A 72,089-nucleotide genomic window follows, 5' to 3' on the forward strand; every position below is an offset into this window, starting at 1 on the left:
TTATTGATTGAAAAGGTGGCTCAAAACTGAGCAATACACAGGAAGCAATTCCTGAAAAGAGGTAATTGCGCACAAAAGGAAAAATCTATCCTAATGGCAATGTGAACCCGCAATCTCATCGAGTTCCAACTCGGTTACACCCCATATGTCCTCAAGACTCTCCGTGCTTTCTGCCTTCTGAACAAGACGCTTCCGACTGATCTCTGCCGGGGATTATCCATGTGTCTTAACCAAAACACAAACGATCATGTCAGACGCAGTTGTTCGTTTCAATCCCTCTTTTGCCTGGACCGCCCTTTCGGGTTTTCAGTCCACCGGGATACCCTTTTTTGCCCAAGCCGCCCTTGTGGGGTTTTCGACTTGCCGGGTGTACAGTTTTTTCCTTTTTATCCCTAATTTTTGCCCGAACCTTTTTTCATTTTTTTTCGGTTCGCCGGGATGCCCATTTTTGCCTGGACTATTTTATTCTTTTCGTCCAGCGGGTCTCTTTATACGAAGTATTTTTTAACTGCGTCCGCATTCACAGGGGATGGAAAATCCTCGCCATCCATGGTCGTCAACAACAAGGCTCCGCCAGAGAAAACCTTCTTGACCACGAATGGACCTTCATAATTGGGTGTCCACTTGCCCCGACGATCGTTTTGAGGAGGAAGGATCCTTTTCAACACCATGTCTCCTACGTGATATACCTGAGGTCATACCTTTTGGTCAAAAGCACGCTTCATCCGCTGCTGGTACAACTGCCCATGACAGATGGCCGCCAGCCTCTTTTCCTCGATCAGGCTCAACTCTTCGTACCAAGTCCTTACCCATTCAACTTCTTCCAATTTCACGTCCATCAGGACTCTCAACGAAGGTATCTGAACCTCAACCGGTAGCACGACTTCCATCCCATACACAAGAGAGAACGGCGTTGCCCCAGTAGATGTACGCACCGAGGTTCGATACCCATGCAATGCAAACAGCAATATCTCGTGCCAATCCTTATAGGTCACGACCATCTTCTACACAATCTTCTTAATATTCTTATTAGCTGCCTCGACCGCCCGATTCATCTTTGGACGATAAGGAGAAGAATTGTGATGCTCAATCTTGAACTCCCGACACAGTTCTGCCATCATCTTATTGTTCAAATTAGAACCATTATCAGTAATGATCCTTTCGGGAACCCCATACCTGCAAATGATGTCTCTTTTGAGGAACCTGGCCACGACCTGCTTCGTCACGTTTGCATAAGAGGCTGCTTCCACCCACTTGGTGAAGTAATCAATAGCCACTAATATGAACCGATGCCCATTCGAAGCCGTAGGCTCAATCTTCCCGATCATATCAATGCCCCACATAGCAAACGGCCACGGAGATGACATCAAACTCAACGGATTTGGAGGCACGTGCACCTTATCAGCATAAATCTGGCATTTATGACACTTCCGCACGAAACTGAAACACTGGGCCTCCATTGTCATCCAATAATATCCAGCTCTTAACAGCTTCTTCACCATTGCATTTTCACTGGCATGGGTACCGAACGATCCCTGGTGTACTTCTTTCATCAGTTGGCTTGATTCTTTGTCATCAACACATCTGAGCAAAACCCAATCGAAATTCCTCTTGTACAAAACCCCATCCTTGTTCAAATAGAACACCATGGCCAACCTCCTCAGAGTCTTTCGGTCCTTCTTGGATGCTCCCTCAGGATACTCCTGGGTTTCCAGATAGCGCTTGATATCAAAATACCACGGCTTCTCATCATCAGGCGTTGTGTCAACAGCAAACACATAAGCCGGTCTATCCAGACGTCCCACCTCAACATTAGGGAACTGATTCCACCACTGCACCTTAATCAAGGCAGCCAGAGTAGCCAAAGCATCTGCTAACGGATTCTCTTCTCTCGGCACATGATGTAATTCCACCTTGGTGAAAAACGTCAACAATCTCCTCGTATAATCCCGGTATGGAATTAAATGAGACTGATGCGTATACCATTTCCCGTTAACCTGATTCACGACCAAAGCTGAATCTCCATAGATAACAAGGTTCTTGATCCGCAAATCAATCGCCTCTTCAATCCCCAAGATGCAAGCTTCATATTCAGCCACGTTGTTGGTGCACTCAAATGTTAGCCGGGCAGCAAAAGGAATATGGGATCCTTTCGGCGTAACCAAAACAACACCAACTCCACTACTATTCACGTTAACGGCCCCATCAAACATCAGAATCCATTCGGATTCAGGGTCAGGCCCCTCCTTCAGGATTGGTTCCTCACAATCTTTCGATTTGAGAAACATGATGTCCTCATCAGGGAACTCAAACTTCATCGGTTGATAATCCTCAATGGGTTGCTGGGCGAGGTAATCAGACAACACACTCCCCTTGATTGCTTTCTGACAGGTATACTGGATATCATATTCAGTTAAAATCATTTGCCATCTCGCAACCCGTCCGGTCAATGCTGGCTTCTCAAAAATATACTTGATTGGATCCATCTTGGAAATCAACAAAGTGGTATGAACCAGCATATACTGTCTCAGTCGGCGAGCAGCCCATACCAAAGCATAACAAGTTTTCTCGAGCAGTGAATATCTTGTTTCACAGTCGGTAAACTTTTTGCTAAGGTAGTAAATCGCATGCTCTTTTCGACCAGACTCGTCATGCTGCCCCAATACACACCCCATAGACCCCTCGAGGACCGTCAAGTACATAATTAACGGTTGCCCCTCCACAGGAGGCATCAGAATCGGAGGCTCCTACAAATATTCTTTTATTTTTTCAAATGTCGCTTGGCAATCATTATTCCACCTGACCGTTTGATCTTTTCTCAACAACTTGAATATGGGTTCACACGTGGCTGTTAGATGAGATATGAACCGTGAAATGTAGTTCAATCTACCTAAAAAACCACGAACCTCCTTCTCTGTTCTCGGTTCAGGCATTTCTCGTATTGCTTTTACTTTAGCAGGATCAACCTCGATTCCTCTTTCGCTTACAATAAACCCCAGCAACTTACCGGACCGCACTCCGAAAGTGAACTTATTCGGATTCAACCTTAGTCTGAATTGTCTCAACCGGTCAAACAGCTTGGCCAGATCCACCAGATGCCCCTCTTCTGTTGGGACTTTGCTATCATGTCATCAACATAGCATTCAATTTCATGATGAATCATATCATGAAACAAAGTCACCATAGCTCTCTGATACGTGGCACCGGCGTTCTTGAGACCAAATGGCATCACCTTATAACAAAAGGTGCCCCACGGTGTGATGAATGTTGTTTTCTCCATATCATCTGGCAACATTTTGATTTGATTACAGCCAGAAAAGCCATCCATGAAGGAAAACACCGAGAACTGAGCTGTATTATCTACCAACACATCGATATGAGGTAGTGGGAAATCATCCTTCGGGCTAGCTCTATTCAAATCCCGGTAGTCCACACACATTCTCACCTTCCCATCCTTCTTCGGGACTGGCACAATATTCGCGACCCAAGGCGGATAATTAGTGACAGCGAGGAAACCAGCATCCAACTGCTTCTGTACTTCCTCTTTGATTTTCATGGCCATCTTGGGTCGAGTTCTGCGCAACTTCTGCTTCACTGGAGGACAATTTGCTCTCAATGGTAACTTGTGCACAACAACATCGGTATCCAACCCTGGCATATCTTGATAAGACCAGGCGAAGATATCAACATACTCTTTCAACAAGGCTACCATTCTGCTCTTGACGTTTACCTCCAAAGCGGCCCCAACTTTCACTTCGTTTCTAACCTCTTCAGTACCCAGATTCACAATCTCAACTTGTTCCCCGTGCGGTTGAATCACCTTCTCCTCTTGCTTCAACAACCTGGCTAATTCCTTCGGCAGTTCACAATCTTCTTCGCCTTCTTCTTCGGCATGATAGATCGGATTGTCGAAGTCATATGAGGGTGTAACAGAATTGTTATCAATGAGATCCGGAGAATGATCGCATCTGCATGAATGTTGATTCATGCATTGCTTTAGAACCGGAACGAAGCAAACGAAAAGAAAGAAAATGGAAACAAACATTGCCATTTTTATTTTTGTTTTTTAAACTGCAAAAATAAATGAAAAACAGGGAACGCCGCTTTTAATGAAAAAACATCCTTTTATTTATGATGCAAATATTGCAAAATCAAACACATGAGGTGGCCCTTACAATGAACCATTACGTTTCGGACAAAACGCATGGTTTTCATGCAGATAAAATTGAAAAACAGGAAATATTACTCTTCACGTAGAGTGACAGTGATGATCTTTTCGGCCTTCCAGTTCTGGATCTCCATCCCTGGTATGCACGGTTTTATCCACGAGTCGAGCTCGCAGTCACTGTCGATCTCTTCACCCACCGCACAGATGCGATCTGGATCCAGCATTCCAGCACTGGTGAACGTGAATGGCTGACGACGACCCTTGTTCTGCCCAGATGAGCCTCAGCTCGGCTGATAACCAACCCCAAACCGGTCTTTCTTGGCGGCGATATCCATCATCTTTCCCCAACCTGGGGCCTCTCCATTCTTCACCACCTCAGCGGCCTGCTTGTACGAAGAAATGGACGGCTTCTCCTCTTTAGCAAAAAGGGCATTCTCCACCTTGATGGTTTCGAATGCTTGACTTGGCGTTTCAACAATTTCACCGTCCATTTCAACATATTTGAACGATGACAGGTGGCTTACGAAGATGTCTTCCTCCCCACAAACTGTGACGACCTGCCCTTCCCAGATATACTTCAATTTCTGGTGCAAAGTCGAAGTCACTGCCCCAGCAGCGTGTATCCATGGTCGACCCAACAGGCAACTGTATGCCGGCTGAATATCTATGACATGAAACACAGACTTAAACACCTCGGGCCCGATCTTCACAGGGAGCTCCACTTCCCCAAACACAGCCCTCTTCGAACCATCAAAGGCTCTAACTATCAGGTCCGTGGACCTCAAGATCAACCCTTCACAGTCCAGCTTTGCCAGGGCTTTCTTAGGCAACACATTGAGTGATGAGCCGGTATCCACCAACACGTGCGAAAGCACTGCTCCTTTACACTCCATTGTAATGTGTAATGCCCTATTATGATTACGCCCGTCCACAGTCAAATCCAGATCAGTGAAACCCAGCCCATGGCTGGCATTAACATTAGACACCACTGTCTCTAGCTGATTAATTGTTATCTCCTGAGGAACATAGGCTCTCTTCAGTATTTTCAACAAAGCCTCTCTATGCCCCTCTGAGCTCAGTAGCAGAGATAAGATTGAGATCTTAGACGGCGTCTGCTGCAGATGGTCAACAAGCTTATACTCAGACTTCTTGATGATCCTCAGAAATTCTTCAGCTTCATCATCAAGTTCTTTTTCCGACCCACTAGGCGCCGATGTTGCCACAGGAGTACCCTCGCTCACCACCTGCTTCCCTCTTGCCCTGGCTAAAGCCTTGGCCTTATCTTTCTTTTCTTTTTCTCCCTCCCCACTCTTCAAAGCATCAGGTGCAAATAACCTTCCACTGCGAGTGAAACCACTGGGTCCGGCATTATCCACCTTTGAAACGGTGGTTTCACCTGCAGCCTGATCTTCCTGCTTCTCCCCATTACAATATACCTCTCCACCATAATACCATGGCACAACATCGTCGTTGTCATAAGGAATTGGCCCAGGTACCGTGATAGTAACCGGAGCCGCATCTGCCAGCGCTGACAAGTCGATCGGATCAAAGTAGATGGTTATGGTGGAGACATTCTCTCTCTCCAGATCACCCCTCTCAAACCTGAGGCTTCCCTCATCCATCATCCTTTGGACAGCCTCCCTCAACAAAACACACCCATTAGGGGCAATAGTGCACGCAGCACAGCAATCACCACAACCCGGAAAAACCCCATTCATCAACAGTCGTCTCTTGACCTCAGTCAATGGAGTCTTCAACTGATCTACGTTCATTACCCAGATTCGGCCCTTATCTTCAGAAATTGCATTCACCCCCATCTGACCATGCGCGGGCATGGGATTAGCATTCACATTCGGAGATGGTGCAAAATTGATTGCCTTAGAATCCACCAGGTCCTGGACAACATGCTTAAAAGCTTTACAATTCTCCACATTGTGTCCAGGGGCACCAGAGTGGAATTCACATTTGGCGTTCTCATCATAGTTGGCAGGCCTCTGATCAGGTCTCAACGGAGCCAACGTCCTCAGCTGGACCAACCCCAAATCTTTCAATTTCTTCAGCAAGAATGAGTATGTCACAGGTGGCCTATCAAACTGACGATCATTCATTCGTCCTCTTACTTGATACCCGGCCCTCTGCGGTCTCTGTTGAAATGGCTGTCGTTGCTGTTGCGGTTGTTGTTGTTGCTGATGTTGATTATCAGCAGGAATTGTTACCGCAATAGTGTGCTGGTAGTAACGATCCCTACCTTGTCCCCTCTGGGCATACACAGCACTTGTATCACCCTCCTTATTTCTCTGGCCATTACCAAAGGGTTTCTTCGATCCAGACGACGAAGCACTACCCTGTATCTTCCCCAGCTTCAACCAGCTTTCTATTCTTTCTCCAGCCACTACAATGTCTGCAAAGTTGGTAACCGGACATCCCATCATTCTTTCTGCAAACGTCCCCTGAAGGGTACCCATAAACAGATCAGACATCTCCCGATCTACCAACGGAGGTTGAACTCTGGCCGCCAACTCCCTCCATTTCTGTGCGTATTCCTTAAACCCTTCGTTAGGCTTCTGAGACATACCCTGCAACTGGGTACGGCTAGGATCCATATCAGCATTAAATTGATATTGTTTAAAGAATTCATCCCCCAGATCCTGCCAGCTCTTGATATCTGACGATTTCAACTTGGTATACCATTCCAGAGACCCACCAGACAAGCTGTCCTGGAAGAAGTACATCCAAAGCTTCTGGTCCATTGTATAGGCAGAAATCTTTCGAACAAAAGCCTGGAGATGAGTTTCCGGGCAAGAACTCCCATTATATTTATCAAACGCAGGCGCTTTAAACTTCTGCGGGATCACAATCCCCTCAACCATCCCCATGTTTGACATATTGACAACCCCCGGAGTGGCATAGCTTTCTAGAGCCCTGATTTTTTCCGCCAACACCTGAATTTCCTTGTTTGGTGGTTGGACATCATACTGGCCAAACTGTTCATTCAGTACCGAGAACTGATCTTCTTCTCTATCCTCCTCAGCCCCAATGAAAGAAGGAAACTGACTATCTTTCAAATTATTGACTACAGGACCGGGCCTACCGCCTGCAGTAAAACCAAACCCACCACCGTTGTTGATTACCACACCAGCAGTAGTCGCCTTCTTCCTGGGATCACCACCATCCCTAGAACCGCCGAGACCGTTGTTGGAGACCCCCTCCAGATTATTACCACTGTTAGCAGCCGAAGCCCGCTCGAGCTTTTCCACTTTCTCAACCAGTACCTTCTGCTCCAAGGCGAACCCTTGCATAACATTGATCAGCTCTCCCATCTTCTCTTTCAGCTCGAGAATATATGCGTTGGATGTATCCATCAGTTTGGACTTGTTGCGCCTAGTAGGGTATCTGTGTGGACGTGCTACGTGCAAAGGAATGATTCTACGTGCGCGAGCAATGATTTCTGAAACAATCAAACACGTTAGAAACCGACACCTACAAAATAGAAGACAAGTTATTATGATTCATGCATGAATGCAATGTCTATCCATATGAGGAACACTCTGTCTTTCGATCTTGGTTTCATCGAGACAGATAATAATTCGCCAGCCACATTCTGACATAAATCGTCTGATTTTACCATGCAGAGCAGAGAGTTATGATTTAGCAAAGATATCACCCGACCATGTATGTGCTATGTGAGTGCGCACAGGAAGAAAATAAAGCTTGAAGATCAATCACTGAATGATAACAACCACTGTATATCAAAAGTGCGCAACACGTGCAAGAATCATACATCAAGTCTGATACAAATCAAATTACAATTCTCCAGAATCAGAAGGAAAATACAAGCAAGTGAATTTCGTCAACAGGCCTGACGATAATCCAACACAATAACAACAAAAGTCTACACCGAAGAAGGTCCTACAAAAGGCTCTGCATCATCAACCATCCTGGTAAACTTCATGGCAAACCTGAGCTCAGTGTTCTCCTGCTGCACTCTCCCCATCTCCTTCTGGTGAATCTTCATCTGACGGAAATAATGATCCCTCTCAGCAAGATAGTGATCTCTCTCAGCAATAATCTTCGCTTTCTCTGCTTCCCATTCTGTGGTAAGGACTTTGACTTTGGCTTCCCTGTGAGTCTTCACAAGGACCTGTCTCCTCTTCTCATCTTCAATGACTCTCAAAGCTCTAGCCAACTTCTCCTTGGTGATGTCATGCTCATTCGTAGATGACTACAAAGCTTGGTTGATCTTGCGGTAATAAGCGGTGTCTATCTCAAAGCGATTCACCTCCACAGCATGTCTCTTATCCTGATCTTCTATTTTCCCTTCGATTTCCTAATTAGCCATTTGGATTCTAGCAACACTCATTTCCAACTCAGTCTTCTCTGCTCGCAACTGATCTCTGGCCTTCTTCATCTCAAGGAACTCTTCCATGCTGACAGAAGAACATGGCCCCTCAATTAATGGACACCAAGGATCACCCCCAAGAAATGGTAGATGCGTGAGCTCAATCCTCTTTCTGAGCCAATCATCAAACAGAGGAAAAGACCTGATATTAACCCTACCAAAAGGAACCTTGCCCTTCCTTTGAATGTCGCGCCATTCATCAGACACTTGCCTCAACCTTGGCTGATTACCCTCAATTGGGAAGTAGAAAGACTCCTGAATCTCGCGCCCAAGGGGAGGACCCTCCACAGCAAATCCCATTTGTCTCCTAAGAAGCATCGGGTTGTAATTAATGCAACCTTGAACTCCTATAAGAGGCACATTGGGAAGACTCCCACAACTGCAAATGAAATCTCGTCCAGCCACACCATTATGAGTCCAAGCTATGTCCTTGGCTCGCAAACCCATCAACCTGATTGACCACTTGACAGTAGGATCAAGAAAGACAAAGGCACCTCTGGAAGGCAAGTATCCCATAAACCATTTGTACAATAGTTGAGCACAACATCTGATCAATCCCCCACGCCGCTTCTCGTTCCGATTATGGACCGAGTAATAAACATCCCCAACCAGGGTAGGAATAGGATTCCTCTGCACAAACAGCCTGATGGCATTAATGTCCACAAAGTTCTTCTGATTAGGGAACAGGATGATCCCATAAATGCTTACAGCAAGCAGAGCACAGACAACCTTCCAATCACCCAAAACAGCATGCTCCTTGGCTTTAACCTCCAAGAAACTCAGATGAAAACCGGGCAACTTTCCCTTCTCCTTCAAACCCCCCTTAATCACTTTTGTGCTCAAATAAAGAGCACGAGAAATCTCAGCAACATCAGGTTCCCCCTTAGTGACATAGAATGGAATCTGGTTTCTAATCTGAAGACCCAGGATACTGGCATAGTCCTCCATCAAAGGCCCCAACAGGTAATCTAGGAAGTCAAAGCATCTCAAGCCCGGGTCATAAAACTGGAGAAGAGTATGGATGGCACTCCTATCTGTATCTGTAAGCCTGAAAACCACCTTCAGAATACCACCATAAGTCTCACGGAACATCCCCACATGGTCAGGTGTAATCAATGTTATCATATCCTTCAGCACGTCAATCTCTGGATCAAAGAAACTGTAGACGACGTCATCTTTCAAGCCAGTCCTCATATCTGGAACAAAGGAGTCTCTCAACCAGGATCTCAATCAAGAATGTCCCCTGCATATGGATAAACATGTGTTAGATGCGGATAAATGCAAAATGTGAATGATGCTGATGCATGAATGCAATGCACTGTGCCATCCTCCAAGTCATCTGAACATCCACTGCACTGAGTTCCGGTCTCTAGACTGATCACAACCATCTGAGGTACGGAGTAACAGTAAATCCAACTTGAGAGTTCCGAAATAAACGGAACCTGAGGATATACCACCATCATCACTAGAGAACCCCTGATCTGATAGAAACATGATCATCTGTACCAACCCAGGGAATCCTGAAATAAACGGATCCCCACTGATAAATACCACGGACAGAACTCCGACGTCTCAGCAATAAATATCCATAAATCCGACTTATAAATAGGACCCCGATCAAGAACTGAACCAATAGTCACCGTCAAAAAGTCACCACCAGAGTCACCATCAGAACATGCATCTGTAAGAATCAAATCTCCCCTCACAGGTGAATTCTAATCAGGTCATCCTAAGGCGGATAATGGTCTCGACAATCGGACAAGATACTCAACGGGTTTGCCCTTTCGGGTGTGCCGCTGCAACTCTCATAAGATCATCTAAATCAAAGATCCGGGAAAGAACGGTCACCGAAGTCAACAACTCAGATGAGGTAACTCAACCAAAGTGGATACTCCACAAAGGAAGAGCTCTCTCAAAAGAACCTCGTCCGGCTTGTGGTATGTCACGTCGCTAAAAACATGTTGACCTAACATGAGAGGCAACATGAGACCACGCTAATCCTAGGTGTATACTCGGGCCTGGGTTTTAGCTCCACTCAGAACACCCACCCCAAATCAGAGGAACCAACCTGTACAGAGTCCAGCACAATGATAATATGATGCATGCAAACATATATGCAAATATATACACAGCATAATACTCATAAATGCAATAAATAAAGCAGCACAAGCAACCAAAACTATCCTAGAGAGCGCTAGGATTGACTCGCTTAGGGAAGATGGACCAGCAAGAGGTCAACTTCTTAGTCCCCAGCAGAGTCGCCAGCTGTCGCAACGCGAAAAACAACCGGCGGGAAAAGACACAGAGCCGCCACCGTGCGTTATTTATCCCAAAGGAGGGAAAGGAAACGCTCGAAGTAAACCTGAAAAAGGGAAAGGAATGGTCTTACGACCAGAGATTGCAAGGTACGGGAGTCGGTTACGCAAGGGGAAGGTATTAGCACCCCTCACGTCCGTCGTACTCGACGGGATCCACGCTCAACAGGATAGAATAAGGTTGCTGAATAACTGCTCAAAGAATGCACACACACTGGATTAAAACACAGATGGAAGAAGACGGAAGCGGACTCGGCAGGATGTCGCATCCTGGGCCTACGTAGTTTGTCAGACACAAACATCAGAGTCAACGTAGTTCGGGGAAATGGGAAACGGGCTCGCTAGGATATCGCATCCTATGCATACGTATCTCATCTGGAATGAGAATCAGAGTTACCGTAGTTCGGCTAACGCACGCCGAAACAAAACACACGCAAAGACGCTGAGACGTCAAAAGAAACACACAACAGGAAATGGAATGCCAATCAATGGACTTACATCCAACTCCTCCCAAAACAAACAAACGGGAAACCGAATGCCAATGGCTGGACTTACATCAGACTCCAAGCACACAACAAACGCAACAGGAAACTGAAGGCCAATAGCTGGACTTACATCAGACTCCATACAAACAAGCAATCGCTAACCAGCGAACACCAAAGGTAGAAAGCAAATTGACAAATTAAAAGGGAGTCTAGAACTCGAGCCTAGAAGTTGTCAAGCAAAACACACGCAAAAAGAAAAAGGGTGCCCGGAGAGATCTCGCACGATCTCCTGCCTACGTACCTCATCTGGTATGAGGATCAGGGCGACGTAGTTCCCCTTAACAGGGAAAAACTTCTCCTAACCAGAGACCAAGGGAATAACGGACTAAAAGGGAGACTGACTCGAGCCTAATAGTCATCATGCAAATTATAACCCTAGGTTGAGGTCTCTAACAAGAGTTTGACTCACACAGGCAGTGAGTCAACTCAAGTCTATCTCTACGTACGTTCAACTTCCTCGAAAGTTGATCATACGACTCCTACAGAAAGGAGATGAGAAGCAAAAGCAGATAAACATCAAAAGCAATCATCACATGCTATATGCAAACAAGCGGCTCATACAAGGCTGGGCTTTAGTCAAGGGTTCATATCAACCTCGACAAACAAGCCAACACTGGAAAGGGTGTCTGAGGCTCTTAACCACTGACATTGACCGTCAGGGTGAGCAGATGAAAGGTAATGAGGGTTGGACCTCATAGCTCCTAACCCGGGCCTGGGTGAGCTTGAATCAATGAAAACGTGGGGGTCCAGAATGAGGGACCCTGCTCCACTTGACTGACACTGTACAAGATCTGGGGGACGTGTCCAAGAGCATCAGCACGTAGTGCGAGCATAATGGACGAATCAAACGATTAGCAGGGGATTGATTGCTAATCCCTTCTATCTGCCAATTGCCTCTTCACTTAGGAGGACTTGAAGTACATGGCACAAAAGTAAACAATCACAGACATTGCCTCTTAAGGAGGACTTCAGCCAAATGCCTGCCAAAAGAAACGACAGGGCTTCCAGAATACATGGAGTTAGAATGGTTACCTAGGTGGTATGCCAACCACAAGCAAAGCAACTCAAGCAATGAGCTAAAGCAACTAAAGTACCTGTAAGAAAGTCAAACAAGTCAATATTCACATTCAGACAAATCCAACAGACAGTCAACAGTGTTACAACCAATAAGCACAATGCAAGTCAATCAACTCAAATGAATTCATCACCAAGGAACCTACAACACAATAAAGGTTAGTGGATAAAGCAGATTTGCATCTCAAGTCATGAGATTGCATCAACCATTAGGACTATAAGCTTGAACCTGAAATGCAAAACTCAAAAGATGAGTACAAACCACTAGCACCAAGGCTAGGGTCAAAGGCAAAGCAAAAAGTCAAAACAGCAACCAATATTCAACATTAAGCACATTTATTCAAGCAAGAACATGTCCTAAAAAGGACCAAGTCTAAAGCATTAGCCAAGGTCATCACATGAGCAAGATATGGCAAAGACAATTACAAAGCACACAATTGGACATCAAGAATCAAAATTCCATATTAAAACAGAAATGAATCAAACAATCATGAAAATTTATATACAGGCTCAACATGTCAAACACAAGCAGCATGCAAAAGATTAGAATCAGAAGAGCTTAATTGGCATGTCAATGAAAATGAACAAGATCAACATCAAAATGTGTGACACACATTGTCACACCCCACATTCATGTGCCTAAAACAGAGATGGAAAATGATAAAAATGCACAACCAAGCCTCAAAAATCATGCAACATGTTGGGAATCAGCATACCAAATTTCAAATCAATTGGCCAATGTATGAGCATTTCACAATAGAATTGGTACAACATGTCACATTTGCATACATGTTCAAAGAACAGTCCACAATTCAAAATCCAGAAACGATAAAATCAAGAAATCACAACCACAAAATAATAGACATCAAGATGAACATTTGGCAAAAAATTTGGATTAAATTGGATTAATTTTCAATTTGTTATGAATTTTCAAAGTTGGAGAAAAAAATATGATTTAATGAAGAAATTACATGATGAAATGGAGGGAAATAGAAATGTTTGGATTTAATTTGAAATAATGCTAGAGGCTGGAATCGAACCAGGTAGCAAAAAAATGGAGGCACTGCAACAAATAAAATCACAAAAATGACACAGCCAGGAATCGAACCGTGCATGGAACCAAAACGCATCACTTCATTTATTGAAGTGGCGTCCCTGTCAGCGAGTCTAAGTACATGTGGACAAGTCAACAACACATCAACCAATCAAATGGACAACAAGAAAAGCGCGTGGCAACTGACGGGGCATAAACCCTAGCAAACACCAGGCGGTGGCGCTACAGTACAGGGCGGTGGTTTCCACCGTCTCCTACCTTGAGACGGTGGCTCTACAGTAGCCAACAATTTTTTGTGTGTGCAGATTTTAACATATTATACATGAATGGAAAGGTCTTGACGTGTATATTCCAAATATCATGCTAACTAAGCCTAAATCTTCATGGATTGGACGAATCGAACGAAATAAGTTTCTAGATCTAAACTTTAATTCAACATAACTTCTTCATTTTTCATCCAAATTTCGTGAAATTTATATCAGAATAACCAGCATGCAAAGATCTACCATAACATGTCTATAAAATTAAGAATTAAGAGCTTCGAATTTTCACCAACCTGGAATGGAAGTGATGAAAACAGCGTGTTCAAAGCCTCAAAAGTGTGTAGATCTTCTCCTTTGCTCTTGTTATGAAGCTTGATGTAGAAATGGATGCTTGCCACGACCTAGATCTTGCTTAATTTGGAACTTCCATCTTCATGTTCTTGAGCTTGATGCATATGAATCTTCACCAATTTCTTCAAACCAAAGACCAAATCCTACTCAATGATGCATGCTGAACCAGAATATGCATAGAAATTCATGCCTTGTGTGAAGAAATTTTGAATTTCGATGAGAGAGAATTTTGGAGGGAAAATTTTTTCTAGATCTAGAATGTGTGATTATGATCCAATTCTGTTATGATTAGCCTTATATACTCCTCCTTAATCATGTTCAAATTGAGTTTAAGCATGGCTAATGAAAGATTAATGAAATATGAGGTGTTTTCCACATTTGGAAAAGTGTGGTGCATGGCCTAATTTGGACGTGAACAGTAGCATGCTAGCATCCAATTTCACTCAAAATCACCTAATAAACACAATGGGATTGGAATTATGCTTGTAGCTTGCACCAAATTTAAATTCCCCAATTTCCCTCCAAAATGCATGTGAATGAGCACATGATTATGTGAACCTTTTTCATGCAATGCATTGATAGATTTGGAAAATATAGGTCATGAGAAGAAATTTGCAAAAAGAGTGGCTTCATTTGGAGTTTTGAGTCAAAAGTTATGGCACTTTGAAGTTTCATGCACACTTGGTGATCATTTGCTCATAACTTCTCAACCATTCATCATAAATTCATGAAATTGGACTTTTTAGAAATGGGAGAAAACGATCTTCAACTTTCATGTTGGACAAAATTTCATTTGAAGCTTCCTTGATGATGTAAAATCAAGTTGAATTTGAACCAAAATCTTTCCATTTTGGGAAACTTTCAATTACAGGTCACTTTCCATTTTCGGAAACTTTTGATCTGACCTCAAATTCCTCAAGATAAGTATTTTTAATGACACATGAACCCCTTTGGGACATGAATGAAGTGTCTCAAACCATCTCTCCACCTCCTAGCCCTCAGTTGACTTTCTGTTGACTTTACAGGTCCTCAGATGACCTAGCCATGCTCTGATCAGCTTGAGCCTCAACCACTTGAGGAATTGGCTCAGAAATGAAACCCCTAGCCCATATAAGCTCTCCCACATAACCATGTGATCTTCATCATCAACAAATACCTCATCTCCTTGAAAATCCCTGGTTGAAAGAATGGCACTGATTAGGGTTGACCAGAGGTCAAAACCCTAATCAAGAGGAATCTAAGCATGAACAATGAACCCCTTGAGGATGACATAACCATGATTATGATGATGTACCCTTGAAATCAAGATAATACTCAACCTCCTTGAAGAACCAAGAAAACCCTAATTGAAGCACAAACCCTCAGATGGTTGATCATCAATCCATGGAAACCCTTAGGCTTGAACCATATACCACTTCCATCTTCTGAAAAAGATATTGGAGGATGACTTCTGATTTTCATATGATATGCAATATGCGAATGCCTAATGTCCTAAAATGAAATGCAATATGCTAAACTAGTCCCAAGAGAGGAGGTCAAATTTTGAGGTGTTACAGATTACAGGATGGGCATTCGACTCCGCGAAAAGGGGATACAAATCTTACTCGAATGGGGAAGAGCAAAAGACTTCGACCAAAGAGTGCATGAGATATATTATCTATTATCGTCAGAACGTAGATAACATACTCGCATGGAAGATTATCCACAACCGGCTACTGGTTTAATAAAGGATAAATCGACCGAGAGAAAAGGGCATCGGGATACCAAATACTAGGTATAAAATGATGACCAATCAAAGGGAGAAACAATCATTGCCGACAAAAGGCAAATGAAAGACGACCTGCTGGGGATATACTGACAAAGGCAATGATCCGGGAGATATATCACCGGTTACTGGGAGATATACTCACAAGTGAAGGAATATCGATACCGAATATTGGATAAAGATAACCGTCAAAGAGGGGATTACATCTACCAATACTGGGCAGAAAACCACGGAAGAGTAACCGTCATCGGTTAGGATGAATAAAAATAAGGTTAACTCTGCAAAGGGATAAATTGGGGATTTCAACTACCGGTATAAGGATAGAAACCCACAGAAATAGGACTTATAACTATCGGTATGAGGGTAGAAGGCCATAGACTCCGTCGGGGAAAATATGGACAATTACTGGTTACTGAGCAATCATTCATCTAAACTACGGGGAAGTGCATGGAAAATCACAAGAAGCCAATCTAGGAACAAACTAGAGAGACGCAATGAAATAAGACTCAGCCCTATGAGGATATAACTTAGAGGGAACTCCACCCCAATATATGTGTTGGGAGGAAACAGAAACAACAATCATCCACGAGGACATAACTCAGTGGGGAATACAGAGGAAAGGATAAACACTCTCTGCTTATGGGGCTGACCCTACATGGGGAGATCAGACACAAACATCTGCTTGGTGAAGTATGTATCACCGAATAGCAGGAGATAACAAACAAAGGTATTTATGGCAAATAATGCGACATGAATATTTGAATGTTAAAAATTATGCATATATACATGGTTTATGTATGATGAATGTTGACAAAACAAACATGTCTAACACAAACATGTCCAACGATCAATGAACAAACATCCGGTACTACATCTCGAGAGAGAAAGCCAGGCCCACTGGAGAACATCCAATCTGATAAGGGCGAGAGATACCAGGAAACAAAAGTATCTGCAGGGGAATGAGCACCAGTCCTTCCAGCTAGGGACAGGATCAACACACAGATAAAATCCGCCGTAGAAGCAACCTACAAAGGGAAGGATGGAACTCTGGCGCTAGAAGAAGGAGAACAACCACCAATCAGAAGTCTCCAGGGTCACCACCATATATACTGCACTTCCAGAGGAATCACGTCTGCTGAGGAGGAAGGATCATTACTCCACTGAAGGAAAGAAGGATGAGCACCTTTACCAACCACTCTGCTTGGGAGGACAACACAAACAGGCTCTGAAGAAAGAGGATACAAGCATGCTGGGAACATGAACAAATGTCTTACCCTGTTGGGAATCATACCATCTTTGGGAGAGCACTGAAGACATCCCAAGTATCCTTTTGTCATTGTGAATGTTCACTTTGTTTAAAAACAAATTATGAAAAATTTTATTTATTTAAAACAATGATATCTCTCAATTAAAACATGCAAAACATTTGTTGAACAGAAACAAATAAGAGTGCAAAGGATTGGATAAAGGCTCAAATTCATTTGATGGGATGGTAGTCTGCAAATGGCAAGACTCCATAGATCTTTACAAATTTGAAATTGGTGATATATATTGGAAAAGGGCTACTTTGAACATAATGACCATTTCTCCACCAACTCTGAATCCGATGTATTTGAAGCTTTAGTTGACGATGAATGAGCAAGAATCTTTGACAAACGACAGTTTGTAGAACAAAGTCTTGTCAGGATGCAGTTACTTGCCAAATCCCTATTTTTTTCCCTAGATTTCCCCAGGATGAGGTGCTCAATCTAGCGGGATACCTGTTCATTTTTATGTCTCTAACTTTTGCCTGGATCGCCCTTTCGGGTTTTCAATCCACCGAGACGCTCATTTTTGCCTAAGCCGCCCTTTCGGGTTTTCAACTTAGAGAGCTATTCTGTTTTTATTTTAGGCGAAGTATTTCTTGACTGCATCTGAATTCACATGACAAGTGAAATCCTCCCCATCCATAGTTGTAAGTATCAAAGCACCGCCTGAAAAGGCTCTCTTAACAACATATGGACCTTCATAGTTTGGAGTCCACTTGCCCCTAGAATCGGGCGCGAAAGACAAAACTTTCTTGAGCACGAGGTCACCTTCTCGAAACACACGAGGCTTGACCTTCTTATCAAAGGCTTTCTTCATCCTTTGCTGATATAATTGACCATGGCACATGGAGGTCAATCTCTTCTCTTCAATCAAATTCAGTTGGACATAATGACTTTGAACCCATTCAAAATCAGTCAACTTGGCTTCCATGAAGACTCTCATTGATGGGATCTCCACCTCTATTGGGAGCACAGCCTCCATGTCGTAAACAAGAGAAAAAGGGGTTGCCCCTGTTGAAGTGCAGACAGATGTATGATATCCATGCAAGGCAAATGGCAGCATCTCATGCCAATCTTTGTATGTAACAACCATCTTTTGGATAACCTTCTTGATATTCTTATTAGCAGTTTCAATAGCCCCATTCATCTTGGGTCTGTAAGGAGAAGAATTATGATGTGCAATCTTGAACTCGCTACACAACTCTTTCATCATCTTGTTGTTCAAGTTAGATCCATTGTCAGTAATGATCTTGTCTGGCACACCATACCAGCATATGAGTTGATTCTTGATAAACTTCACAACCACCTGCCTGGTCACGTTTGCATATGACGCTGCTTCGACCCATTTGGTGAAGTAATCAATCGCTACGAGAATAAACTTGTGACCGTTGGACGCTTTCGGCTCTATCATGCCAATCATGTCGATTCCCCACATGGAGAAAGGCCATGGTGATGAAATCACATTCAGAAGTGTCGGGGGAATATGAATCTTATCTGCATAAATCTGACACTTATGGCATTTCTTCACATATTTGCAGCAGTCAGACTCCATTGTCAGCCAATAGTAGCCTACTCTCAACATCTTTCTAGCCATGGCATGTCCATTGGAATGAGTACCAAATGAACCCTCATGGACCTCAATCATTAACAGGTCTGCTTCGTGTCTATCCACGCATCTGAGCAGAACCATGTCAAAATTCCTCTTGTAAAGCACTTCACCATTGAGGTAGAAACTGCCTGATAATCTCCTCAAAGTCTTCCTATCTTTCATAGATGCCCCAGGCGGGTAAATTTGGCTCTGAAGAAAGCACTTGATATCATAATACCATGGCTTGTCATCTTGCACCTCCTCTACTGCAAATACATGGGCTGGTCTGTCCAAGCGCATCACAGTGATATTGGGAACTTCATTCCAAAGTCTAACCACAATCATTGAAGCAAGTGTAGCAAGAGCATATGCCATCCAATTCTCATCTTGAGGAATATGATGGAAGTCAACTTCAGTAAAGAACGTTGAAATCCTCCTCGCATAATCTCTATATGGGATGAGGCCAGGCTGATTCGTTTCCCATTCACCCTTAATCTGATTAACAACAAGAGCCGAATCACCATAAACATCAAGATGTTTGATCCTAAGATCAATACACTCTTCCAATCCCATAATACAGGCCTCATACTCAGCCATATTATTCGTGCATTTGAAAGTTAGCCTTGCTGTAAAAGGAAAATGTGTGCCATGAGGAGTAATAATCACTGCCCCAATACCATTTCCATATTGATTCACAGCACCATCAAATACCATGCTCCAACGGGAACCAGGCTCTGGCCCTTCATCGAGTGTAGGCTCATCATAGTCTTTCATTTTCAAATACAGAATCTCCTCATCCGGGAAGTCATACTGAACTGACTGATAATCCTCAATTGCTTGATGTGCCAAGTGGTCAGCCAAGATACTACCTTTAATAGCTTTTTGAGCTCGATACTCAATATCATATTCAGATAACAACATTTGCCAACGGGCGATTCTCCCAGTTAAAGCAGGCTTCTCGAAGATATACTTAATTGGATCCATTTTGGATATCAACCAAGTCGTATGATTCAACATATACTGGCGTAAGCGCTTAGCATCCCAAGTCGAAGCACATCATGTTTTCTCAAGCATCGAGTATCGAGACTCATAATCAGTGAACTTCTTACTCAGGTAGTATATAGCATATTCTTTCTTCCCTGATTCATCTTGCTGACCAAGGACACAACCCATTGAGTCTTCAAGAACTGTCAGATACATGATTAAGGGTCTCCCTTCCACAGGTGGAGACAGAATCAGAGGCTCAGACAAATACTCTTTAATACTGTCAAAGCCTTTTTGGCAATCTTCGGTTCAATCATGAGACTGATCTTTCTGGAGGAGCTTGAATATCGGCGCACATGTGGCAGTCATGTGGGATATAAATCTGGAAATATAATTCAAGCGGCCAAGAAAACCTCGGACTTGCTTCTCAGTTTTGGGCGCATGCATCTCTTGTATTGCTTTGACCTTCGCAGGATCAACCTCAATACCTCTCTCACTGACGATAAAGCCCAGTAACTTGCTGGAACAGACTCCAAATGTACACTTGTTCGGTTTCAGACGAAGCTTGTACTTCCTCAAGCGCTGAAAAAGCTTCAACAAGTGTTCTACATGCTCAACTTCCATTCTCGACTTCGCAATCATATCATCAACATATACCTCGATCTCCTTGTGTATCATATTATGAAACAAGGTAGTCATAGCTCGTTCATACGTGGCTCCGGCGTTCTTCAAACCGAAGGGCATCACTCGATAACAGATTGTTCCCCAAGGTGTGATGAATGTTGTCTTCTCCATATCCTCGGGTGCCATCTTAATTTGGTTATATCCGAAAAATCCGTCCATAAACGAGAAGACATTGAATTTAGCTGTATTATCTACCAACATATCAATATGTGGTAAAGGAAAATCATCTTTCGGACTAGCTTTATTCAAGTCTTTATAGTCCACACACATTCGGACTTTTCCATCTTTCTTAGGCACAGGCACAATATTAGCCACCCACTAAGGATATGTAGAAGTCACCAGAAACCCCGCATCAATTTGCTTATGAACTTCCTCTTTGATCTTCACTACCATATCAGGATGAGTTCTTCTGAGCTTCTGCTTTACAGGCACGCACTCAGGCTTTAAAGGCAAGAAATGTTGCACGATATCAGTATCCAGACCCGACATGTCTTCATATGACCAGGCAAAGACGTCAACATATTCTCATAGCAACTCAATCAACCCCTTCTTAACAGATTCTTCCAGGAGTGCCCCGATCTTCACTTCTCGCACACAATCTTCAGACCCCAAGTTGATTGTTTCCAGATTTTCAAGATGCGACTGAATGATCTTCTCTTCATGCTCAAGTAGACGGGTAATCTCGTCAGGAACCTCTTCAACATCATCTTCTTCCGCCTCCAATACAGGGAACTCAAAGTTGGGAGATGGTGTTGGATTATTATGTTCAATGGGTTTGATCAACCTGCATAATGATTTTGGATATAAAAGAGATTTTAGAATTCAAACAAGGCAAATCATTATGCAGATGAAAAAATTGATTTTATTCTATTTTTAGGGTTTTATGTGAACACCAATTTCATGCAAAAGCGAAAAGGGAAAATAATTGGAAAAACAAACATTTAACATGAATTTATTGAATGAAAATATCATTGTATTTATGAGCCAACAATGTCATCACTCCTCCTTTTGGCATGGGAGAAGGGTTTTTCAACACAATGAACATTACTTTGACTTATGGATAACTATTGGAACATCAACAACGACCCAATTATTGCAGACCCCTCCAGGGATGACGAAGTTGCCAGAATCTTCCTCTGCATCCTCTTCCACAATAGCAGCAACTTCCTCATCTTGACCGGTGTGGATGAATCCACCACTCCTGAACAACCCTTGCTTATTGAAGACGCCAGAAGAATAGCCTATGCCAACCCGGGATTTGTTGTCTTCCAGCTTAATCATTTTCCCCAATCCAGTAGTTGTACCATGCTCAATGGCTAACTTAGCATCTTTATATGACACAAATGAAGAAGTTCCTTTCTTAGTAGGCTCGGCAATAGACAAAGCTTGGAACGGGGTTCCAACTTCATCCTCAGCGTCTATGTAAGAAAAGGAAGAAAAATGGCTAACCAGGAGAGCCTTTTCTCCCCCTACCACCACCAGCTTCTTGTTTTTAACAAACTTCAATTTCTGGTGTAGGGTGGATGTCACGGCGCCTGCCTCGTGAATCCATGGTCTGCCCAATAGACAGCTATACCATGGGTGAATATCCATGACCTGGAAGGTGATCAGGAAATCACTTGGTCCAATCTTGACTGGGAGCTCAACCTCTCCAATCACAGTTTTACGGGATCCATCGAAAGCTTTCACCACCACTCCACTCTACCTCATGGGAGGCCCCTGATATGACAATTTTGCAAGAGTGGATTTTGGCAATACATTCAATGATGACCCAGTCTCCACCAGCACATTGGACATGGCATCATCTTTGCAACTCATAGAAATGTGTAATTCCAGGTTGTGGTCTCTTCCCTCCTCGGGGAGATCAGCATCACAAAAACTCAAATTGTTACAAGCGGTGATGTTTGCAACAATACTGCCAAATTGCTCTAGGGTGACGTCATGATCCACATACGCCACATCCAATACCTTATGCAGAGCTTCTCGGTGTAGTTCTGAATTCATCAGCAAGGATAGTGCGGAGATCTTTGATGGCGTCTGTAGAAGCTGATCTACAATGTTATACTCACTCCTTTTGATGAGCCTGAGCATCTCATTCCAGTCTTCCTTCGCATTGCCATTCTGGCCAACAGAGACAGGAGTTTTCACAACAGAGGCAGGTTTGGCAACAAGTGCCGGATTCGGAGCATTCACAGTAGTCCCAACTGGGCGTTCAGTATAATCAGCCCTTCGATTATCAGCTTGAGGTTTCGACGGAGCCGAGAAGACACAACCGCTATGGGCCAGGCCGCTGACGTCGGCAATATTAACAACAGAGGTAGAGGGCAAGGGCACCTCCTTCCCATCCTCCAATGCCATAGCATTGTAGCGATAGGGGACCGCCTTCTCGTAAGTGTATGGCACAAGGTCAGCTGGTTTAATGATCAAAGAAGGAGAAGCCTTTTGCTTGCTACCATCGTACTTGATAATAACAGGCTCAGGGATCCGAAATATCAGAGATATTACATTGACTTCATCAGCATCTTCGTCAACATTTTTGTTATGAAGTATCTCAATGACTCTTTCATCCAATATTTCTTGAATGTCTTTGCGAACTTGACGATGTTCTCTTTGATTGACAGTGCAAACTCGGCATCTGTCGTGGTCGTGCTTGTAATGACTGTACTCACACAGTAGTCTATGCATCTCGACCAGAGATTGTCGAATATGGCTGACATATTTGACTTTGTATTTACCAGGGCAGCCCTGGACCATGTTAATGGAGGATTTCCCATGCTCGGGCAATGGGTTCTTCTTCACATTAGGACCTACGTCCTCGAAACACAGAATACCGCATCTCACAAGGTCTTGGACCTTGGTCTTCAGTGGGTAGCAGTTTTCCACGTCATGTCCGGGAGCACCGGAATGATAAACACAATGTAATTCGGGCTTATACCACCACTGAAGGTTGGTAGGTATAGCCGGTGGGTCTCGTGGAGTAATCAATTTCCTCTCTATCAAAGAGGGATACAATTCGACATAGGTCATGGGAATAGGATCGAAGATGACCCTCTTCCTCTCATAGCTTGTACTGGCTTGATTATTGTTTCGAGGCTAGTAGGCATGCTGTTGAGGACGGTGCTGTTGTTATTGATATTGCGGATGTTGCTATTGCTGATTATTATTGTGATGTTGTTATTACTGATTACCTCTGAAAACAGGTGCTATGTGAGCCACCTGATGCTGGTTACCGGTAGGACGCATGGTCTTCCTCCTCACTGAGGGTCTTCTTAGTTTAGCATGGGAGGTCACAGCATGTGCCTCGCCATCTTTCTTCTTTCCAAAAGTCCCATACCGTTTGGCAGAAGAACCTTCTTCTCTGGTCAGGCGTCCTTCCCTAACTCCCTCTTCCAGACGCATCCCCATGTTCACCATCTCGGTGAAATCAGAAGGAGCACTGGCAACCATCCGCTCGTAATAAAGGAACTCAAGGTCTTCAGAAAGATCTTGGTCATTTCCTTCTCCTCCAGCGGGGGCAGAATCTGTGCTGCTAACTCTCGCCACTTCTGGGCGTACTCTTTGAAAGTTTCCTTGTCTTTCTGGGACATGGCTCTCAACTGATCCCTATCGGGAGCCATATCCACGTTATACTTGTATTTCTTGACGAAGGCCTCGCCAAGGTCATTGAAGGATTGGATGTTCACGCTGTCTAAGCCCATATACCATCTCAGGGCAGTACCAGACAAACTGTCCTGGAAGTAGTGAATGAGAAGTTGGTCATTGTCGGTCTAAGTCGACATTTTCCAGGCATACATGACCAGGTGGCTGAAAGGGCAAGTATTTCCCTTGTACTTTTCAAAGTCAGGTACCTTGAACTTTACAGGGATTTTGACGTTAGGGACCAAACAGAGTTCAGCAGCAGACTTGCCAAAAAGGTCTTTTCCTCGGAGAGTTTTCAATTCCTTGCGGAGCTCAAGAAATTGATCATTCATAGCATCCATCTTTTCATAGACATCTGGGCCCTCAGACGGCTCAGAATGATAGATGGTGTCGTCTACTCTGGGCATAATATGCACGACAGGAGGAGGAACGGCGAGGACCGGGCTAGATGCCAACAGAGAAGCGAAAGTGGGTGCAGGACCCTCAGGCATGAAGTTGGGAGGCATCCCCCACGAAAACTCGGCTGGCATGGATGTTGGTGCGAAGTGGGCGCTGGCCGCAGGCACAGTTGAAAAGACAATCTCAGAGATGACTGTCCTCTAGGGAGGAGTTGAAGGTGTTGGAGATGACTGGCTCTGGGCAGCCATGAATGACTCCATCAGGGCAGTCAATCTGGCTACTTCCTCCTTGAGTTCACGGTTCTCTTGCTCCAAATGATCCATTAGTCTTGATGCGTTGGCTCGGGTGTAGTACCGGTGAGTCAGCTTGTCTTTGAAATAAATGAAGAACACAGAGTTAGACCATAGAACAAGAAGCCTGGAGCAAAACCTGCTTATGCACATGATGCATGCAATGTTTGTGCATATGATTTGTTTTTTTATTTATTAGAGGATCTTTAGAGTTCTATTTGCAAATATTGGAAGTATGAAACATTTGTCACATATGGAAATATCACATCAATAATATTTGGAAATATTTTTACACCAAAGAAGTACAGTTTTGGTCACCAAATACAATACAAGAGAGAAGGAAGATGAACATTCTATGGAACCCTAGAAACAATCATCTAACGCTCTGGACACAGGAAGATAAGCTGCACGGAGCCTCTTCACCTCCCTCTCATAGGCTGCCTCCATATCTGCCTTCTCTTTGGCTAGTCGATCATACTTCCTTTTCCAAAACTTGGAAGACTGAGGAAGTAGAGAAGTCCATGCATCATCAGGATCATCTATAACTTGGTGCTCAAGGAACTCTATTAAAGCATCCTTCTCTCTGATTTGCTGAAGCAACTCCTCTCGTTCACGGATCCAAGCACGCGAACGGTCTTCGTCTCTCAACTCCTCTACTCCTTGGTCAGGGAGGCTCGAAGGCCCAACCACAACCAAAGGTGTAGGTCTTGGATACTCATAAGGCATGAGATACTCGGAAGCTCTCCCCCTAACCCAAGAAGTATAAGGCTTCAAAGCGATACAGTTCTTCGGACCTAGCTCCTTCCTTCCTTTCCTATGGATCTTGCGCCAAGCGCGGACCATCCTACCCTTCAAGCCTTGGGGATCTTTACCCTCCTGAAAGAACACTCCCTCTAACATAATGTTATTAGGTTTATCCTTTAGGGGGAACCCAAGCTGACGACGTGCCAAAACAGGGTTGTAGTTAATCCCACCATATATACCAAGAAGAGGCACATTGGAGAATTCACAACAAGAGTCGATAATCTGCACACCATCATATACACGGTTGTACCAAAAGATATCATCATTAGTGAGAGACATAAGTCTCGTGGACCATCATAGACATCCTTTGTTCTCCTTGAAGGCGACCGTCTGTGGCAAGTGCAAAATAAAGCACTTGTACAACAGAGGCAAACAGCACACAATGGTACCACCACCCTTTGCATTCCTCATATGCAAAGAAAAGTAAGTGTCACCCAACAGAGTAGGAACGAGATTAAGAGTAGAGAAAATCCTAATAGCGTTCACATCCACAAACTTGTCGATGTTGGGGAAAAATTTAACCCATATATGAGAAGTACAAATATGGCCTCAGAGGCGTCCTCACTCATGGCCTTCCCATACATAGTAGCTTGAGCAATGAGGAACTCAGAAGGGAGACCTTGAATTCCACCTTTGGTATTCATATGAGCACCAACCAGAGATTCATCTATATGCAACATATCAGCTATCTCTTGAGAAGTAGGAACACTCTCTAAGCCACTGAACGGCAACTGGTCTAAGATATGTATACCCACAAGATAGGCATACTCCTCAAGCGTGGGCAAAAGCTGGAAATCCGGAAATGTGAAGCAACGGTACAAGGGATCATAGAACTGCACCAATACACTCATCAATCCTTCGTCCACTTGAGTAGTCATAATAGATAGAAGCTTCCCAAAACGAGCCTTGAAACCCAAGGGATCTAATACATAGGATGTCAAATTCCTTAACTCTTTCAAGTCGGGTTGTCTGAAACTGTACTTCTTTGTATTCCTTCTTTGTCTTTCCATGTCTGAAAATTTGCAAATAGACCTCTTAAGTTCCTCGAAATTTTTCTTATTAATGATATGGATGCAAATGGGTGCATGAATGCATGAATGCAACAATCACACTCAAGGATCAAGCAAAGCACACCAAACAAAGGTCATGGGATGGATCATGTCATCCTTAATATCAATCATCCCTTTTTGTGGATTATGGTTCGCACCTTATCAACACCCAAGTTCCATTGATATTAAGGATACAAGAACTGATCAACCATGAATCAAGGGTTTGTTGCAAGTCACGAGCATGGAGTCTCGGTTAAGAATCACCCAAATGGATTGTACTAGGGTTTAAACCTGCCAAACATGTTCTACAAGAGGTCCCATAGTCATCATCCCATCTTTCGGATATTATCGGATAAACGACTACTCGTATTCTAAAAATATTCTCAAGAGAGACTCTTACGAGTGTAGTATCGCGTAACAATCGTATCAAATCTTACATTTGAACGACTTTCGCACTACATCCTAAGAGTAGGCCAAGATGGGCTTGGTAAACTAAGGTCCTTGGCTTCTAAGGTTCATATTGGAAAGAGTAATGTCTAACCACAACTACTTGTGTGACATTATTGATCCCAACATGACCTCCACCAAGTGAATGGGCTTGCAAGTCAACTTGCTAAGGAATAACTCCACACAAGTCAACAAGACTATGCCATTCTCCTATTCTAAGTGCTCTCGAGTTCGGGTATAGAACTCATCTCACAATGATCACCAAGCATACAAGGAATTAATATTCAAGCAATTCAATCATTATATACAATACAGTAATCCCAAATTGCACAAAAAATATGTCACAAAAATAATATACACAACAATACAACAAATATGAAAAGTAGGCAAAACCCACAAGGCAAATATCCCCAGCAGAGTCGCCACTTTTCTGTAGCGGGGTTTTCGTTACCATTAGAGATATTGACCAAATCCAAGGTAAATCGTACAAGTCGAGTCGCCACCGCACTTCTATTTAGCCAAAGGAATGGTTAGAAAGCGAACAAAAACCTAAAAGTTTTATCGAATCAAAAACTAGTAAAAATGTCAGAGATCTGGGTAAGAGGGTTGGTTATGCAATGGGAAGGTTTTAAGCATCCAAAACATCCTAGGTACTCCTAGGGAGCCCTTTTCACATTTGTTGTAAGGTTGGTATTTTGTGAAAATTTGTTTGTACAAAAATGATTGAAGAGATAAGAAGAGAATATACAAGTTATTTACATTTTGTGTTTGGATGGATAAACCCATTGCCTACGTACCATCTTAAAAAAGATTAGGATCAAAACCTCGTAGTTCGGGGTAAAAGTCTCAAAAATGAGTTGGTGAACTGATTCGTCCAAAATCCTTAAGGTCTTTTGTTATCCAAGGGAGAAAACTCAACCTAAAACCACAAATCCACCATGTGAGGATAGCTTCAACATGCTAGTGAATGGTTAACCCTATAATAAGCATGGAAGACTCATTGTCCACCACTAAGGATATAGGTGAGTATTACATCTAACTCAAGGATAACTCAAACCTAATAGCTAAAGGTTATGAAAAAGTTTTGATTAAGAAAGTGGCTATTGAAACCACAAAAGTATTTGAATGAGTTATGTTTACCAATGAAAAGTATTTACAAAATATGGTCAAAGTTAATTTAAAAGGTTCAATTCAAAATAAGTGTTATGAAAAAGTTTGAAAATCAAAAGCATAAGGCTTAGGTTTCTAATGTTTGAAAAGAAATGTTAAATGTTTGCACAAAAGTTTTGGCTTGGGTTAGAGTGGAGGGAAGAAAAAGAATGGCTAAAGTCCTAATCATACAAGAGATGAGGGATAAGAAACAAGACCACAAATGGAGTTCCTCTCTTGAGATCATATTGATGATCCAAGTAGCTCCTATCATTTGGAATATGCAAACAAAATAATTGTAAGCTCAAGCAATCAACATAATCAAACAAGCTCTTAGAAGATCCCCCAATGGCTCTTGTATCTTTCACTTTGGATGGACATGGCAATGGTTCTTCAATTTGAACTTTCATAGGATCCCCTAGCACAAAAGCACACACATCAAAGAATTCTATGAAGTAAATCAAGAATGGACAAGAGTGAGTTTAGAGGCTTGGTCCTTCTAATCCATCTTCAACATTAAGGTCCTTTTACTCCAATTTGCATAGGGAATGTCCTAGAAACTAAGTCCATTTGTCCATTTCTTTGCATTTGGTCCACATCAATCAAAACAAAACACAAGCACAATAATATATACACAATTATGTGCTCAAGTGAGCAAAAGGCAAATTGCATTAACATAAACATATGCTCAAATGAGCAAAGGAAAAAGCAAATGGATAATATGTACAAGAATAATAAATTGCATAAATGTAAAGTGCAAGAATTAAATGTTAATGGTTAATGGTTAGTGTTAATAGTTAGTGTGCCATAAGGCAAATTTAGCGTTATGTTAAGCAATCGTAATTGGACTTATGTAGAAGTCACAACTATCTGAGGCCGGTCAATAATAATGTGGGCAACAACACAAGTTAGAGGTCTTGATTAGTGAATCAAACTCCAACAACTTGCCATGCCAAAAAGAAGATGAGAAATGATCTTGTATTGATTTAGGTTCTTTGCATGATTTAGGAAGCAACCTATCCTTAATGCAAATCCATTCACTTGATCCATGATCAAGATGAATTAGATTTGAATCAAGGAAGATTAAACCTCCATGTACCAATGCTAACCACCAATCTTTAACTCATTGAGCAAAAAGAAAAAGAGAAAAGAAGAAGAAGAAGATGAAGAATTAAAGTGCATTAATGGACATGATATAAGATCATCAACAAGCATTGACCAAAGATAGAGAAGATCAAGGTTAAACAATAGAAAACAGAAGAAAAATGAAGATTAGAAGTCAAGAAACAAATAAAATATTTTTGGAATTTTTTAATATTAAAATAAAACTTGAATTAAAGTAATAAAGAAAGGTCAAACTTCAAATTCACTACAAATCAACTTTGAAAAGTCCAAGTGAATTATCCCAAGTTCAACAAGGTCAAACAAAGTTTGACAAAAAATTTCAGCATTTTTTGAAGTCAGAAACTATTTTAAATCAGTTAAAAATGCATAAAAATAACCTAATTGAACTAAAATCTCAAATAAATCTCAAATCAATTAATAAATTGATGAGAATATTTTTCATAGATCTATCATCATTCAAAGAGGTTGGAATTTTTTTTTGTATTTTTTGAATATCAAAAACTATTTTAAATGAATTAAAAATAACCAGAAAAGAGAAAATTACTAAAAAATATCAAATGATAATATAAAAAATATTAAAAATAATTTTTAGAAAGTAGAAATTAAAAAGAGAAGAATGAAATTGGTCCCATAATTTTTGGACCAATAATGAGAGAGATATGAATTTTTAAAGTGAAATGGAATTAAAAGAAATAAAAGAAATTAAAATCAGAAATTAGAAAATAGGAAAAAGCGTGAGCCATTGGATCTGAGCTTATTAATTGAGCTGGAAAATCATGAGGCTCATACGCGCGCGCCTACCATGTTCCTTGGTCAATGCATCACATATAGCATTATTATAAGTCATAACATGGCACGACTGAGATTGCATCTGGAAAACACAATGGACGCACCTGATTGAATCTGGAGACCAGACGGTGGCCAACACCACCGTCTTCTCCGGCCAATTTCCGGCCAAACCAAAATTTGCATAAAATTAAAATAGTAACCAAATGGCACGATCCAGGCATCATTCGAGAGCTGGGGTGATGTACATCACCCTTGTACCACTCAATTCCATTCTAGATCTCTATATTGAGAGAAATCAGAAGTGGAAATTCTGTGGTGTTCACATGAACTTCATGATTTTCAAAAATTGAAAGCATAGCAATGTTGCCTCTATGCAGAGGACTTCATATCACACAACAACAATGAAAATAGATCACTATACAAGCTAATTCGAAGCAATTAACAGTTGAAGTAAACCTTTGAATTGTAAGGCTTTCAGTCACGATCTTTGGATGCTTTTGCTTACAGTAGGCACTATGGATCAAGGAGAGAAGGTTTAGGAACTTTGAGATCTGAAGATTGATCAATGAAATCAAAATTCAGATCTGAAAAAATTTGAAGAGAAATGAATTAGTTCCTTTAGTGATGGCTAGGATTTCAGTTCAGCAGCAATTGGGGCGCCTTAAGGTTGCTAAAATGAGAGGCCAAGGCATTGTATTTATAGCTGAAGCAATGCTGAATGCATGAACAAAAGCTTGCATGAATGGAAAGGGCCTCCATGCATGGGCCTGTACAGGCGCATGGAGGGCCCAATTCCAACTGGAAATGAAAACCAATGCATGATGCAAGTAAAATGGACGTGCAGATTGGATTGTATTAGCTTATGCATGGCAATTGAAATGATTTTCCAAAAATGCACTATTACATTCAAGTCTTCGAAAATGCCATGTCCATACTTGAAATGCAACCTTATGAGTAATGGTTGGAAAGCTTATTGCATAAGGAATAAATGTTATGTTGACTAAAACTCCATTTGGGTCTTGGAAATTAATGAAAATTGAACTTGAAGTGTAGGGTGCAAAACATGCATATGTGAGATTTTCAAAATTGGCCAAAGTTCAAGCCCTTCTGTCTCAATGATACAAGCTACAAATGACAAAACCTTCAACATGAAAGTTGTATATATTTTCAAAACAATCAATTTGGACCTAAGTTTTGAATCATTTGGACTTTTTATGAAGACGTTATGGGCACTTGAAGTGGGACTTTTTCTCATTTCAATGCATTTGGTCCAAAGTGACCTATAATGTTTTGCATTATCACATGTATTTCTTTTTAGATTTTGGAATTTTGCTCAACATAACATTTCAATTAGACATATTAAGCTTTCCAATGCATTGGATATCACTTCTAAATCATGAAAAATGAAGGAGTTATGTCCTTGGGAAGTTGACCCAAAATTAGGGTTTCAGTCAAAATGACCTATAATGTCTTGGGATGGATGATGACCTTCCAAGCTTCAAATAAATTTTTGATGAACATTAAATTTGTTCATATGGTTCTTAAGAACATTTTTATATTGGGGTCATCTCCATTTGACCAACACATAAAAAGTTAGGTCTCAGTGCATTTCAAAATAATCAGATGAATTGACTGATCAACTTCTCAAGTTCAATCCTCATATCTTGATGAATTGATGATTGAGGGCACTCAAATAAGTTCAAATATGCATGAAATGATGAATTAAAGAACTTCCTTTGATTGTTTTTGACCATGGGTTGAGGTTGCTTCATGAGCAAGGCACAGTTGATGAACAGATGAATTAGGGTTTCCTTGGGAAACAAACCTCAAACCCTTTGATTTACTCTGATTAAAATGATGAATTGAGATACTTGGGAGGCATATTTGATGGATGAGAGATTTGGGATCCATATCCATGCTTGCCTTCATCTTCTCTTGGCCATATCAATGCACATAGGGTCTCCTTGAAGCTTTTAAACCTTGTGACTGCTCAAGCTACAAACAAGAGATGTTAGTGACATATTTTTGTGCTTTTGGTTAGTAAAATAAAATGAGAAAAGAAATTATATACAATTCAATTGTGCTTGGTGACCTCAAACCAACTCACAAGAGATTCTAACCCAAAGAGTAAGGAGCCAAGATGCCTATGATCCTTGAGGCAATGTAAATGCAATGTTGTGATGCCATGGGGGATCTTAGGGTCAAAATTGGGGTCTGACACTCATCAATCAAACATATATTGCCATCAAAAGCGCAATCACATAACACACAACATTCAGACTGAATGTTCTGTGTATAGATGTCATGACATCGGGTCTGACATCCTGGAACAATCCTGCATAATTCCATTTTAAATTTCCAGCAGGTACATTATATCAGATGTCATAACATCGTGTATGATATCCTGAAAAAATCCTGCATAATTATGTTTTTAAACCTCCAGCATGTATAAGATATCTTATGTTAAGACATCATATGTAACATCTTGTGAACACTCTTTGTTTTACCAAAATTGTTGCCAACACTTAGAACCAACAAACTCCCCCTTTGGCAAATTTTGGCTAAAACATATATCTGTCCATTTTGTTCACAAGAAAAACACATCAGCAGTTAAACAACATAACATCGTTTAAGCAGCAGCAGAAGCAAACAGAATTACTAGCAACTAGTAAAACACACAAATGCACATGGGTACTTCTTCTCCCCCTAAGTCTGTTCAATACAGACATCTTATTCAACACATGTAACATTCAGAGTTACCCTCTGACATCTCCTTCAACATCACCTGTGCACCACATCAGACATCTCCTCCAACATATGTAAACAGAACATCATTCTATCTTACATCAAACATCTCCTTCAACATTAGCTGCTCATCTGTTCAGCTACACCAACATATACATACTAATTGCAGTTCTCCACACAGTTACACATATTTAATTGCAGCTCTCCACATATTCACTTCTCCCCCTTTTTAGTCAAAATAGACCAAAGGTGACCAATTAGACAAAATAAATGTCAATCAGCCTAGCAGAGAATGTCACAAGAGATGTTATAACATATAAAATGTTAAAACATAAATGTTAGGAGATACAAACCATAATTATTCACAGCTGCAATAGCTGAGATAATTAGAAATCCATGGAACTCATAAAGAGCCCAAATATTACATCAAGGCATCAGTAAGGACTGCCAAAAATTACAAACATTAACCAGAAAAAAACAACAACACATAATCCAGCGTCCAAAACATCCAAAACATCATCCAGAACAACATCCAAAACAACCAAAACATCATCCTGAACAGCACACAACACACACAGTCTTCATAACAGGGGGACCATTACAATTTGTTCTGAGGAAGTAGCATCTTCTTCACCTTCAGATTCAGAACTTCCACTAGATTGATCTTGAGAATTAGACCTCTCACTTGAGGTGTGGGCATCTGTCTCCTTGGCTTTACAAACCTTATCCATCTCTCCTTGCTCCAAGCTACTAATGAGAACCTCTAAAGCGTCTTTCCTAGCCTTGGCCACCCTAATCCCAGTTTCCAACTCCATACAGGTTTCTTTTAATTGATCAATCAGGCCACCTTATGAGGCTGGCTCCTTCCTTGCAGATGCATGACAATATCATTGACATGACTGCCTTCAAACAACTTGTAATGAATGGACAATGGAGGCTTCCTTCTACTGGGAATATCACTTATGTTTAGAATACCAGGTTGCTGGCTTAAAATAATTCCACAAATGATCGAGGGAAAGGCAATTGGCAGCTTTACTGCATTAGTGGAGACATGTCTAACAATTTGTTCAAACATGAACCTTCCATAATCAAAGTTGAGCCTGGTTCCAATAGCATATATAATCCTTCCAAGAGCATTAGATATTGTTGAGATATGGTTTGTTGGCACCCAGTTGGCTGAACCTATCTTATGCAAGATAGCATATTTTACAGTTAATTTGCCAGCTGATAGATGCTTCTTGCTTGGCCATTCCTTGACTTGACCAACAGTAATTATCCTACAGACATCATTGTCTGTGGCCTCTAACTCAACAGCTCCTTTTGTTCCTCTCCCTAGGAACTTATTGATTACAGCAGGGGAGAACCTTACATACCTTCCTCTAACAAACACTTTGCAAAATTATTTGCTATTCTTGTCAAAAATATCCTCCAGGATATTCACCACAAACTCCTTCACTAAACCTTCAAAACATTGGGGCAAAGCAACAACAGTTTTCATCAGACCAGCAGTCTTGATTAATTCCATGACTTCCTTCACTTCTACAGCCTCCTTCCCTAGATCCCTCTCAACAACAACTCTTCTTTGCATAACAAACTTCCACTTGGAAGCACCATCTTCCAGATGGAAAGAAATGTTGTCCAAATGTACAGCTGCAACCTTAGTTGGAGAGTTTTTAACAGTCTTCCTTTTAGCAGGAGAGATATTTGGGACATCGTCTTCAGCATCATCTTCAGAATCAAAGCTTTCTCTGACCTTTCTTTTCTTGACTTCCACTTTACTCCATGATTTAGAAGGACCTACAACAACAGCCTTCTTACCTATTCTAGATGTCATCAAATCAACCACATACTTGCCTTTCCTGGTCTTCATTTTCTTTGCAACACTTGGTTTCAAATGATGAACCAAGGTGTCATCTTCCTCGTCTGAGCTTTCTTCTTCCAAATCAATTACCTTCTCAATAGTGTCATCTTCCTTATCTGAGCTTTTTCCACTCCACATTAATTGCTATAAATTCTCATGGATAGAAATCCCCAATTTCCCTCTTAAACATTCAAATTGATTAGCATCCAAAGCCTTTGTAAATATGTCAGCTAATTGCATTTCAGTAGTAACATGCCCCAGTGCTATGATTTTCTCTTCCACATGTTCTCTAATGAAGTGATGACGAATATCAATATGCTTTATCCTGCTGAGCTGAATAGGATTTTTAGAAATATTTATAGCACTCAGGTTATCACAGTACACTGTCATGACATCTTGTGTGACATTGTATTTTGTCAACATTTGTTTCATCAAAACCAGTTGAGAATAACTACTTCCAGCTGCTATGTATTCAGCTTGATATCTAGCACAAACACCTACATCAAAGGCAATGTCAGGTCTACTTGTTGTGAGGTATAGCAGACATCTTATCATGCTTCTGCACAAACTTTGATCTGTACTAACACCATTTTCATCTTTGGAGACTTCAAAAACATCATATTTTTCTCTTATAAAATTCATCCAGGTGTATCTGGAGAAGTCATCCACCACTACATATGCATACTTCTTCCCACCAAGGCTTTCCACCTGCATGGGTCCCATCAAATCCATATGGAGGAGTTCTAAAACTTTGGAAGTGGTGTCATGTCTGAGCTTCTGGTGTAACATCCTTGTCTGACATTCCCCACAGACTTTTCTTTCATCAATATTCAAGTTGGGAATTCCTCTAACATCTTCAACAGATATACTCCTCTTCATACCTTTAAGATGCAGATGGCTCAACCTTTGATGTCATGTCTTCACTTCTTCTTCTTTGGCTAAGGTACACATTGAAGAATAACCAGTTTCTTGAGAACTCCACATGTAACAGTTGTCTTTAGACCTGACTCCTTTCATGATCACTTAACTTTCTTTGTTAGTAATCAGACATTCAGTTTTAGTGAAGTTAACATTTAGACCTTGGTCACACAGTTGACTGATGCTTATTAAATTTGTAGTCAATCCCTTAACAAGTAGGACATTGTCAAGGTCAGGAACTCCAGGGCCTTCAAGCTTACCAATCCCCTTGATTTCACCCTTTGCTCCACCACCAAAGGTTACATAGCTTGTGGCATGAGGATGTAGACCAGTTAGTAGGTTTTTGTTTCCAGTCATGTGTCTGGAGCACCCACTGTCAAAATACCAATCTTCTTTGGCTGAAACTCTGAAGGAATTGTGAGCTATCAGACTTGTAACATTAGTCCTAGGAACCCATTGCTTTTTGTTGACAGGTCTGTGATGTTTGGGTCTAGGTTGATGATGAGCAGGACTAGGATAACCATACAACTTATAACAGAAAGGCTTTATATGGCCAAATTTTCCATAGTAATGACATCTCCATCTTTGGTGTTTTCCTTTCTGCTGTCTTCCTTTGTGATGTTGTGACATATGATGTGACATCGCAGGTTTGCTATCAGTATGGCTGCACTTAGGTTTGCCACCAGTGTAACTGCACTCGGGCTTAGATTCACTGAACCCAATGACAGACTTGTCTCCTGTTATTTGTCCAGTCTGGAGAATTTTGTCTAAGGTGTCAGATCCATTGTTTAGCATTCTTACATATTTGATCATCTCATCCAGTTTAGAATTCAAGAATACAACTTCAGTTTTTAACTTGGAGATGGTTTTCACATGTTCTGCCTTCTCATTCTCCAGCTGTGCTATCACTTTCTTCTGGATTTCAACTTGTCTACACACTTCTGCACTTCTGTGACACAACTCTTTGTAGGTAGTGGCCAACTCTTCAAAGGTTACTTCATCATCACTTGAACCTTCATCAGAACCCCATCTTCCAGTCAAGGCAGTCACAAGATTTGCAGACTCTTCTGTTTCACTTTCATCAGACCAAGTGGCAGCAAGACTCCTCTTCTGTTTCTTGAGGTAGGTCCCACATTCAGTTCTAACATGTCCATACCCATCACATTCATGGCACTGAACTCCTTTTCCTTCTTTGGACTTTTCATCTGACCTTGTTCTTCTTCCAATATTGTTGGATTTACTGATGTCAGATGCGATGTTCTTGACATTAGCGTTAGATCTTACATCCATCTTTTTCATAAGTCTGTTGAACTGTCTTTCCAGCATTGCTACATCATTTGCCAGATCTTCATCAACATCCTGACCACTTTCCTCCTCTTCCTCCTTAGTGTTTGACATGAAGGCTATGATTTTGGATTTCTTTTCAGATCCATCACACATTCCCATCTCAAATGTTTGGAGGGAACTAATTAGCTCATCAACTCTCATATTGGAGATGTCTTGAGACTCTTCTATGGCTGTCACCTTCATAGCAAATCTCTTAGGGACTGACTTGAGTATTTTCCTTACTAATTTTTCATCTAACATCTTCTCTCCCAGGGCTCCTGAGGCATTAGCAATTTCAAGGATACTCATATGAAATTCATGAATATTTTCATCTTCTTTCATCCTTAAATTTTCAAACTTGGTGGTGAGCAGCTGTAGTCTAGACATCTTCACTCTAGAGGTGCCTTCATGAGTGGTTTTGAGAATGTCCCAAGCATCTTTAGCCACCTTACAGTTGTTTATCAATTTGAAGATATTCTTGTCTACTCCATTGAATATAGCATTCAATGCTTTAGAATTTCCAAGGGCTAGATCATCCTCCTCCTTGGTCCATTGTTCTTCAGGCTTTTTATCAGTTGTAGCTTCTCCTTCCTTAGTAACTACTGGATGTTCCCATCCTGTTAACACAGCCTTCTAAGCCTTATTATCCATAGATTTTAGGAAGGCTACCATTCAAGGTTTCCAGTAGTCATAGTTGGATCCATCCAAAATAGGTGGCTTGTGAACAAATCCTCCATCTCTCTCCATAGTACCAGAAAGTATCGTCCCTAGATCTCACCCAGAACCAGAGCAGGATGCCTGCTCTGATACCAATTGAAATTCTGGTATCAGATATGAGATGTCGAAGGTAATGTCACGACACTAATATCTGAACAACACAAACAGGATAAAAGATAAAGAACGGTAATGCAAGAGACACAAGCAGTTGTTAACCCAGTTCGGTGCAACTCACCTACGTCTGGGGGCTACCAAGCCAAGAAGGAAATCCACTAAAATAGAATCAATTCAAAGACTCTCATTAAACTACATAAGTTACAGTCTTTTTCACCTGATCTCTACCCGTATGACTTCTACCTAAGAACTCTTAGATATGAGATCCCACTCACTCCCCCTCAATCACACCAGTGATATTAAACAAGAATTACTTATGAAAAGAAGACACACTTCAAAGACACACACTTGATTTTACTTAGCAGCTTCAATCAAGTAGACACACACTCATGCTTAAAAGCTTAGAGTGACAAATTACAACTCAAAAATCAGACCAATTCAATCCTCTATGGATGAATTGAATGACTTACAAGTCACACGACCACACAAGACTAAAACCCTTATTCTCTCTCAATATTTTGCTCTGTATTTCTTGTGTATCAAATCAGGTTTTTCATGTCCTTTTTATAGAAGCATTCAGCTGGGCTTGGACATCATAAAACCCTACAACTATTTTCCATTCAAATCTTCTTATGACAGTTGGTTAGATCTCTTTGGAAAATAAGTTAAATCACGTTGTAATCATTGATTGATTGCGTTTGCAATTAACTCATCAATCAAACATAGATTGCCATCAAAAGCGCAATCACATAACACATAACATTCAGACTGAATGTTCTGTGTACAGATGTCATGACATCGGGTCTGACATCCTGGAACAATCGTGCATAATTCCATTTAAATTTCCAGCAGGTACATTATATCAGATGTCATGACATCATGTATGACATCCTGAAACAATCCTGCATAATTATATTTTTAAACCTCCAGCAGGTACAAGATATCTTATGTTAAGACATCATATGTAACATCTTGTGTACACTTTTTGTTTTACCAAAATTGTTGCCAACAGTTAGAACCAACACAAACCATTTTTAGGTCTTTGGGCCTTTCAAACTTAATTTTTGTTAAAAGCAACGCATCCACTTTGAAATTTGTATCACGAACTATAAGGTTTTTATCCCTCATTTTTATGTTGGTACGTAGGCACAAGTCCGAAGGTCTTGTCAAACAGTAAAATATAATTAATGAATTCTTTTCTCATCCCCCCATTCTATTTGTTTGTAAACATCATTTTGTACCAAATACACATGCACACAAAAAGGGCTCCCTAGGAGTATCTAGGACACTTTGGGTGCTAACACCTTCCCTCTGTGTAACCAACCCCCTTACCTGTAAATCTCTGATATTTTGCTAGTTTTGATTTTAAAACTTCTTACTTCTGGGTTTTGTTCGTACTTTTTCCCTTTTCCCTTGGAAACAATAAAAGCGCGGTGGCGACTCTTGTTATTTGATGTCTAGCTTATCCATAGCTTGATGATCACGAATTTACCGCTACAGATAAAAGTAATGTAAGTCTTGTTAAGATCCTTAGGACTCCCCTGGTTTTTAAGAATGTTCAAACAAATGAGTAACATTAGGGCCAAGGGATGCATTTCTCTTAAGGCTTCTGATAGAATTATACACCTCCTCTTTAAATAAAGGAGTCTTCAGGGGGTTAGCCTGGTCTTGGGTATTCCGTTTCTGATCATTCTGGAAAAAACCATTGTAAGTTCCCATAATGCCATCCCTAAAAATATCTTATAGTACTGGATCAATATGTTTTGGATTTCCTCCTCCTTATACATGGCATCACCATTATGAGTGTTTTTATGGTGAGGATACAACTTCTTCCATCCTTATGTACCCATGAATATGTCTAATCTGGAACAAATGAATTTGTTGCCTTGCCGATTATTGGTCCATGTTTCCATAAAACCTTCATAACCTAGATCAATCAAATTACAATCAAAGAATATATTGTTAATAAAGAAAGTAAGATTAGGATCAATGGGGTTTTCTCCCCTTTTCTATTTATCATTAGTAAGTATACTCATGTCACCAAAATAAGCCACTTAATATTTTGGTTTCTTTGAGCCAGGTTAGTAATTAAGTTGCAAGTTAGAATTTTCTGGTTGTGAATGGGGTAACAATAAATATCAGTTTCCTTCCACAAAATATCATTAGGATTTAAAAATAATAGACAAAATGTAAAAGTCAAACATATTTTTATTAGAGTGTAAACATGCAAATTTACATCATTACTCCACATCAAGGATAAACCCCAACCTTCCCTTTCCCATTGTCATTACAACTAATGCTATGAATGTTGGTTAAGCTACCAACTTTAACTATGTTAGAAAAAACTTTTTCATTATCACATTTCTTAGTTTCAGAGAGAAATAAAATAGTAGGAAAATGAGTTCTTATCATGTTTTTTCAGAGCTCTGATAGTTTGGGAGTTTTCCAACCCCATGTAGTTCCATGTGAGCACTCTCATCCTTCTTTGGCAACTTTATCCATTAGGCTTGCCATGTTCATATTTGGGGAGTTACGTTGATATTTATAGTTGAGTTCCAAATCCTATATTATTCTCTTTTTATTTTGAAGCATAGTAGGATTATCTCCAGATGTAGTATTTGCTTTCACTTTACTGATAGATAGAAACTCTAGTTTCTCCATCATAGCCTTAGGTATAAGGCTTGTATGCTGATGCTAGGCTTGTTGGTTGGGATGTTACTGAATTTCCTATCCTCCTAGGTCAATTTATGCCTGCCAGATTGGTTCACCTTCATCCAAGGGCCTGTGGGGTTTATTTCAGTGATACCATGATTAGGACCCATTTCTTATTTGCAATGCTATTTGCTATGCCCCATAAATCCATTGTAGAAACAAAATAGGGGGAGTTTTTCATAGCGAAAATCAACACAATTTACTCCATTGTTCTTGCTACCATTGTGCATCCCTGGCATTATACCTTAGTTTGTGCTCAATTGAATCATGACTTTGACAATAGTAGTTTTGTCAGGAATATAAAAAGTGCCTAATTCCATAACTTCACTAAGATGAGTTCATAGTTTTTGCCCCATTTGGGTAGTTTTCCATTAGTAGAGAGTCCCCATATCTTGACCCAAACTGGTACTTTTGAGAAATCTAAACAGTTAATTATTGTGCGTCCATCCCATTCTTGTAGGACCACCCACAAATTACGGAACAACCATGGGCTTCCTTTCAAGATTCGTATGTGATCTTTTTTTTCCTGTCCATAGTGTTGTTGAATTGCGTTATCCACTTCTTTAACCACCAAGTTTGTTGTGTTGCACCATATGTTAGCTAGGGTTGTTTACATTAAACCACGATGAATAGGTTTTCCGTAGCCATTTTTCCCAATAAACTTTTTCTAGGGAGTTCGTTGGGATCTTGTACATCATAATCTTCATACAGAAAAACTTAGGTTCAGTTGAAATTCCCTTAGCATTGGAATCAATATCTTCGTTCGTCCTTTCTTGTGGCATGTCTATCAAAGGAAGGTTATGCTAATTCCTCATAGGAGAGCGATTATGTTGTGATGGAGCTCCTAATTGAGTTGATTGTGATGTTGTTGAATTTGATTGCAGTATTTTTGATTTGTTTCTTTATCTTTCTTTTTTCCAGGGGACTTCTTAACAAGGAATTGGATTCTGTTTGTATCGGAGCTAGTGCCGATATGCTCCATGGAACTAAGAATCAGAGATCCGATGACACTAGATAAGAGAAAATGGGTGCTCACAAAGAGAGCAAAGGAAAAAAAAAAGAGGGTGCAAAAGTACAAAACAGACTAATAATAAAAATAAAAAATAAAAATCGAAACGATAAGAGAACACCTATAACAAGGAACACACCATAAGTAGAGAGGGAAACCTGAGAGAAACACGAGTTAAGAAACTGGACTGAAAAATAAAAAATCAGAAAAGAATGACTCAACTATTTCAACTCAAAACAAAATCGAAAAAAAAAAATCTAAGATCGAGAGTAAGACAAATTGAAAAGATCAATATTGACCTTGACAACATTCTTATATTTATATAGAAAAGTTAAAAAAAAGAAAAGAAAACTCTGGTCGAAGAGATAATAGTAGCTAACCCTTTCCATTTAGAATTTGAGATCAGTACATTGTACACGTTACTCATCCACGTATCCTCTAAAAAATCACAATCAAATCTCATTTGAAAAGATAATAGTAGCATACTTAGCTTACTTATGAAGCTATAAATATACACTCCATTCTCATTTTAAATATGATACATTAATTAACATGACTAAAATTAATTCTTATTTCCATTAAAAAAATTGAAAAAATCCATTTTTTTTATTTCACATAATTTCGAAGAAGATTAACTAACTTCAAACTTCGCAGTAGAAATCTTGTATTTGTAAATATAATATGTGAGTTAAATATTTTTATCCTAGAACAATAAAATAGTTCCGTAATGTCATGTGATAGTAGTACAGAAAGATTCTCTCACTATCTAATAGCTATTCCCCTGTCTTTTTTCCGTAACAATCTAAGCATTCTCATGTGCCTGAACTTTTTCAAACCTATATTCAGGAGTATCTAACTAGTACGTGTACATATAATTATATGTCTGCCAATTGTTTATGCAAAATTATCATGTATGTCTTGAAACAAACAGAGCTGGTATTTGACACAAAAAGTATGAGTATGATTGTTAATATCTTTCTCATCGTTAATAATGATAATATTTTATTTTCTTTAAATTTACAAATAAAGTTTAAAAAAAATTATAGAGTTATAATCCCATATGTCATTATCCTTTTACACCACTTTTTTTTTTCATTTCCTTTTTGACAATAAGGTACTAAAGGATACTTGTCATTTCCTATTTCCATGAACGTGTTTTTCTTTATACTAGTAATAGATTTTCAAACTTGCTTAACCATTCTAATGACACAATATATGATCACTTTTAGTTTTATGGTGTGACATCACTCCTAACATTAATCCATATCTACACAATATTACTGCACCTTTCCATCTATCTCAGCATTCATCTTCTAATGATAATTTGCAAGATATGCATACTGACATAGATCTTAAATTGAATTTCATTGTTTCAAAAAATCCACAAGAATTTTCAACCCACCATTATATCTAAAGGATTACCTTACACTCTTCAAAGAGTAATTTAATCATGCTCTCTTAAATAAAAATAAAAAGGGATCGGTTACCCCGTTCTCCCGCTACGCAATTGATATTTCTTAGAAATTTAAATTCAAATTTAAGAGTTCCTATAAATACTTCAATCTTAAGGAGAAAGAGGGAGATATTCATACTAATACTAGATACACAAAGGTTTTCACCTTTATATGTGAGTTAACTCTCAGTCTTACAACAATCCCTAAAACCTCTGGAGACCCTTAAATACTAGGGATTGTCACGTATTGTACTTTTAGTAAGTACACACTGTGTCACATAAAAATCCTAAAGACATCCTCCTTTTTAGCCATCCAACTCAAATTTGATGGTTTACATATCCTTTTATTTCTCTTTCATTTTATTTTACACATAAATATATATAAATTGTGTGACTTCTGAGATGATATGATCTCTAACTTTCACCGCTAAATTAGAAACATTTTTTTTAACTTACATTCCATGTACTTCGTCTTACTTCTGATTAGGAAAAAATTATGCATTTCTAAAGCTCTTCTCCAAGTCTTTAACCTCACATTTAAATCCCAATTTTACTCTTCAAGTAGGACTATATCATCTGCTAAAATCATATATCTCGATGCTAGCTCTTGAGTGTGTTCCATAAGTATATTCAAAATTAAAGTAAAGAGATAGAGACTTATGGTTAAACCTTGATGAAAACATATTTTAATGGGAAAATTGTTCGTATCTCCACCTTATACGCACACACTAGATGATACCCCTTCACACATATTTAAGATAATTCGAATATATGCAATCCTAACTCCTTTATCTTCTAGGGATATCCACAAAATCTATTTAGGAACTCTATCATATGCATTTTCCAAGTCATTAAAAAATAATTGCAAGTCTTGTTGCTCCATATAATATCGCTCTATCACACGTCATAATAGACATATTACTTTCATGGTCGATCTCCCAGATATGAAATCAAATTGATTCTTAGAGACACGAGTATCTTTTTTTAGTCTTTGTTCAATCATTCTTCCCCCATAATTTGATCAATTTTGTATATTCTCATTGTTCTTATAGACTGGAACTAAAGTTCTTATTCTCCATTCATCTAGTATTTCCTTTAACCTCATAATTTTGTTAAAGAGTTTGGAGAGACACTCAATACCTCTATGTCCAAGAATTTCCACACTTCAATAGATGTGTTGTCTGGCCTAACCGCCTTACTGTTACTCATCGTTTTCAATGTTTCTTTTACCTCTTGTTTTAGAATTCGACGATAGTAATTATAGTTTTTATCCTCTTCTCTAATGTCGCGCTTGCTAGAATCTTATGAGATATCATATCCTTTACTAAATAAATTGTAAAAATACGTCTTCCACCTATCCTTTATATCCTTTTCATGAACCAAAAATTTTCCTTCTTCATCTTTAATACACTTCACTTGATCTAAATATTTTATTTTTCTCTCTCTTTCCTTAGAAAGCCTATATATAGATTTGTCTCTTTCACTAGTTTCTAATGATTAGTAAAATCCGTAAAAATATTGAGTTCTTGCTTCACTTACTGCCTTCTTGCTTTACTCTGAACACTTCCATTCGACCATCACGATTCTTTATCCGTAGGTTAAATACCTCTTTATTCTTCCAACGTCTATTTATCTACTTTTCTAATCTTTTGGGTCATCTTATTTCACATATCATTTTCACTTCCTTGTGGTTGTCCAAACCCTCCCTCCAAGATATTGTGTTGAAAACTTCCTTATTTTTCACTCTTCAATTACCACTACTTGATTCATGGTGCTACCATGTAAAGTTTTCTCTTTTCTCTCCTCTCGATTCTTACATCCATATCAATATTTTATGTTGGATAGTCAAGCTCTTTCCTAGAATAACTTTATTGTCCAAGCAAATCTTCCTAACTTTCTAATAAGAAATAAATAGATCTAAGAACATGTCACCCTAATCTTATATATGATAAGATGCTATCAATTTTTCTAAACTAGATATTAACTATTATATGATCAAAAGTCGATGAAAACTTCATGATGGATTTACCATCCGCATTTATCTCCTCGAGACCACACCCGTATGCACACGCTCAAAACCTCTTGTTACGCTCCCTACATGTCCATTTGTATCCCATCACAGAAAAGCTTATCTTCTTGGGATATATCGTTAAGTGAGCATTCTAAATTCCTATAAAATTTTACCTTAATGTGTAATGCTAACCTAACTTGAGGTGCATAATCACTAATACATTAAAGGTGTTTTGTTCCACTGCAAAATTTAAGGCTATGATTTGATCTCCTACTCTTTTCACATCCACAATATTCTTTTTTCACTCATTGTCCATAATAATCCCACCTCATTTAACGATCTAACATTTTCGGTGTATCGAAGCTTAAATTCAAAGTTGTGTAATTCTTTCATATTTTCAACTGTCCAATTAGTTTCTTGTAGGCATATGAAATTCATCTTCCTTCCATTTTCATAATGAATCATACTCTCGCGAACTATCTTCTTTACCCACACCCGTTCACGAAAATGTAGAAACCCTTGCTAATTTTAACTATGTCCATGTTGCGATGCAATAACCCTTGATCTTTTGATATTGTACTTGAGCCATAGAATAAGTAGTTTATAAGCAACAACCTATCATTCATATTATTTTATAGTTGATTAATATCATAGAGATTCAACAAAATTTTACGTTGATTCTCATTTGCATAATACAACCATCTTCTTTTATTCAAACATGGAACTGACTATGCACAGTTAATATAGATATGATTAATTTATAAAAATAAATATAGTAAAATAAAAATAGAAAATATAAAGTTGAAAATATAAACAATATTAATTGTGAAAAAATTGTACTTTGCTAACGTGACACTCTTATAAAAGTAGCATTATTTATACCAAAAAAATATGCCTCTGACCAAATTAAGCATATTGAAACATCCTTATCATAAGCTAAATTAGCCTTTAATTTAGCTAAACATACATTGATTTTGATTGATGATTAGGAAGATAATGCATAATATATGGTACAATGCACTTATCTTAATGCACATTGTTGCTTAATATGCGAATTAACTTTATTTGGAAAAAGGGTCAATAAAGCTGAGTTTAAACACCTTACACAACATAGTGTTGAAGTTGATAGGTAATCTTTCTGTCCCTACCTAAAGATTACCCTATCGCAAAATGATGTAACCCTATAAATTCCATGATTAGGTATATGAACTTATTTTTCCATTATTATTATTTTATATTATAATATATAATACTAATATAGTTCTAATGGTTACGTTGTAGATGATAGGTCCTTTCTCCAGTGCTGTTATATTCAAACGTGCGTGCACGATATATAAAACAACATGTGCCCAAACAGTGTTCTTTTGAGTCTGAAACATGTAGTACTAATTTGTTGGCTATATTTATGTAGTTAGGCATGGATTTGTGATTCAGAATAAAGTAGCATATCAAATTTGTGATTGGATTACTAAGGTTGAAAAAAGAAAATTAATAACTCGAAAAAATGATTTTATCTGAATAAGCCATTGCAGACAAAATATTTTTTTACATAAGCCGAAGGAGAAAAATGCAGGCTAAGAAGAAATCATAATAGCCGTTAATTGTGATTTTTTTTTTACGTGTGTCGTCTTGTTTGCAGCAGAGCAGAAAGTTGGAAAATTTATTGAGATGTATCTAATATAGTTGAAGTTGTTTGGTTTAAAACCAAAGTTAATTAAGATTTATGATTGTTATATTTATTATGTAATAGTTAAATTATTTAGGTTTATATAAGTAGATATTTTGTAATTCAGTTTGTATAACATTCAATAATATCAATCTTTATTTTCTTTATTTTCTCTCTCTTTCTCTTATCACTAAAAGTGTCTCACGCACTAATAAATTGGTATCTAGAACTCCGATTAAATTCTTGATCGTATTTTTAAGAATCACACGTCGTGTTGGATTTGTGCTCCCTTCCTATGTGGAGAAATATCCAAATATGATTAACTCATTTGTCTCACTTATTTAAGTAAAAATGATCAATTTAGGATTGAGAGAGATAGAGAGAAAATAGGGATTCAAAAGAGAGAAAATAGGAGAGAAACTCATTCCCGTTTTACAGCAAACAGTCTCACTAAATAAACCTATTAACCGTCGGATCGAGCTCAAATTTGAAGGACAGGTTCGTAACACACACACATATATATATATATATATATATATATATATATATATATATATATATATATATATATATATATATATATATATATATATATATATATATATATATATAACTTTTGACCGTTCAAAATTTCAAAATAATGTCTGAGGTGAGAGTTATCTACTTCGAACTGAAGCTGCAGATTTGAGAAATTTTTCAGCTTTTTGATTCTTATTTGTAAGTTAGTTTACTTTGTGATTTGCGGTTATTCGCACTAGTTTGTGAATTACTTTAAGACTATCTTATACCGTTAATTGATTATAGTGAAATTATTTCTTTGGTATGGACGACTCATGGTTTTTACTCTCATATTGAGGAATTTTCTACGTTAAAAATATCACTGTTCTTTTTTGTCTTTATTTATTCAATTTTCCGTCTTATATTTGTTGTTGATCCTTAAGGTTTCTACAAGTATGAGGAGTTTTATAGCCGTTGCATATTGGTTTATTATTATGTCTTAATTTTCCATGAGAGTGGCATCAGGACTCTTGGTTAAGGACTATTTTACTTGTTTTAATGATGGAGTCAAATACAAAGATGAGGATGGTATTGTTGAATGGTTCTAATTACCATTTATGGAAGGGCAAGATGAAAGACTTACTATCTGTGAAGAAATTGTATTTACCGATTTTTAGTTCTGCAAAGCCGAATTCTGTGTCTGATGAAGAATGTGTGTTTGAACATCAATAAGTATGTGCTTTTATTCGACAATATGTAGAAGATAATGTTTACAATCATATTTCTAATGAGACACTTGCAAAAACTTTGTGGGAGAATATAGAGTCCTTGTATGCCTCTAAATCAGGGAATAATAAATTGTTCTTGTTGAGTAGCTTCATGAGTTTGAAGTATAAGGAAGGGACTTCTATTTCATATCACTTGAGTGAATTTCAAGGGCTCCTTGATCAGATGTTAGGAGTGAGTATCAAATTTGATGATGGAATTTTGGTGCTTTCTATTGCTATCTTTACTAGAGTCTTGGGAGACGTTTTGGGTTTCTATCACAAGTTCTGCTCCAAGAGGTGTTGTTTCTTTGGAAATGGCTAAGGGTGTTATTCTTAATGAGGAAATGAGAAGGAAGGCACATGGTTCTTCATCTCAACCCAAAGTACTTGTCACTGAAAATAGGGGTATAAGTCATAAAAAGGAACCAAATGGTGGTAGAGAGAATATCAGAAGTAAGTCCAAGCCGCGATACAAGAATCCGGGGTGTCATTATTGTCAAAATAGGACACATACAAAAGTATTGCAATCAGTGGAAAAGATATAACAAAGACAAGAAAGGTAAGTCTAAAGAAAGAGACCATGAAGATCCTGATGATGACTGTGTTATTACTCCTACTAGTGATGATCTTGTTATGCTCTGTGATAATGAGTCTGTTAATCTTGTATTAGACGAGAGCATGTGGATAGTTGACAGTGGTGTTACATTGCATGTACACCAAGGAAGGATCTTTTCACATCTTATACTTCTGGTGATTTTGGAATGTTGAAGATGGGTAATGATGGTGTATCTAAGGTAATTGGTGTTGGTGATGTTTGCTTCAAAACCAACATGGGAATGTAATTGTTGCTTAGAGGTGTCAAACATGCTCCAGATGTTCGCTTTAATTTGACCTTTGTGCATATGCTAGATGATTGTGGTTATGATTATCACTTTGGTTCTGGAAAGTGGAAACTCAACAAAGGTTTGGTTGCTAGGGACAATGTGAATGCTATCGATATGGATGCAACTTTGTGACACAAAAGACTTAGTCATATTAGTGAAAAGGGGATGAATGTTTTGGCCAAAAATAATGTTCTTCCTGGACTAAAGAATGTAGATTTGGAGAAGTGTTCACATTGCATGGCTGGTAAACAGACTAAAGTATCTTTCAAGAAACATCCTCCCTCAAGGAAGTCAAAGTTGCTTCAATTGGTACATTCTGATGTTTGTTGTCCATTAAAGATAAAATCCTTTAGTGGTGCACTTTATTTTGTTACCTTTATTGATGATTGCTCTAGGAAACTATGGATTTATTCCTTAAAGACAAAAGACTAAGTGTTGGAAAAGTTCAAAGAAATCCTTGCTTTTGTTGAGAGGAAGACAGACGAGAAGTTGAAATGTGTTCGTTCAGACAATGATGGAGAGTATTGTAGACCATTTGATTCCTATTGCAAGCAGCATGGTATTGTACATGAAAAGACTCCTCTTAAAACTCCTCAATTGAATGGTTTAACATAGAGTATGAATCGAACATTAATTGAGAGAGTAAAGTGTATGCTCTTAGAAGCTAAGTTGCCTAATCATTATTGGGGCGAGACACTTTACACGGAAGTGTATGTTCTTAATCTCACTCCTACTGTTGCTTTGAACAGTGAAGTTCCAGACAAAATTTGGTTTGGAAAGAATGTCAAGTATAATCATTTGAGAGTCTTTGGTTGTAAGGCTTTTGTGCATATTCCAAAGGATGAAAGGTCCAAGTTGGATGCAAAGTCAAAACAATGTATAGTTATCGGCTATGGTCTAGATGAGTTTGGTTACAAGTTGTATGATCCTGTAGGGAAGAAGCTTATTCGAAGCCGTGATGTGGTGTTTATGGAAGACCAAACTATTGAAGACATTGATAAGATATAGAAGGATACACCTAAGAAAGATATCAGGTTTCCTAATGTTGATCCAGTTTGGTTACCTAATCATAATCTAAATGCTATTGGTGGTGATAAACACAATGGTGAGTCATATGATTATGTTGATGATCAACAACTTGGAGATGAGGTAAATATTCTAACTAATGATGGTGAAGGGGAGAGCGATATATCACAAGATGAGAATCTTGGTAAAGCTCCAGAATCATCTCAAGTTTAACTTAGGAGGTGTAACAGGAAGAAACAACCTTATATAAGGTATAATTCTGATGAGTATGTGAACTTGATTGATGAGGGTGGACCCGAGTGTTTTCAAGAGACCATGGAAAGTGATGGAAATAAAAAATGGATGGATGTAATGCATGATAAGATGAAATCGTTGCATGATAATCAGACTAATGATTTAGTGAAGCTGCCTAAAGGCAAAAGGGCTTTGGAAAATATATGGATTTATAGAGTTGAATAAGAGAGTAACTCTAAGTCTCTAAGATATAAAGCCAGATTATTAGTGAAAGGTTTCCATCAAAGAAATAGTGTTGATTTTATTATATTTTCTCACCTATTGTATAGATGTTATTAGTTATAGCCGTGTTGAGTTTGGCTGCTACTCTTTATTTAGAGGTTGAGGAAATGGATGTGAAAACGGTTTTCCTTCATGGTGATTTGGAGGAAAAGATCTACATGAAACAATCTGATGGTTTTCAAGTTAAAGGTAAATAAGATCATGTGTGTATATTGAGAAATAGTTTATATGGGTTGAAGTAAGATCCAAGGTAGTGGTACAAGAAGTTTGAGTCTGTTATGCGTGATCAAGGATACCAAAAGACTACTTCAGATCATTGCGTCTTTGTTAGAAAATTTTCTGACAATGACTTCATTATCCTGTTGTTATATGTTGATGATATGCTTATTATAGGGAATATTATTTTTAACATTAAAAGGTTAAAGAAGAAATTGGGGGAGTCATTTTCCATGAAAGACATGGGAGCAGCTAAACAGAATCTTGGTATTAGAATCATGCGTGACAGAAAAGAGAAGAAACTTTGGATGTTACAAGAACAATATATGGAAAGAGTGCTGCAAAGATTCAAAATGGAAATTTTTAAGGCGGTAAGCACTCCTCTCGCTACTTATTTCTGTTAGAACAATATTTGGTTATGCATCTATACCTTGAGTTTTGATGATAATAATATTGTATTTGTGTGAGAATAATTTTGGTACCCTAATGGTTTGTTATTGTGTATCTTTAACAACCATTTCTGATTCTGAATATATGAAGTGCAACATCATCAGTTTCTGAATAATGTGTTCCAAATCCGCTTCTGCACCAACTATTAAAAGTTCTGTAAGATGTTCAATATTGTTGATGCAATGATCTTTCTGCTTCTATGCTGATTCACTCCTGAGAAGCTTCTGAGGAGACACTATGTTGCTGCTGAAATGTTCTCTCAATTCATGCTTCTGGACGTGACTCTGATCACCAAACTTCTGAACAATGGCAAGCTTCTGAAGTTGTGTTATGTAGCTGAAGATTCTGAATATCTCAAGCCAGACGATTGAAGTTATCAAGGTTCTGACTGAAGTATCTGAAGACTCGGAAGATTCTGAAGATCTCAAGGCAGAACACTGACGCTATCAAGGTTTTGACAAAGGATTATAAAGTTTCTGAATCTAGCTTTATGTTTTTTCATTTCATGCTTCATCAACTTTCATCATAAGTGTAGTAATAAATTCATGACCACTGAGCTATTGGTTAACTCAACGTCAATAAAACCAGAGTCGCCACCACACTTTTATTGTTTATAAAGGAAAAAGGGAAAAAGTACGAACAAAACCCAAAGATAAGTAGTTTTAAAATCAAAACTAATAAAATGTCAAAGATTATAGGTAAGGGGGTTGGTTATACAGAGGGAAGGTATTAACACCCAAAGTGTCTTAGGTACTCCTAGGGAGCCCTTTTTTGTGTGCAAGTGTTTTAGTTAAAATGATGCCTGTTAAAAATTGAATGTGGGGATGAGAAAAGAATTCATTTATTTATATTTTTGTGTTTGACAAGACCTTCGATCTTATGCCTACGTACCAACATAAAAATGAGGGATCAAAATCTCGTAGTTCGTGGTAAAAATTTCAAAGATTGGTGGATTGATTTTAACAAAAAATTAAAGATATTTTGTTATAAATGGGAGAATATTCAACCAAACATCCACCTATAATGAGTGCTTTACAACATTTAAGAGGGATGGCTCGAACTTGGATTCAACCAACATCTATGCCACTAACCCCTAATAAATGGAAAGACTTATAATCAATATATCATGGAATGGGAGAATTATATCTCAACCAAAGATAACTCAAATCTAAATGATCTCTTTTGAAAAAGTTAAAAGAAAAAGGCACAAAGTGGCCAAAAGGAATTAGATGAGGTTGTACACCAAGGAAGGATTTTTTCACATCTTATACTTCTGGTGATTTTGGAATGTTGAAGATGGATAATAATGGTGTATCTAAGGTAATTGGTGTTGGTGATGTTTGCTTGAAAACCAACATGGGAATGTAATTTTTGCTTAGAGGTGTCAAACATGCTCCAGATGTTCGCTTTAATTTGACCTCTGTGCATATGCTAGATGATTGTGGTTATGATTATCACTTTGGTTCTGGAAAGTTGAAAGTCAACAAAGGTAACTTGGTCATGACTAGAGGGGAAAAGCTTTCTAAACTATATTGGACAAATGCTTTGGTTTCTAGGGACAATGTGAATGCTAGGAAACTATGAGTTTACTCCTTTAGTGGTGCACTTTATTTTGTTACCTTTATTGATGACTGCTCTAGGAAACTATGAGTTTACTCCTTGAAGACAAAAGACCAAGTGTTGTAAAAGTTTAAAGAATTCCATGCTTTGGTTGAGAGGAAGATAGACGAGAAGTTGAAATGTGTTTGTGCAGACAATGATGGAGAGTATTGTAGACCATTTGATTCCTATTGCAAGCAACATGGTATTGCACATTAAAAAACTCCTCATAAAACTCCTCAATTGAATGGTTTAGCATAAAGTATGAATCAAAAACTAATTGAGAGAGTAAGGTGTATGCTCTCAGAAGCTAAGTTTCCTAATCATTATTAGGGAGAGACACTTTACACGGAAGTGCATGTTCTTAATATCACTCCTACTGTTGCTTTGAATAGTGAAGTTCTAGAAAAAAATTGGTTTGGCATGAATGTCAAGTATGATCATTTGAAAGTCTTTGGTTGTAAGGATTTTGTGAATATTCCAAAGGATGAAAGATCCAAGTTTGATGCAAAGTCAAAACAATGTATACTCATCGGCTATGGGCTAGATGAGTTTGGTTACAAGTTGTATGATCCTGTAGGGAAGATGCTTATTCGAAGTCGCGATGTGGTGTTTATGGAAGACCAAACTATTGAGTACATTGATAAGGTAGAGAAGGCTACACCTAAGAAAGATATTAGTTTGTATAATATTGATCCAGTTTAGTTACCTAGTCATAATCTAGATGCTATTGATGGTGATGAACACAATGGTGAGCCATATGATTATGTTGATGATCAACAACTTGGAGATGCGGTAAATATTCCAACTAATGATGGTGAATGGGAGAGCGTCATATCACAAGATGAGAATCTCGGTGAAGCTCCAGAATCATCTCAAGTTCAACTTATGAGGTGTAACGGGAAGAGACAACCTTATACAAGGTATAATTCTGATGAGTATGTTACCTTGACTAGTGAGGGTGAACCCAGGTGTTTTCAAGAGACCATAGAAAGTGATGGAGATAAAATATGGATGGATGCAATGCATGATGAGATGAAATCATTGCATGATAATCACACTTATGATTTAGTGAAGCTGCCTAAAGGCAAAAAGGCTTTGGAAAACATATGGATTTATAGAGTTGAACATGAGAGTAACTCTAAGTCTCCAATATATAAAGTCATATTATAAGTGAAAGGTTTTCGTCAAAGAAAGGGTGTTAATTTTATTATATTTTCTCACCTGTTGTAAAGATGTTATCAATTAGAACCATGTCGAGTTTGGCTGCTAGTCTTGATTTAGAGGTTGAGGAAATGGATGTGAAAATGACTTTCCTTCATGGTGATTTGGAGGAAATGATCTACATGAAATAATTTGATGGTTTTCAAGTGAAAGGTAAAGAAGATATTGTGTGTATATTGAGAAATAATTTATATGGGTTGAAGTAAGCTCCAAGATAGTGGTACAAGAAGTTTGAGTCAGTTATGTGTGATCGAGGATACGAAAAGATTACTTCAGATCATTGTGTCTTTGTTAGAAAGTTTTCTGACGATGACTTTATTATCCTGTCGTTATATGTTGATGATATGCTTATTGTAGGGAAAAGTATTTATAATATTAACATGTTAAAGAAGAAATTGGGGGAGTCATTTGCCATGAAAGACATGGGAGCAGCTAAATAGATTCTTGGTATTAGAATCACGGAGACATAAAAGAGAAGAAACTTTGGATGTTACAAGAACACTATATCGAAAAAGTGCTACAAAGATTCAAAATGGAAAGTTCTTAGGATGTAAGCACTCCTCTCGCTACTCATTTCTGTTAGAACAAGATTTGGTTATGCATTTATACCTTGAGTTTTGATGATAACAATATTGTATTTGCGTGAGAACAATTTTGGTACCCTAACAGTTTGTTATTGTGTAGCTTTAACAACCAATTCTGATTCTGAATATATGACGTGCAACATCATCAGTTTCTGAACAATGTGTTCCAAATCCGCTTTTGCGCCAGCTATTAGAAGTTCTAAAAGATGTTCAATAATTCTGCTGCAATGATCTTTCTGCTTCTATGCTGATTCACTCCTTAGAAGCTTCTGAGGAGACACTATGTTGCCGTTGCAATGTTCTCTTAGTTCATGCTTCTGGACGTGACTCTGATCACCAAACTTCTGAAGAATGACAGGCTTCTGAAGTTGTGTTATGTAGCTGAAGTTATGAAGATCTCAAGCCAGATGATTGAAGTTATCAAGGTTCTGACTGAAGATTCTGAAGAATCAGAAGATTATGAAGATACTGAAGATCTCAAGCCAAAATACTAACGCTATCAAGGTTCTGACAAAAGATTTTGAAGTTTCTGAATCCAGCTTTATATTTCTTTATTTCATGCTTCACCAGCTTTCATCAGAAGCCAATGAACATGAAGATAAGATCAAATGGAAATGTGATCAAATAGTACATAGTACAAATAAAACATCCTTTCCACTACCTAATTTCGTGGGCAAGGATAGTACTATACATCACACCTGTCAGTGGTTTTGTAGGCGAAGGACAATACGTAGTATCACTCCTCTCCCATCCAACAGTGGACAACCTCTCTATGAGCTTTTCCCTTTTTACCCTCCAACGGTCTTCTTCTTATGCTATATAAGTGAGACTTGGAGACTTGAAGAAAACATCGGTGACCCAATATTTTGACAAGTTTATTTTCTGTGTGTAAAGCCATCAATTGTTTGTACGCAAGTTTTCTTTAAGTGTTTGCTATTTATTTGTGTAAAATCTGCTTGTATAAAAGCATCTTGTAACACATAAAATATTATTCAAACTGTTTGTTTGATTCTTTGGGGAGGTTATCCTTGAGAAGACAAAAAAGGTTGTTCTTTGTGAGTCCTTAAGGAGACTAGGATATAGTTGGATCCTTGAGAAGACAAAGAAGGTTATTTTTTGTGATTATTCTAATATGTTGATTATAATGGATTAAGTCCTTGTGTATAAGGAAAAACCACCTTGGCGGGTGGACCAGAGTAGCTTTGAGTTTCAAGCGAACCAGGTTAAAAAATACTTGTGTTTTTATCTCTTTGTTATTAACTTGTTAGTGGTGTTCTTGTTTTGGAAAAAGCTTTTGCTTGTAAAACCCAATTCAAACCCCCCTTTCTTGTGTTTTTCACACGTTCAATAGGCATTAGAGCTCCGATTATGATTGTGATAAAAAGTTTTATCAAAACCTTACCGTGTTCAGTACCGATCCAGTTTGTGTGAGAAATAATGGTCGTTGCTAACGCTGCAAACATTGTTAACAATAATGAAAGAGATCACTATAGTGCAAAACCACCAATCTTTAATGGTGAGAAATTTGACTATTGGAAAGATAGAATATAAAGTTTCTTTCTCGGTTACGATGTTGATCTCTTGGATCTTGTAGTCGATGGCTATGTTCAACCAGTGAATACTGAAGGAAATATTATAGCATGAAGTGCTATGACTGATCAACAGAAGAAAGACTTCAAAAATCATCACAAGGTCGGAACCGTATTGCTTAATTCTATCTCTTACACGGGGTATGAGAAGATAGTAAACAAAGATTATGCCAAATCCATTTTTGACTTTCTAAGGATGACTCATGAGGGAAATGCTCAAGTAAAGGAGACAAAGGCCTTGACCTTAATCTAGAAGTACGAGACATTCAAAATGGAAGATGATGAAACAATTGAGACTATGTTCTCAAGGTTTCAGATGCTTGTTGCAGGACTGAAAGTTCTGGACAAAGGATACTTTACAGTTGACCGTGTCAAGAAAATTATCAAAAGAAATTCCAAAAAACGGAGACTTATGGCAACTGCCTTGAAGCTTGAAAATGATCTCAATGGTATCGGTGTTGAAGAACTTGTTAGTTCTTTAAGAAGTAACGAGATTGAGCTCGAAGAAGATGAACCTCAGAAAAGAGGTAAATATGTTTCCCTAAAGTCAAAGCATGAGAAGACAAAAACCTATCAAGCTGAGGAAGAATCAAAAGGATCTGATGAAGACTCAAAAGATGATGATGAGCTGTCTCTAATATCAAAAAGAGTCAACAGACTCTGGAAGCACAATAAAAATGGTCAAGGAAAGTTCAGAGGAGCCAGAAGGACTGCTAGTCGTTTTGATTCTTGGTCTGGACAAAAGAAGCAAGGTTCTAGAAAAGAAGTTATCTGATTTGAGAGCAAGGAGCAAGACCACTACAAAAATGATTGTCCTAAGCTGAAAAAGGCTAGAAGGCCTAAAAAGAATTTTTCCAAATGCAAAAAGGGATTGATGGCCACATGGGATGACTCAAAATCCGTAGAAGAATATTGCGACAAAGAAAAAACCAACGTTGCACTGATGGCAACTACAGATGATCCCACAGGTTCCAAAGAACCATAAGACAAGGTACTATCAGAATCAGAATCCGACTCCGATTCTAAAGAGGTATTTTCTAACCTATCTCGTTCTGATATTGAATCATGTCTCTCTGAAATGCGGGAAAAATACCAGAGTCTTCAGAGAAAATACAAGGACCTTAAATAAGTCCAAGTAATTGCCTCTGAAACTCGGAGTGAGCTTGAGAAAGATATATCCTCTCTAAATGAAAAAATATTTTCTTTAGAAAGTAACAGCTATGCTTTGAAAAGAAAATTTTCAAAACTAGAGGAGAAAATAATCTCATAAGCTTCTGGTACTGATTGCGTCATTAGATATGACAGAGAATTCCAGTACTTTCTAGCTAAAAGCATAGATAGAAGCAAAATAGATTCCTTGATCTATGGAGTTAGAAGAAATGGAAATAAAGGTTTTCGTTGTACAAAAACTATAAAACCTGACGAAATCCAGAAGGTTAAACCAAAACCTCTTTATGTGCATTTTATGCCTGCTGGCATTGAGCTTGATATTTCTGCACAGACACAAAAACATGCAAAGGATAAGAACTCAGTTCTGAAACCTAAGTATCATGCACAAATTCCCCATGATTATCCTTCTGCTAAAAGACCTAAAGTTGTAAGAAACTTTGGGAAAACTAACAAGAGAGGACCCAGAAAGTGGGTACCTAAGGATAAAATAATTTATGTTGTAGACATTCTTAGCAGCTCAGCTGAAACACCACTCATGGTACCTGGATAATAGATGCTCATGACACATGACGGGTAGAGGGGCTATGTTCCAAGATTTGGAACTTAAGCCTGGAGGCTTCGTTGGTTTTGGAGGAAACCAGAAAGCAAAGATCATTGGCTCTAGAACTATTGATAATGGTAAACGTCCTTATATTACTAATGTTCTTTTAGTTGATGGTCTGAGGCATAACCTGTTGTCTATTAGTCAACTTAGTGACAATGGTTATGATATCATCTTCAATCAATATTCTTGTAAGGCTGTCAATCAGAAAGATGGTACAATCTTTTTTAACAGAAAGAGAAAGAACAACATTTATAAAATTAGACTTTCTGATCTTGAAGATCAAGATGTAAAATGTCTAATGTCTGTTAATGAGGAGCAACGGGTATGGCATAAACGTTTGGGTCATATTAGCATGAGAAGGATTTCTCAGCTAAATAAGCTTGGATTAGTTAGAGGTCTACCCAACCTGAAGTTCGCTTCAGATGATCTTTGTGAAGCATGTCAGAAAGGCAAGTTTTCTAAAACATCCTTCAAAGCGAAAACTGTTGTGTCTACCTCTATACCGTTAGAACTTCTGCATATTGGTTTGTTTGGTCTAGTGAAAATCGCCTCTATAATGGGAATAAGTACGAATTGGTCATAGTTGATGACTACATTCGTTGGACATGGGTAAAGTTCTTGAAACAGAAGGATGAGTCACACTTTGTGTTCTCTACCTTCTGTTCACTAGTGCAAACAGAAATGAACTACAAAATAGTCAAAGCAGAAGTGATCATGGTGGCAAATTTGAAAATAAACATTTTGAAAATCTGTTTGATTCAAATGGTATTTCCCATGATTTCTCCTATCCTAGAACTCCACGGTAAAATGGAGTTGTATAAAGGAAGAATATGACTTTATAAGAAATGGCTCACACCATGATCCAAGAAAATGATATGGCTAAGCATTTCTGGGAAGAAGCAGTTAACACATCTTGTTATATTCAGAACAGGGTTTCTATCAGACCTATTATGGGTAAGACTCCTTATGAATTATGGAAGAACAGAAAGCCCAACATTTCTTACTTTAACCTTTTTGGATGTGAATGTTTTACGTTGAACACTAAAGAGAATCTTGGCAAGTTTGATTCTAAAGCACATAAGTGTTTTATTGTTAGGATATTCTAAACGCTCTAAAGGATATAAAATCTTTAACACATAAACATAGATTGTTGAGGAATCAATTCATGTTAGGTTAAATGATAATCTTGACCTTGAAAAATCAAAGCTAGTTGAGAAATTTACAGATCTAAAGATCAATCTTTCAGAATCCAAGAATACTGATTCCAGAGAAAAAGACTCAGAAGGCAAAGCTAATTTTTTTGAAGAAATGAATCAACCAGAAGCTATAGTTGATTCGACTCATCAGAAGAATATTAAATCAAGAACCTCTCATTCTGAAGAATTGATTCTGGGAGATAAAAATGCTCCAGTCAAAATAAGATCTTCATTCAAACCTTCTGAAGAGACTCATCTAGGTTTGGTACCTTTGATAAAACCTATATCTATTGATGAAGCTCTTATGGATAATGAATGGATTCTGGCTATGCAAGAAGAACTGAACCAATTCACCAGAAACTACGTCTGGGATCTTGTTAAGAAACTGAAGGGTTTCCATGTCATTGGAACCAGATGGATTTTTAGAAACAAGCTAAATGAGAAAGGTGAAGTTGTTAGAAACAAGGCTCGAATGGTAGCACAAGGTTATAGTCAACAAGAAGGTATAGACTATACATAAACCTTTGCTCCAATTTCCAGGTTAGAGTCTATTTGTTTGTTAATTTCTTTTGTAGTAAATCATAACATCACCCTTTATCAGATGGATGTTAAGAGTAAATTCTTAAATGGATATATTTCTAAAGAAGTATATGTGCATCAACCTCCTGGTTTTGAAAGTTCTCAAAATCATGACTTTGTTTTTAAACTAAGAAAACAGGTATGGTCTGAAGCAAGCTCCCAGAGCTTGGTATGATAGACTAAGTAACTTCCTTTTGGAAAATAATTTTATCAGAGAAGAAATGGATACAACTCTCTTTTGCAATACCTTTAAGAATGATATTTTGGTTGTGCAAATTTATGTTGATGATATTATTTTTGGTTCTACTAATGTGTCATTGTGCAAGGGTTTTGCTAAGTCAATGTAGGCAGAATTTGAAATGAGTCTGATGGGAGAACTCAAGTTCTTTCTGGGAATCCATATTGATTAACATTCAAAAGGAACGTACATTCATCAGAGAAAATATACAAAGGAACTTCTGAAGAAGTTTAACTTATCAGAATGTAAGCAAGCAAAGACTCCAATGCATCCCACATGTATGATGGAGAAAGAAGAGGTAAGAAGTAAGGTAAATCAGAAGCTTTTCAGAGGTATGATAACCTCTCTTTTATATCTAACCGCTTATAGACCTGATATCTTATTTAGTGTGTGCTTATGTGCTCGCTTCCAATCAGATCCTAGGGAAACTCACTTAACTGTTGTTAAGAGAATCTTTAGGTATCTGAAAGTTACTACTAACCTTGGTTTGTTTTATAGAAAATCAAGTGAATACAAATTAGTAGACTATTACGATGCTGACTATGCTGGAGACAGAATAGAAAGGAAAATTACTTCTGGAAGTTTCCAATTTCTGGGAGATAACCTAATCTCATGGTCTAACAAGACACAGTCAACAATTATGCTTTCAATAGTCGAAGCTGAATATATTGCAGCCTCTGGATGCAACATTCAAATACTTTGGATGAAGAGTCAACTAGAAGATTATTAGATATCTGAGAGTAACATTCCTATTCTTTGTGGTAATAATTAAGTTATTTGTTTATCTAAGAATCTCATCTTGCATTCTAGGGATAAGCATATTGAAATTAAACATCACTTTTTACGTGACTATGTTCAGAAGGGTATTTTCATCTAAAATTTATTAATACATACCATCAATGGGATGATATCTTTACAAAACCCATTTCTAAAGATAGATTAGTGTTCATTTTGAAAAAAAATATTTATTGATTTATGTCCAAAATGAAAAGATGTATTTCAGAATGTTTAAGTCTTTAAAACTCTAGATTAGATTCTGAGAATGTTTTTGTTGACTCTGAAACATGAGCTTTTTGAAGTAAGGAAGTTTTCATGAATCAAAAAGATTCTGATCAAAAGAAATCTTATCGATTTATCTTTCTAATTCTGAACATTCGTTGCATTAAATGGTTTTCATATCATTTGATGTCATGTAGTTCGAAATGGTGATGGTTGTTCCACTTTCTAAGCATGTGTTATAAAAGCGTGACATATTGGGTTTCACAATTCTTGGAATTAGGTTAAACTGTTTTTCTTCCCCCTATGACTATGAATTTTCATTTTGTCATCATTGCAAAAAATTTATAAACCCACTTCACTCACATTTTCACACTACGCGCACAATACTCTCGCACTTTCTTCTTTCAAACATAAAATAACCCTTTCTGCAACTGTTCTTCATCTTTTTCATCTTCTTGAATGGCTGCTCAACAACAAACGATTCAATAACAACTTTCTCCCAGTCGATCAATGGTTGATGAAAACAACCCCATCATGGAAGGAATACCAGAATTAACTCTACACACCCTTGTCAATGAGTTAATGGCGCTCTGCGAAACTATTGTAGACTTGAAGAACTTGAAAGACAACAATTTCGATTTCTCTGAACCCTGGAACTTCAAGGTTGGCAAACCTTCTTTGAGATACTAACTGGCTCTGTGTATCCAATTTTGGTGAAGTAGTTTTGGATGCATGCCACTACTGAAAAGGAAACAAGTACTTCCTACGTCATGAATAGGAAGATTTTCATAACTAAAAAATCCATTGTTGATTTAATCTCTCATGATGGAAAAAGGAAAAAAAATTATAGTGCCAAGATTAATGCTAAAAGAGAAGGCGTTATCGCTCCAGTCATCTTTAAAGCTGAAACCAACTTTGAGGACTATAAAAGTCTTAGTGTTAAGGATTTAACAAACAGCCTAAGTGTTTGGTTCAAAATAATTCTTGGTTGCTTTCATCACAAGCATAGCATCAACAATTTTAACTATGTCAACACTCGTAAAAAAATCATGTTGTTCTTTCTGGAGAAGGGTCTCAAGCTGGGACTTTCCTCCATCTTGTTCAAGTTCATGAGGGATTCTATTAGAGAATCTAGAACTGGTGGATCTTTGAAGAAGAATAAAAGAAAGTTCATCCCCAATGGAAGGCTGATTTTTGACATTCTCATTGAGAATGGTCTGGTAGATGACTTCTAGTCAGTGGATTGACCGATGAACGTATGACCGATGCTGGTAAGGTATTCTGGGGGAAGAATATCAAGAGTATGGGTCTCATTTCTAGAATTATAAGGCCATCTTTCATTCTTTCTAAGGATGATGTCTGTGGAATGAGAACTCTCGTAGGCAACTTTTCTATCTTTACTCAGATTGATCCTCCAGAGGTTCTTTTGTACTTTATGGCAAGCTGTCAGAAGGATGGAATTGACCCAATGGTGGATCCCTTAAATCTACCTGAAACCTATCATGATGTTCACGGGAAGAGGAAGAAGGAGTTCAAAGGAGAAGGATCTTCAAGGCCTCAAAAGAAGAAGAAGAAAGTTGTTGTCTTTCTGGATGAAGACAAGGTGCCTCTCAGTGAGCTCCAGAAAGCCATGCTTCTGAAGGATAATTCTAGAGTTGTTCAACACTCTTCAAAAGCTTCTGACACTGCGTAAGGTAAGCTTCCTGCAGTTAGCACTCTAATTACTTCTGATTTTGTTATTTCCCAAAGGATCTTACCAATCCAACCTCCTCCTACATCTCAACCCATTCCGGTCATTTCCAAAACCGCTGAAGCTAGACTCCCATTTTGTCTGAACCTATATTACTTCCACCACCTCCTAAATCAACCACTATAAAACCTGCTACAGAAACTCCTCTAATTTGTGAACCTTTGTCACAACACCAACAATAGATACCATCATCACCATCTCCTTCACAGTTAAAATTTCACCCACTCCACCACCATGTGTTTCTGCTCCCCAACCAACAAATCCAAATTTTATAACTCCCAAAACATCCCCTTCAAGAGTTTCTGGCAGCCATGTGTCTAAAGGCACTCCTAAAGGTATATTCAATTACGAACTTGAACCAGTCCTCTCCGACCCTAAATCACCTTCCATCACTACTCCATCAGTTTTTGCTCCTGATTTTGATGAATAAAAAATTGACCTCACTGTTAGCTACCCTAAACCACCAAAAACCTCTCCCAACATTGGTAAGATTCTGAGGAAGTTTGAATCAGAATCCAGAAACCGTCTACATGAAGCAATTACAATCATTTATTTTTTAGCAAATCCGACTGTGAGTCATTCTGCTTGGGGAGTCTACATAAGATGGATAAATTCCAAGATCTCGGGGCTGAAGAATTTCGGATACAAAGTTTATGAAAGAACTCCCAGTTATGTCTTCTTGCTCTAGAAGTCAAGTAAGTTATTTTAGAAGTTATGGAAGAAGTTGATGTTCAAGAAGTTGTGGTCGTTTAGGATCCTATGGTTGGTTCTGGTCATCAGGATTGCATCATGGAAGAAGTTTTTGCTCAGATTGTTATTTCTGAAACTCAACAAGTTGGAGTTTCTGTTTCTCAATCTTCAGATGGAACTTCATCTGGACAAATTCCTATTGGACTTCTGAAGACCATTGAGGAAATCAAGGATGATAATGCGTTGGTCAAAGAGCGTCTGAAAAAACAGGACTTGATGTTTCAACTTATTCTATCCAGACTTCCTTCGCTCCTCCTTAGAATCCCTAGCCTTTTTTTTATTTATTTTTACTAGTTGTATCTTTTCTTCCTTTATGGATTATTAATGAAAATCTTTTTGTTTCTCTTTATTTATTTTATAATTTTTGTCTATGTCTTTTTGATTGATGACAAAAGGGGAGAAACTTAACGTATCTAAATGGAAGATTTGTGTTTATTTTGATACCTAAATTCCTTATTAAGAACCCAAGCATGGAATAATGTTTTCTGCTAACAACAACTTCGAGAAGAATTTGTTAAATGCTTTACAGGATTATATTTCAAGAATCATAATGGTTATAATCAAACATCAGAAGTTATCATGAAGTTTCAAGATCAGAATATAAGTTACCAATTTCTGATGAAATGTTCTTTTATCTGAGTCTGTACCACCTTCATGCTAATGATTGAGAATCAGATTCAAGGAACTAATATTCATGTCTTGAACCTAGAACATTGAATACTTTGGCATCAAAGTTCTTTCTAAAAACCGTGGTATTGGTATCCAGCTATAAAGAAGAGTTTCCTTTATAGTAATCATACTTGAAAGTCAAGATTCTTTAAATAACCATCTCTAAATCATCTTTAAAATAACTCAATAAAGCTTCTGAAGTAAAACTTATCAGAATGTTGATGTTAACAAACCAGTGCTCTAGACAACATCAATCAACTTCTGAAGATAAACCAGATTCTAACTGAAAATTTACTCTGGTACTTCAAAAAGGTTAATCAAGATAGTGTTCTTTCATTCTGATTTTATCTTTATAGGATTATACATATCAGGGGGAGATTTGTGCTTTTGTAAGATGTATTCTTCAGTGATTACCCTGTATAAAACTGTTCATAAAAATGCATGTTTTATCATCATAAAAAGGGAGAGATTATTAGAACAATATTTGGTTTTACATCTATACCTTGAGTTTTGATGATAACAATATTTTATTTGTGTGAGAACAATTTTGGTATCCTAATGGTTTGTTATTGTGTAGCTTTAAAATCCAGTTCTGATTCTGAATATATAACATGCACCGTCATCAGTTTCTGAATAATGTGTTCCAAATCCACTTTTGCGCTAGCTATTAGAAGTTCTGAAAGATGTTCAATATTACTGCTGCAATGATCTTTCTGCATCTGTGCTGATTCACTCCTGAGAAGCTTCTGAGGATACACTATGTTGCTGCTTCAATGGTCTCTTAATTCATGCTTCTGGACGTGACTCTGATCACCAAACTTCTAAAGAATGGCAAGCTTATGAAGTTGTGTTATCAAGGTTCTGACTGAAGATTCTGAAGACTCTGAAGATTCTAAAGACACTGAAGATCTCAAGCAAAACTACTGACATTGTCAAGGTTCTGACAAAAGATTCTGAAGTTTCTGAATCCAACATTATGTTTCTTCATTTCATGCTTCATCAACTTTCATCAGAAGCCAATGAACTTGAAGATAAGATCAAATGAGAACATGACCAAATAGTACATAGTACAAATTGAACATCCTTTCCATTGCCTGATTTCGTGGGTAAGGACAGTACTATATATTACACCTGTCACTGATTTTGTAGGCGAAGGACAATGCGTAGTATCACTCCTCTCCCATCCAACAGTGAACATCCGCTCTATGAGATTTTCCCTTTTTACCCTCTAACGATCTTCTTCTTATGCTATATAAGTGAGACTTGGAGACTTTAAGAAAACCCCGGTGACACAATATTTTGACAAGTTTATTTTTTGTATGAAAAGCTATCAATTGTTTGTACACAGTTTTTATCTAAGTGTTTGTTATTCATTTGTGTAAAATCTGCTTGTATAAAAGCATCTTGTAACATATAAAATATTATTCAAACTGTTTGTTTGGTTCCTTGAGGAGGTTATCCTTGAGAAGACAACAAAGGTTGTTCCTTGTGAGTCCTTAAGGAGACTAGGGTATAGTTGGATCCTTGAGAAGACAAAGAAGGTTATTATTTGTGATTATTGTAATCTGTTGATTATAGTGGATTAAGTCCTTGTGTATAAGGCAAGATCGCTTTGGCGGGTGGTCTGGAGTACCTTTGAGTTTCAAGCGAACCAGGATAAAAATACTTGTGTTTTTATCTCTTTGTTAATTCCTTTCAAAATATTATGTGCCAAGAGGAAACATTATAAGTCATTTTAATTTATTAATTCCTTTCAAAATTATCATCAGAAAAATTCAATTTTATTTAGCTGAAAATAAATAAGAGTAGAAACAATTGGATAAAAAGCTCAACTTAATTTAATAGGATGGTAGTCTGTAAATGACAAGACTCCATAGATCTTTATAAAAGTTGAAAAATGGTAATTTACATGGAAAAGGGCTATATTGAATACAATGATCACTACTCTCCCTACCCATTGTGCTCTTGGTTTGGGTCGAGAATGACGAATCAGAACCAAACGACTTGCTCAAAACTGCTCCAATGATTTGGACCAACTGAATGCAGTTTCTTTCTATAATCCCTAATTTTTGCCTAGATTTCCCCAAGGTGGGGTACTCAATCTACCGGGGTAAATTTCTGTTTTATGTCTCTAACTTTTGCCTGGATCGCCCTTTCAGGTTTTTAATCCACCGAGACGCTCATTTTTTCCTAAGTCGCCGTTTCGGGTTTTCAACTTAGCGAGTTGTTCTTTTCTTTCTTTTTTTTAGGTGAAGTATTTCTTGATTGCATCGGTATTCACAGGACGAGTGAACTCTTCACCATCTATAGTTGTAAGAATCAAAGCAACTCCTAAAGAGGCTCTCTTAACAACATATGGGCCTTCGTAATTGGGAGTTCATTTTCCCATAGCATCAGGTTTGAAGGATAGGATCTTCTTGAGCACGAGGCCACCTTTTCTAAACACATGAGGCCTGACCTTCTTATCAAATGCCTTCTTCATTCTCTGCTGATATAACTGACCATGACACATGGCAGCCAATCTCTTCTTCTCAATCAAATTCAACTAGTCATATCTGGTTTGGCACCATTCAGTTTCTGTCAACTTGGCTTCCATCAAGACACGCAATGATGGGATCCCAACCTCCAAGGGGAGCACAACTTCCATACCATAAACGAGAGAGAAAGGGGTTTCCCCCGTTGAAGTGCGGATGAATGTACGGTACCCATGTAAAGAGAATGGGAGCATCTCATGCCAATCCTTATATGTTACAACCATTTTCTGAATGATCTTCTTAATGTTCTTATTTGCAGCTTCAACAACACCATTCATCTTTGGTCTATAAGGAGAAGAATTATGGTGTGCAATCTTAAAGTCTTTGCAAAGAACTTCCACCATATTATTGTTCAAATTTGATCCATTATCAGTAATGATCTTACTTGGCACACCATAACGACATATAATATGATTCTTGATAAACCTCATAATAACTTATTTGGTTACATTCGCATACGATGCCGCTTCAACCTACTTTGTGAAGTAGTCAATAGCCACCAGTGTCGGAGGAACATGAATTTTATCTGTATAAATTTGACACTTGTGGCATTTCCATTGTCTGCCAATAGTAACCTGCTCTCAACATTTTATTTGCCATAACATGTCCATTGGAATGAGTACCAAAGGAACCTTCATGGACTTGATTCATCAACATGTCTGCTTCATGTCTATCCACGCATCTGAGCAAAACCATAGAAATTTCTCTTGTAGGGCACATCACCATTCATGTAGAAGTTGCCAGCTAATCTTCTCAAAAACTTCTTATCTTTCAAAGATGCCCCAGACGGGTAAATATGATGTTGGAGGAAACATTTGATATCAAAATACCATGGCTTCTCATCTTTAACTTCTTCAACATCAAACACATGAGTTAGCCTATCAAGACGCATCGCAGTCAAATAGGGAACTTCATTCCAAAATTTCACCACAATCATTGAAGCCAACATTGCAAGACCATCTGCCATCCGGTTTTCATCCCGAGGGATATGATGAAACTTAACCTTTGTAAAGAAAGTTGAAATCCTCCTCGCATAATTTCTATATGGTATCAAACCAGGTTGATTCGTCTCCCATTCAGCTATGATCTGATTCACAACCAAAGTCGAATCTCCATAGACATCGAGATATTTGATTTTGAGATTAATGGCCTCTTCAAGCCCCATAATGCAAGATTCATATTCATCCATATTGTTTGTACACTTGAAAGTCAACCTAGCTGTAAACGGAAAATGAGTGCCTTGAAGAGAAATAATCTTTGCCCCAATGCCATTATCATAAGAATTAACAGCTCCATCAAATACCATGCCCTAACGGGAACCAGGTTCTGGTCCTTCTTTAAGCAATGGTTCATCACAATCTTTCATCTTCAAGTGTAAGATCTCTTCAACAGGAAAATCATATTGCACTGACTGATATTCTTCAACTGGTTGGTGAGCCAAATGGTCAGCCAAGACACTACCTTCAATCGCTTTTTGAGATTGGTATTCAATATCATACTCAAATAACAACATCTACCAATGGGCAATTCTCCCAGTAAAGGCAGGATTCTCAAAAATGTACTTGATTAGATCCATTTTAGATATCAACCAAGTAGTATGATTCAACATATACTGGCGCAGATGCTTAGCAGCCCAAGCCAATGCGCAACAAGTCTTTTCAAGCATAGAGTACCAAGTCTCACAGTCGGTGAATTTCTTACTGAGGTAGTAAATTGCATATTCTTTCTTTCCAAATTCATCTTGCTGACCAAGAACACAACCCATACTTTCTTCAAGCACAGTCAAATACATGATCAAAGGTCTTCTTTTAATAGGCGGAGATAGAATCAGAGGCTCAAGCAAATATTCTTTGATACTATCAAAAGCATTCTGGCAATCTTCGGTCCAATCACAATACTGATCTTTACGAAGAAGCTTGAAACTAGGCGCACATGTGGCAGTCATATGCGATATAAATCTTGAGATATAATTCAAGCGGTCGAGAAAACGTATGACTCGCTTCTCAATTTTGGGCGCAGGTGTAGCACCTCAAATTTGCACCTCCCATTTGTATATACATTTTATGGTTAGGTCATTAACATTGCATTGTCATTGCATAGTCCATTGCATCTAATCAGGCAGGACTGGTTAGGAGATTCACTTGTGCAAGGCAACAAGAGCATTGTCCATGAGATCAAATCCCTAGGGTGGTTCCCATGAGTTCACATGATTCAAGGATCATCTTGAAGTGATTTGGCCAAGTGTTGAAGGCTCAGAATTCATCAGTCCATGTACAAATCATCTGAGGCCCACAAAAGTCAACAGAAGTCAACTGCACAGTCAACTATGGATTTGGAGGTGGGAAATGGTCAGTGATGCCTCATTCATGTGCAAACAAGTCTCATTTGACATCTCAAACATCAACATTGAAGAATTTGAAGTCAGATCAAGACTTTCCAAAAATAGCAGGTGACCTGTAATCTGAACTTTCCAAAAATGGAAAGATTTTGGACCAACTTCAACTCAAGATTACATCATCAAGGAAGCTTCAAATGAATTTTTGTCCAACATGAAAGTTGAAGATCTTTCTCTCCCATTTCCAAAAAGTCCAAGATCATGGCAAAGTGTGGTTTAAACTTCAAATGGGCATAACTTTCAAACCAAAACTCCAATTTGGGTGGTTCTTTTTGCACTTTGATCCTTGTAACATGTATTTTCCAAGCATACCATCACTTGACATGAATTTCATTTGCATTGGCATTGGTGCATTCATGAAATTTTTGGAAGAAAGTTGCATAACTTCATGTTGCATGATCATGAGCATACCAAATCAATTTCAAACCTTGCATGGGATGTTTTTAAGTGGGTTTTGGGCCAGAACATGCACTGTTCACGTGCATGAGGGTGCATGGAGTGAAAACTTCATTTTTTGCACTTACACCACAAAATGGATTAAACTCTTTTGCATTGGTCCTAAACATTTCCTAAACATGATTAGCATAGAGTATAAGTGCTTAATCCTAACTGTTTCACATCATTAGCACATTTCAGATCTAGATTCAAGTAAATTCTCCAAATTTTTCTCTCACATTTTTTTTCCAAAATTCTTCAAACAAGAACACTTTTCATTGATCCTTTCATCATCATGAAGCATAATTGAGTAGAATTGGACGTGGAAGCAGAGGAAATCGTGGTTGTTTGAGCTATGTGTAAAGATTGAAGCATCCATGGCAGTTGAAGATTGAGCTTGTTTCTTGCATCATCGAGCTTCCAGTTCATCATCATTCATCTCACAAGCATCATAGGAGAAGATTTGAAGTGTGGCAAGGCTTGGAAGCACGTGGTTTCAATTATGTTCATCAAGAGGTTGGTTTTTCGACCTCTTTAATTCTCCAATTCATTATGCCTATTGTGTAGATCATTGAATGGTGGTAATTCTGGTACAAGTTTGGAGTGATTTGGTGCTATATTCACAAAGATCCATGCATTTCAAGTTTGGATGTTGATTTTTGATTTCTTCGATCCGTGTGTATATTGATGTTTTTGCATGAACTATTGTTGGATTCTTGATGTATGAAGCATGGCGAATTGATTGGTATAAGTTTTATTGGATTCTGGACGTTTTTAATTTTTCTGGAAATTCCAGATGAAGATCTTCATGATCTTCATCTTCCTCGCATGAAGTTCATATGTTTTTCCAGAATTGCTGGGGATTTTCCTACGGATTTAGCTACGAGTTCATAAGGATTACCTACGGATTTTCAAATGCCATGCATGCGCGCGTTTTAGGGTTTGATGATGAAACGGTGTTGTTTTGAGGATGGCGCGCTAGGTAGTTTTGAATGTTGCACCGGTTCGAACCTGGCTGGAGTCATTTCCAAGCGCCTTGCATTTTTCTCACTATTTCCTTCATGTTTTCATGCTTGCTCCATTTCATTTTTTATTTCTTTCATGAACTTAAAAAATTCACCATAATTTGAAAATTAATCCAAATGACCTCCAATTTTTTGCTTTGTACTCCTCATGTTGTCTAGTTTTTTATGAGTATAAATTGGAAAGTTGTGCCTAGCCTGAAAAATATTTTATCCTAAGGTGATTGCACATGTATACATATTTGACCTTGCCTTGGTTATCATGTTGTGAAATGCTTGTCTTTGGTCCAATGCTTCTGAAATTTTGCATGTTGAAACCAGACACATTGCTTGACATTTTGGTGTTGATTTGGTATTTTTATCAATTGTCAATTTTGTTTTATGAATGTGCTAAGTTGGTGTGACAATTTGTGTTACACCTTGTGATGTTCAACTTGAATGATGTGTTTGCCATGCCAAATGATCTCTAATTGCCCTGATTTTTTGTGTGATACATGTTATGAATGTTGAGATTGATCATGAATTTTGTTGGAATTATTTGAATCATTTCTGATTTAATTGAGATTTTTCATTCTGGTTGATCACATTTGAGCTTTGAAATTGCCTTGAACTTCAATTGATCATGAAATGCATTTGGTTAATGACTTTGATGTGAGACCTTTTGGAATGTTTCAAGATGTGATTGAAGGTGATTCATGTTAAAATTCATGTTCTGTTTTGAATGTTTGGCCCTCTTTTGACCCTAGGCTTTGACCTAGTGGTTTGGACTCACTGTTTGGATTGTGGATTTCAGGTTCAAAGGCACATTGCCATGAATGGAGTGGCTCATTCATTTGAGTTTGACTAATTGGTTGATGATTGGCTAACCTTGTGTTGTTTTGTAGGTTGATGTTAGCTCATTTGAGTTTGCCTTGTGGCTTGCATATTGTGAACATTGTCTGTCTGTTTGCTATTGCCTATTGATTGTTTGTCTGTATAGTTGGACTGATTAGTTTAGATTTTTCACAGGTACCTAAGTTGCTTTGAGTTCTTTTGAACTTGCTTTTGCTTTGCTTGGTTGCTTAACCACTTAGGTATAATTTTTCTGACTGCATGTAGTCTGGAAGACCTGTCCTGTTATGTGGGCAGGCACCTGTCTGAAGCCCTCCTTAAGAGGCAATGCTTGTGAATGTTTACTTTTGTGCCAAGCAGGTAAAGACCTCTTAAGAGGCAATTGGCAGATAAAAGGGATGTGCAATCCATCCCCTGCTATTCAGTTGAGTCATTCATCCTGCTCACACCATTGTGTTGATGCATTGTGGATAATAGCCCAAGATCATGTTGTGTCAGTCATCTGTGGAAAAGAGTTCCTACATTCTGAACTCCCACACTTTCATTTGTCTGAAGCTCTCCCAGGCCAGGGATAAGAGCTGTGAGGTCTTACCCTCACTTCCTATTTCATCTGCTTCACCCTAACTCTCAATGTTAGGGTTAAGAGCTAATTACACCCCATTCCAGTTGGCTTGTGTTTCACAGTCTAACCTTGTATAAGCCCAATTGTTTGTATATAGTGTGTGTGCTTACTTTGTGTGCTTGTATGTATTTTCCTGTGCTGTTTAGGATAGCTTGCTCACTGTGCAAGTTAGGATAGAAACCTTAACATAGGGATCGTATGCATGATAACTTCTAGGCTCGA

This window comes from Lathyrus oleraceus, chromosome 1 (genome assembly GCF_024323335.1).
Source record: "Lathyrus oleraceus cultivar Zhongwan6 chromosome 1, CAAS_Psat_ZW6_1.0, whole genome shotgun sequence".
Lineage (NCBI taxonomy): Eukaryota > Viridiplantae > Streptophyta > Magnoliopsida > Fabales > Fabaceae > Lathyrus > Lathyrus oleraceus.